The following is a 60948-nucleotide window of genomic DNA, read 5'->3' on the forward strand; positions in this document are numbered from 1 at the left end:
TGGGAGGGACGATGTGAGGAGGCAGTCAGTCTGACCTGGCCTCAAAGTAGAAAGTCCAATGTCACTCGAGTGAGCGGGTCACCACATGTCACACACAATGGCCTGTGGCAGGCCACTCCTCCTCAGATGCCCTCGGCCACCCAGGTCAGCTTTGAGCACCAGAGGCCAGAGTTTGGATCCCCTGAGCACTGCATGCAGCAGCACCTGGCCCCTGGGCACAGTAGGATGTGGTCCCCAAATCAAGGGAGAAACCCAAACCCAGAAGAGCTGCCAGGCCAGTCCTGGCTCTCCCCGTCTCTGTGCAGTGAGGATCCTGGTGGCAGTGAGTCCCAGCGCTGCTGCTCCTTCCAGTCCCGATCCTGGCTGTTCGGCCTCACCTGCCGTGCCCAGCCAGAAGCAGACCCAAACATCCCGCGGCTCTCGGGCCTGGTTCTCACACCAAGGGGTTCTCCGGGGCCCACCTCCTGGCTGTCTGGCCTCAGCCTCCACCACGGGCTCTCCCTGGAGCTCCTCTCTCTCCCAAGCCTTCTCTGATGCCTTAGCCCCCACCATGGGCTCCGAGACAGCACAGAAGGGCGCTGCCCCACAGTCTCCCAGCATAGAAGGGTCACTCCAGATCACGCTGGGCGTGCTCCCCAAACTATATAAATAAACATTTCTGCTTTTTTTTAAGTGCTTCAGGTCAGAGCACCCACTGTCAGATCTATTAATCTTTTGTTGCTGCAACCTGGGTAGGCCACAGGCAAGGCACATGCCGCCCCCCACTGCATGACCACACGAGCCCCAAGTCTACTCGGCATTCCTCCCCAGCAGAGGTGCTCCTCAGCCAGCAGGCTTTGTGAACACTGCTGAGGAACAGAGTCCGAGAGGCTTTTTCCCCAGGCCCCTCACTCGTATTCTGGTGGGACAGAATGCGACTGCGAGGATACCTTCAACACTTGATGTCTTCTGGCTTCCTGAAGATGCAGAACAAGGAGGAAGCACACAGCCATCGGAATAATTAGAAACTGATGATCGATGACAGGACTGCTCGGGTTTGGGGCTTTGCTTTTCTCGTTTCTTTTGTTTGTCTTTAGCTGAGCACCACCCAAAACACAACACAAAAATCCCCTCAAATGTTAGCAACATGGGAGATAAAGATAATTCATAACAATAATTTGACATGGATCGGGAGGCATGGAGATAGAGCATCGTTTGCCTTGCACGTGGCTGACACAGGTAGACTCACCTGTATTTCATTTGGTTCCCCAAGCTTCCCAGGAGTAACTCCTGAGTGCAGAGCCAAGAGCGCTCCTGAGCACTGCTATTGACAGAGACCCAAAAAAACCCAAACAAGCCAAGCACTTGGCTCATACAGTCCAACTCTGGTACCATCCCCTATAATGCATGTTGCCTCCCCAAGTACCACGAGTGATCCCTGAGCACAGGGCCAGGATTAAGTCCTGAGCACTCTAGAGAGTCGCACAGAAACAACACCCCCCACCCTTGCCACACACAGACATACACAGACACACACTCAGACACACACACACACACACACACACGTGCGCGCATCTGTTTGACATTATTCCAAAACGGAGCCAGGCAGCCCCTACCTGCGCTTCTGCTACTCCCGACATCACCCTGACTTCTGGTAGTGGTGTTACTACCCACTTTTGCTGACATCTGACTTCCATGTCTGCAAAATCAAAATATTGGCCAGTCATTAGACAAAAAAAAAAAAAAAAAGAGCACAAACTGGAGGTCTGGAGAATGAAAACAAGCAACAAAGGAAGTGGAGGGATAAATTCTAAATGGGAAGTCAGCGATTTGTTTTCCACCAGTTTTCTCTTTACTCAGTGATGACCTTCCCTGCAGCTGACCTGAGTGCCTCCATGACTGCAATGACCCAACCGGTCTCTGCAAGCCCTGGCCTGAGATCTCTCATAAACTCTACCGAAGTTTCTGTTCCAGCCAGACTTGGCTCTATGGGCACTGAAGCGCAGCCCTCTTCCACTGTCAAACAGGTTTGCTTTGTTGATAAAGGGAAAAGCCAACCGACACAGACAAACTGCTTTCTGCAGAATTCACCCACTGCAGTGCCAGTGCAATGTGACTAGAGACTCTTCCGAAGGTAATTTTGGTCAGGGAAGGGCAAGGCATGGTGAGCTTCCCTCTCATGCAGGTGACCCCATGTACCAAAAAAGTAACTGCACTGAGCTAAGTTCTAGGCAGCTGCCAGGAAGACAGTCATCCAGACCTGGCTGGAACTTGAGAAAATCAATCCCCACTGCTTAAGGCCAGGGCACCCTTGGTGTTTACTGATTAATTGCACATCACTGTCCTCCTCGTGGACTCCAACCCCACCTGTGTTCACACAGGTCGGCCCAGCTCCGTCCTCCCTCTGCAGCTGCCCTCACTGCCCAGCCAGAGCTTCTTGAAGTGCGGTACCACACACAGCTCTGGGCCTGCTCTCAACAATGGATCCTCTTGCAGGCGGGGAGGCGGGGAGCAGGAGGAACAGCCTTCCTTTCTGTTGGTTCGTTTGCGGGCCACTCCCAGTAGTGCTCAGGGCTGACTCCTGGCAGGACTCAGGGGACCATAGGGGATGCTGGGAACCAAACCAGGGTCGGCCACATGCAAGGCAAGCACCTTACCCACTGTACTAGCCGGTTCCTTCTATGCAGCCAGGACATGGATCGCTGCTGGGCAGCAACCAGAGACCCACTGAGCTCTAGTTTTCAGGCTCTTCTGGGCTCAAATGAAATTTTCTTATCCTGACCGAAATACATACATATATATGGGTTTTGATCTATACCTCATGGTGCTCTGACTCTGTGCTCGGGTGGTGCTCAGGATAATAACATACGCAGCACTGCACTGTAGCACTGTCCTCCTGTTGTTCATCGATTTGCTCAAGTGGGCCCAGTAACGTCTCCACTTTGAGACTTGTTACCGTGTTTGGCATACTGAATACTTCACGGGTAGCTTGCCAGGCTTTGCCGTGCAGGCGAGATACTCTTGGTAGCTTGCTGGGCTCTTCGAGAGGGACGGAGGAATCGAACCCGGCTCGACTCGGCCTGGCTGGCTGTGCGCAAGGCAAACGCCCTACAGCTGTGCTATCGCTCCAGCCCAATAATATATGTGGTGGCAGGGATTGAACCCAGTTTAGTGTGTGAAGCAAGGGCCCTGCCTGCTATACCACCTCTCTGGGCAATAAAATATATATAATATATATATTATATATATATTTGCTTTTTGGATCACACCCGTCAATGCTCAGGGGTTACTCCGGCTCTGCGCTCAGGAATTACTCTTGGTGGTGCTGGGGGGACCATATGGGATGCTGGGAATCAAACCCAGGTCGGCCACATGCAAGGCAAATGCCCTACCCGCTGTGCTATTGCTCCAGCCCCTATGAAGAGTTTTATTATAGTTTTGATCTAGCTTAGGTATCTATCAGGCAATGTTGGCTTCAGAAAATGAGTTAGGAAACTTTTGCTCCTCTCTTGGTGCTTCTTGGGCCACGCCTGGTGGTGCTCAGGGCTTTCTCCTGGCTCTGTGCTCAGGCATCACTCCTGGTGGGGCCGGGGGAGACACATGGGATGCCCCGGATCAGACCCCCTTCGGCTGAGCTCAAGGCCAGGGCCCTCCCCAGTGGCTCCCCGCTGTCCTCCTCCGCAAGAGGACCACGCCCGGGTCCTGGAGCAGCTGCTCTTCTGGCCAGCTTCTCCGCTGAACCTACGTGCAGGTGGCGGGCGCCTTGGGAATTCACGGTTTATGGACAAAGGCAAGATACGGCACAGCTATGGGTCTATGGGGCTTATCTGGCTGAGGAGCTCCGGGACGTGCTCAGCTTGATCTGGGTGGCCGAATTCATGAGGCCGGAGCTGTCCCCGGGGGTCCGGGCGGTGTCCATCTATCTGAGCGGCAGGGACGGCGCTGGGCGAGAGGGAAGGGCCGAGTGTCAACGGGAGGGCGCGGGCGCGGGCTGGGCCCCCGACCTGCCCCTCCCAGAGGGACCCCGGCGCGGGGCAGCGCGGCCCTCTCGCCGGCCTCACTCACTGGCTCGCACTGCGAACACCATAGCGGTGGGCGGCCCGACGGCCAGCCCGGGGCGCCGGGAAGCGGCGGGAAGCACGCGGGGGGACCGGCCGCGCCGGGCCGGGGTCGGGGCGCAGGCGCGGGGCCAGGCCCCGCCCCCGCGTCACAAAGGGGGCGTGGCCACCGCTTACGGCTCCTGCCCCGGCCCCACCCCCTGCCCGCGTGCCCCGGGCCGCTGGCCTTTTGCTCCTGCTGTCCCACAGCAGCAGGTGGGGCGGCCACTGCCTTTGGAGAGTCAGTGCTGGGTACTGCTGGCGAGCTGTGCCTGCCGGGGCTGGGGTCTGCGCTCGGGGGTGCTGCCAGTGCTCGCGGGCAGGCCTCGCACACGGTCCCCTCCGCCGCCGGCACAGACTCGGCCTGCGCGTCTCTCCGTTTCCCAGGGCTTGACAGCCATCTGGAAAGAGAAACTTTTTCCTTTTTTAAAACGGTTTCGGGGACAGCCCGGTGACATGTGACGCGTGTGCTGCTGTCCCTTTGAGCTTCACCCCAGCCCCAAGGATACTTGAACGCCTTCCTCGGTGATGGGTATGGCTGGATTTTGCATCATAGACACTTTCAGATTTATTGGTAGAAAACTACCTGTGGCACTAGCATCTTTCTCATATTAGTCATTCCAGTGTAGTCTCTCAGTCTTTCTTTTCTCCGTGATTATTAAACAAGCTTTTGGTTGACTGAAAATAATTCAGAATATTTTCTCTTTTCTGTACATATTTTACAGTACCAGGGACACATGTAGGGCAGGAACTGAGCTGCCAAAGGACAATCCTGACCCTTATTCACTTTAGAATTTTTTTTTCTTTTTGGCGATGCACAGGGGTTACTCCTGGCTCTGCACTCAGGAGTTACTCCTGGCGGTGCTCAGGGGACCATATGGGATGCTGGGAATTGAACCCGGGTTGGCTGCGTGCAAGGCAAACGCCCTACCCACTGTGCTATTGCTCCAGCCCCTAGAAATGTTTTAAATGCATATTGTCCCCAACCCCTTGAAAGCATTCTTTTAATAATAGTAGCACTGTCCTACCATTGTTCATCGATTTGCTCAATCGGGCACCAGTAACGTCTCCATTGTGAGACTTGTTGCTGTTTTTGGCATATCAAATAAGCCATGGGGAGCTTGCCAGGCTCTGCCATGTGGGTGGGATAATCTTGCTGGGCTCTCCGAGAGGGACGGAGGAATCGAATGTGGGTTGGCCGCATGCAAAGCAACCGCCCTACCTGCTGTGCTATTGCTCTGCCCCAGATGCAGCGATAGCACAATCTATCAGTAAAGGTAAAGGTAAAGGCCCTCCCGTTGATCGTCGATTTACTCGAGCGGGCCCAGTAACGTCTCCATTGGAGACTTGGTTGTTACTGTGTCTGGCATATCGAATACTCTCGGTAGCTTGCCGGGCTCTCCGAGAGGGGCGGAGGAATCGAACTCGGGTCGGCCATGTTGGCCGCATGTAAGGCGAACGCCCTACCCGCTGTGCTATCGCTCCAGCCCAATCAGTAGCCAATCTAATTGGGGCCAGTCTCTATGGGAACAAACTATATAGGGACAATCTCTCTGGTGCCCGCCAATATCTGGGGCCAATCCTTGTGGGACCAATCTATCTAGGAACAATCTAACTTTGCCCAAATGATGTTGAACCAATCTTGCTCAGGCTAATCTCTCTCGGGCCAATCTATCTCAGGCAAACTATCTAGTGGAGTACTATGTAGCTGTTAGAAAGGATGAAGTCATGAAATTTACATACAAGTGGTATGTAAACTACATGGAAAGTATCATGCTAAGCGAAATGAGTCAGAAAGAGAGGGATAGACATAGAAAGATTGCATTCATCTGGGGGATATAAAATAACAAAATATGAGACTAATACCCAAGAATAGCTGAGATTAGTACCAGGAGGTTTACTCCATGGCTTGGAGGCCAGCTGCTAGGGGTAGAGGCAGCTCAGATAGAGAAGGGAGCAACAAATAAAGGGTGTTGGGAGGATCCTCCCGGGAAGGGAGATGCATGCTGAAAGTAGACTATAGACCGAACATGATTGCCACTCAGTGCCTCTTTTGCAAACCACAGCACCCAAAAGGAGAGAGAGAACAAAAGGGAATGCCCTGCCACAGAGGCAGGGTGGAATGGGGGGATGAGGGGTGGGAGGGATATTGGGATCATTGGTGGTGGGAAATGGGCACTGGTGGAGGGATGGGTACTTGATCATTGTATAATCGAAACCCAAGCACAAACATTTGTAAGTCTACAACTGTACCTCATGGTGTTTCACTAATAAAAATTAAAAAAAAAACAAACTATCTCGGACCAATATATCTTGGGCCAATCTATCTTAGACCTATCACTCTTGGGCATAACAAAGTACTATATTTAACTCATGCCCATGTGTTTTTTCCCTCCTGTGTAGCACACTTTCTATTTTTCCGTGATTTTGCCTTTGATAAATTTTTCCAACATTTTTCCTCGGTGCATTGGCATCATGAATTCAGTGTTCACTCTGGAGGTTACAAATGTTTACAGCAAGTAAGTTTCTCTCTGACAGCACGGGGCAGGCTTGTTCCCAGCGCGGCTCTGGGCTCTGGGGACAGTGCAGCCATTAGCAATTGGCAAACTGGGGGTCAGTCGTCTCTGGCACAATCCAGACTTGAGAGCCCAGTGCTGCCCAAGGGTGGGCCCCTGGTGGTTCGCATCACTGGCTCCTCGAACCCGGGTCTTGAACCGCTGCCAAGCGTCGCCACCCACATGTGTGCTCCAGTTTGTACCCTTGGGACTCCGCCTGTCAGGCACTGGATGGTAACAGGGAGAGGCAGCCTGCGGGGCACTGGATCCACTCGGGGGGGAGAGGGCAGATGCTGAGCGGGAACTTCTCCGGCCTTATTGGCTCTGGAACCCAGTGGCACGCAAAGTGTGCAGGACGAGTGCCTGGGAAACCACCTCACCGTCCTCCTTGCAGCGTTGTCCAGGCAGACCATACCATTCCAGACGGCGCTATCTAGGGAAGATTTGGGGGGAAGAGAAAAGTATACTGAGCTTAGAGAGGCACAGGAACTAGCAGAGCCATGAGAAACTGACCCTCATTGACACAGGCCTGGGGTCACATTCCCTCGCAGTGGATTGTGGTCACTTGAAAGGGTGGCCTGGACAGGGCAGTTATGCAGGGGGCAAAGTGCGGAAGCCAAGAGATGCCACATGTGGCAGGATCCGTGGGATTTTGTTCAGGTAAGATGAAACTTTAATGGAGGAAGGTTCATCCCTTTTTATTTTTTAATTTTTTTGTTCTGATATTTTTATTTAGCCATTCCTTTCTGACCAAATATTTAATGTGATTATACATTATTTATCTTCTAATCAATTATTGTCCAATATTACCAGTCTCTAGAATTCACGATTCACTACATCCTTTTTAGAATAACCCAGAAGCAGCCAAGGAACATGGCCCAGAGATCACTGCCTGCCCTGTGGTGAGGATGCTCATGGGAATTTCTCGGCCCACACAGCTCCCCCAAACTGTGGAGCATGGGGACAGGCACCAGAGCTGGTAAGACCTGTCCCTGCATAGTGACCCAGTAGGGAGTGTCTGGGTGCATTTTACAAGCACCAGGAATCTGGTGTTGAGTTCCATCCTCCAAGAATTATCACCTCGGTGCATTCCTGACTGCAGCAGCTACCCTTATCTGGGACTGGGCCGAGGAAAAACAGAGCTGGAAAGGTGATAGGTCAGTGATGATAAGCTTCTTGACTGGACCATCCTCTTAAGCCAAGACCCTCTATACAATGTCTGTATAGTTGGCAATCAAGTGAGTGGCCATCAGCTGTCTCTCGGAGTGGTTTCTCCACGCACCCTTTATCCTTCGCCCCGCGTCTGCCTGGACCCAGTGTGCAACGTGTCTGGGCACGCTGGGGAAAAACAGTTCCCCAGCACCAAACCTCTTCAGGAAACCTTGGATTCCAATGGCCACTGACACCGGCCTGGTGCTGGGCGCCCACTGCTAGTCTGGGTTAGTAACAGCAGCTGGAGAGCAGTGCAGCCCCACACTCATTTCTGACCTTCGCAGTTCCCCCAGCACTGCCCTACACAGCACTCTGAGCAGACCCCCATGTCCAGGAACCTCCTGGAGCCTCCAGCTGTCCAACCCCCGGGGTGCAGATGGCAGACGGGAGGGTGGAAGTGGCATCAGCTGCCAGACACCACGCCTGTCCCAAAAGAAACAGCTTTTGTACTTGCAGAAAAGCTACCAGAAAATGAGGCTTTTTAATGGTGGGATTTCTCAAGGTTTCTTTTTTGTGTGTGTGTGGGGGGGTGTTGGGGGGGAGGGTTGGTGCAGGAGGTGAAACCCAGGACCTCACACATGCTCTGTCCAGGCGCCATCCCTCCTGACCGCTGGCACTTCCCTGTGATTCAGTGATCTTGTCCCTTTGATCGACATCCTTGGAAGGAAAGCTGGGTCAGAGGCCATGCTGACAGTGGGAAGGAGCAGCAGTGATCCATACTAACAAGGAATGTTCTCTTGAGAACAGCAAGAAACAGAACACATGCGAAGGACTAAACTGTCCATTCACCAGAGGACCCGCCGCCTTCTGCTTTGAAAATCTGTCATTCAAGGCTTGTTTCCTCTGTCTATTCCTAAAAAGAATGTAGATCTAGAATAAGGCAGAATCTTACATCTTTTCATCTTTATTTTACATTATATTTGACTCACTTCATTCACTTAATTATAATAGTATACGGGAAAAGTTCTGATCACTGACCTTTCACCTCCATTTACACGAGAATTCAATCACATAGAAAAAATATTTTCTCATTAATAGTATCAGGTGTATCAACAGTGTGATTTATTTTTAGTTATGGAATGAAGAAAACATTTGGGTGCAGATTTTCCAAAAATGATAACCCTGAAATTAATGGTCATTAAAGGAGTTCTGGGTTTTACCTTTTTTAAATATAAAAATCATTATTTAGAATCTCACAGTGAAGAGGTCCTAAATTCCTTATACAACATGAACTTATATAAAAATAGAAGACATAGACATCTTTAACTCTTTAATCCTTTGATTAAGCAGCAAGCATATCAGTCTTCCAGGCCAAACACTGCTTAAACAAGAAAAATAATGGCGTGCAAATAGTTTACAGAATATGCCAAGCACACAATTGCGACATCACTATCTACACGTGTCTTATACTAATGGAGCGAGGGTCCCTACTGTGAGCTCTGATGGCAGGGCCCTGGGCAAGGACAGATGGATGGGGGTGGAGCCCCCGCTACACTGGACAGTGGCAGGAGCCGGTGCTGGCCACTGACAGACAGGAAAAGCTGGGGAGTGCATACAGCTGCCGGTGGCCCAGATAGTGGCCCTGAGCCATAGGTTAGTGTCCCCCAGCCTTTAAAGCAAAGAAGGACAGATTCCTGACTAGAGTCTCTTTGGCTCCCATCCAGAGAAGGAACCGTTTGATTCCAATGAGAAAGACCACATCCTGGAAAGTATTCTCAGATGTCAGCTAAAGGTGCTCAAGGCCAGTCAGGATCGAAACTTCCCATTCCACCCAGCAGTGGATTTTGGCCTGAGCTGCCCCTAGCCTGAGCCTCACTGGCAGGACCACACAGCCTCCCCTCATGGGGATGAGGCCTTGGACATCGATCTCATGAAGGCTCTGGTTTTTGGGCCACACATGCCAGTGCTCAGAGCTTACTCCTGGCTCTGCGCTCAGGAATCACTCTGGGAGGAGTTTGTGGGATCAGATGGGGTGCCAAGGATCAAGTCCAGGATGGCTGTGTGCACGACAAGTGCTCTGCCCACTTATCTCTCCAGCCCTCATGAAGCAGCTTGAATGTGATGAGGCTGACACTCAGCCTGAGCTCTTCTCGTGAAGCAAGCCCCTGGGATCTGGCCCTCACCAGATGCAACCTGCGCAGAGAAACCAACACAGTGCACAGTCAGGACTGGGCACCTCTGCTCAGGGCTGGGACAGCCTCAGGGGGTCCTTCCGGCCGGGACAGCTGCAGTGGGTTGCTCACAGCCTTCAGGGATGCTCACGGCTGGGAAACCCTCAGTGGGTGCCAGTGGGTGCTCACAGCCCTCGGGGGTGCTCATGGCCAGGACAGCCTCAGTGGGTGCTCAAAGCCTTTGGGGGTGCTCACGGTCGGGACAGTCTCAGTGGGTGCTTGCTCCACAACCATGTACTCAGCTGCAACTTGGAATGTTTCCTTGTTTCTCTATAAAAGGGTTTTGGCATTTTCAGCAATACAACTGTGACAATATAGGGATACATCTCTAGATAACACAGAACAGATTCTTCAATTTATTATGTGCAATAAAGCTGATTATTTAACCCTAAACCAAGCCCAAGAGTCCAGGATTTCCTTGGCTGCCATACACAAATGTGTCCAACTGGTACAACAGAAGTTTTCAAGAACATGATCTTTCTGTTAAATGCAGACCACACTGGTAGATATAAGGGCAATTTTAAGTTCAGAAAATAACCCCACAAAGGGCATTGTAAATAAGTGCTTCCTTAACCACTATCTCCACATAATCGATAAAATAGAATTTCCAGTCCTCAAATATAGGTAAGTACTAGTTAAAAGCATATAGAATTTAGAAACATTAAAAAGAAAAATCAAAGCGTGGATTCCATTCCAAGGAACTTAAAGATGTTCTTCTCCCACAACTAAGTCCTCACTGATCTGTGGAGCAAACTCTTCCGGTCCTCTGCTCCTGCTGATGGCAGGCTGGGAACCGTGGGGTCCCCAGGGGCACAGCACCCTGAACTGTATGCTAAGGTTAGCAGGTTCAGTACATTCTTTGTGGTTTTATATAATTGCTTTGCAATTGATAAAATTGCTTTCTTTTAAAGGAATAGATCAAAATTCCTTTAGAAAAAAAAGCAAGACTTTTTTTTTTGAAAAAAAGGGATACACAGCTATAATTCTTAAATAGGCTATTAAATGAACATATGTTGAGTCTGAATGCAGGGTATTTCATCTTGCACTCCTAACATAGGAAAATGTCATCAAACATTAAATTAGAGATAAGAGAAAAGTCCAATGTCCTTAAGAAACTTAAGGAGCTTTCACAATCCCTAAGTCAATCTTCCCGTCTAAGAACCTTGACTATGAAGAGGCAGGAATAGAAAGAATCTTGATAAAATAAATACAGTAAAAACAAAACCACACCCCCCTTGGTATATAGAATACTTGATCATGTTTTTCCTTTTTGAGATCACAATGAAAATGACCTGCAGCCTCTGGCTGTTTCCCACTGCAGCCATGAATGAGAGCATCGTCCACGGCCACGAAGTTTCCCACTTCAGCCACGAGGCACCGTCCACGGCCGCGTGGGGGCCGCAGGGCTGGGTCCTTCCTCCCGGGTCTGCCCGGGTCTCTAGTGCAGGGAGGACTGCGAGTCTGTCTGAATGCCAATGAGTGACGGTGGCTGCTGGCCCCCAGCCGTGGACAGCACAGGCCTGGGGTTGAGACGGGGCGGCAAGGAGTTAGCAGGGCGGATGAGCGGGGGCGGTGGCTGGTTGAGGCTGGGCCGGGGCTGCACGAAGCGGGCCTGCTGCTGCAGCGGGGGCGGCTGGCGGTGGAGCGCCGGGGCCGTGGGCAGGCTGGGCCGGAGCAGCGGCGGAGGCTGGTTCAGCGTGGCCACGGGGGCTGAGGGTGTTGGAGTGGACGCTGGGGCAGGAGGTGATGGACCCAGAGTCCGAGGCGCCTAGAGGGGAGGAAGCCAGAAGACAGCATGAGGCGCTGGCGCTGAGGGGCCACTGCCTACTACGGCCTGAGCTGTCACAGGGAAAACAGAACCGAACAAAAACCTACCACCAGTGTTTCTGGAAGCTCAAGCTTCTCTTTATTTTAAAGGAAACCAAACGAAAACAAAAACCAACCCGAAAAGCCACGTAGCTACCGGACAGGCATCTTTATTAGCAAACAGCGTTAACACTGGACTAGGGCCGCAAGGGGCAGTGGACGCCCCCTCTCCAGCTGTGCCTCGGCTCAAGCTCAGGCCAAACCCACACACCAACACACCTCCTCTTCTTCATCAGCGCTCTTCCCTGGCGGCTCATGACAAGCACCTCTGGTCTCCTCCCCTAAAGCAGAAGCATCACCATTAGAAGCCTGGGTTCCTCGCTCTGCTTCCCACTCCTGCAAGACCTCGTCTAAGTTAAACCGACGCCTGTAGTTTACAAAGAAGTTCTTCACTTGGCCAACAGTCTTGTTGCCAATTACATCTGCAATAGCTTGAAAATCTTTACCGTATTTGCGGACACCTGGAAGGCAAAGTAAATAATACACCCGTGAAGGATCAGCAGCAGAGCGGAGGGACGACACAGCATGCAGACACACGAGACCCCAGCACGCAGGCGCAGGCTCGCAGGGAGAGCAGCCTGTGGGACCACACAGGCAGAACCTCGCGGTGTGGCGGCTCAGGTGCTCTGCCCAGGCTCCTCGCACTGCTCCCGGGCCTCTCCTCAGGGCTCCACACAGCCCAGCCGAGGGCAGCGTTGGGCCCTCCCCTCGTCCATTTCTCTAGTACCCACGGGGCAGTACGAAGCGCCAGGCGTGCGAACAGGTTGTGTGTGGGGTTCTCTCTAGGAAGCTGCTGCCTGAAACGGGCAGGTGGTCTTGGGCATCCCGAAGTGGGGACACACACTAGTTCTGGTTCCAAGGCCACACGGCATGGTTTTGCGCTCTCCCAGGAGGGGGTCAGGAGCTGAAGCATGACTGGCCCATCATCAGAGGGGGGTCTCAGAGCCGCTGGTCAGTGCGCCCTACAGCTGTACAGACTCTGGGGGCCTGCAGGGTCTGGGGCGGCCCAAAACAGTCACCAGCAAGCTTCATCTGAGTCACTTTTCACTGGGGGAATGTGGTAACCATGAGAGTGGTAAAGGGTTTATGAACCTAAGATAATTATGTCACACAACTGCAAGCAACGGAACTTCTGCTTTATGGAATTCGGAAAGTTCCTCGACTCCCATAGAGGGATGTGCTCAGCTGGAATACATCAATCCTCTGCACTTTCCAGCGGTTGAACACTGCCTTAAAAATGCTTGAGGAGAACCCCGTACTGATGGCGGAGATGAGAAGGCGGGCACAGCCCTTCTTTCTGACAGCCAAGTCAGCAGCCAGGCCCAGGGTGCCTACTCAGGGCACCGTGTGGCACACGGTCTGTGGCCTGGAAACAAAGAGGCGGGCTGGCCACTCCCAGCTGGCAGACCTGTGTCCGAACAATGGAGGGTCACTGTGGGGTGTTCTGGGACAGAACACCCATGGTTTGGAGAGTCTGAGACTCTGAATGCTGTTGGGTGAGCCATTCTCGAAGGGGAGGACATGCGGGGCGAGGGGGAGTGGGGCTCGAGGCCAGCCGGTCTGTTAGCCACAGACACTCTCTAGAGCACCTCCTCATAGGGTGGCAGCGGGGGTGGGGGGGTGGGGGGCATCCCAGTAGTGCTCAGGGCTTAGTCCTGGCTCTGCACTCAGGATTACTCTGGTCGGTTTGAAGGACCAACTGGAGTCCTGGGGACTGAACCTGCGTTGAGCATGTGGATGGAGAGTGCCCTCACGCTGGCCCCGAGACTTCATAATTGCAAACTCTCATGGCGATCAGCTCCACCGGGAGCCTGCCCAGCGATGGAAATCCAAGCTCCTTCTCAGAGGGCCCTTGGCTTTGCCCTGACCCCCGAGACTGTACCCAACCCTCTGTGGGAGCCCAGCATCACTCAGCTGGAACTTGCGGTCAGTCCAGCACGTGTATCTTCATGAAGGATCTGGATGCACCTTCTAGAAAGGAGCAGAGCCCGAGGACATGGCTTGGGGGGAAGCCCTCTAGCCAACCTGGCTGACTCTGCAGGGCCCAGGAACTGGTGGAGCACATCTGTGCCAGAGAAGCCACTGGGATTTTCCCCAGCACCAGAAACAAAACCCAAGTGGAACTACCCAGGTCTGACCCAAGTCTGAGGAGGTCCCCCAGAACATTCATTCACTTGCCAAAACAAACTCTGCAACCTCAACACCTACTTACGAGCGGTTCCTGCATCCGCTTGTTATGCAGCTATCCCTTTCCCTTCTGTTTTGAGGATTTTCAACTTTGTTTTCTCTTTCTCAGTGGGATGCCTTATCAGTAATAAGGCTGCCCCAAACCTCCGAAAGCACCTTTAATTCTGCCCTGAAGGGATGGAGACTTTCCTAGGACTGAGATTCTGGGCCACTGTGGTCTATCTGGCAAAGTCCCACTGATGCCAGCTCGGACCAACTACTCTGCAGGCCAGATGGTAAGTACCGCAGGTTGGCCTGGCTGAGGCGTGGCTGTGTGCTGAAGACAGGGGACCAGGGCAGGGCCTGTGACCGGCACAGTCTCAGGCAGGCCTCTCGGAACCACAGCCTCACGTGTTGGTCACGTATCATCTCTCCCATTTGCCCTGACTTCACTGACTCATCTCTGGGTCTCCGGGCCACACCCAGCTGTGTCTGTGGGCAATCCTGCCCTGTGGTCAGGGGCCCAGGTGGGCTGGGATGGAGACAGGTCAGAAGCGTGGATGGGGTGTGTGGTGCCGCGGCAGGTTGAGAGCAGGAACAGGGCTGTGCTGTCCTCCCCGAGGCTTTACTCGGTCCTGCCCACAGGTGGGGCTACCTTCATCATGGCCTTCAAACCAGGCAACACGCAGCAGGGGCTGGTTAGGAGGTGGGCACTGCAGTTCTGTGGCATGGTGGCCACCAGACTGAAGACTGAACGGACTGACCAGCGCTCTGTATGGGTGCCACTCGATGCCCTGAGATCAGCGCTAGCTCTCCCGTCCCATGTGTCAGGGCAAGGGCTCCACTCTTCTCATAGACGATGAGTCAGACTCAGAAAGGGGGAGAGAGAGGTGCAGAGATAAAATCTCTCTCTAGAGATGTCAGAACTCTCACCTTTAGGGTAAGCGGTCTGCTTTCAGAGTTACTGGGATAAAGCATCAGAGAATGCTGAAGAAATCATAGTTTTTTTAGGGAGATGAAAACATTTTCACTCAAATTTCTAAATTTTGCTACTTAACAGCCAAGAACACTTTTTTTTTTTGCTTTTTTTGGGTCACACCTGGCAATGCACAGGGGTTACTCCTGGCTCTGCACTCAGGAATTACGTACCTGGCAGTGCTTGGGGGACCATATGGGATGCTGGGAATCGAACCCAGGTCAGCCACATTTAAGGCAAACGCCCTACGTGCTGTGCTATTGCTCCAGCCCCACACTTTTAAACTTTTGTTCTGGAGTTAACAAAAAATAAGTCCAGGCTCTGGTGCTAAAGCTCATGTCATAGTGCTCTCCATTGCAAACAAGGGCTTTTTTTTTGGGGGGGGGGGGGACGGTGACACCTGGCACTGCACAGGGGTTACTCCTGGCTCTGCACTCAGAAATCACTCCTGGTGGTGCTCAGGGAGATGATCTGGGATGCTGGGGATCAAACCTGGGTCAGCCGTGTGCAAGGCAAACGCCCTACCCGCTGTGCTATAGTTCCAGCCCCAAACAAGGGCTTTTTAAGCTTTGGCTGATAAGCCAGTAACTTCCGAGGTATTTGGGACATGACATTTCCAAACCATGAACATATAACTGTACTTGTTTCCTTAGGAGGGATATTCTGAATCTGCTATTGGTGAATGTTTTATTTTATTTTATTTTTGTGCCACACCCAGCTGATGACTAGGGCTATATGGGGTGCCAGGGACGGAACCTGGTTGGCTGTGTGCAAAGCAAATGCCTTACCCGCTGTACTATTTCTCTAGCCCCAATAAACACTGTAGCACTGTAGCACTGTCATCCTGTTGTTCATCGATTTGCTCGAGTGGGTACCAGTAACGTCTCACAACAAATTGTGAGACTTGTTGTTACTGTTTTTGGCATATTGAATACATCACAGGGAGCTTGCCAGGCTTTGCTGTGCGGGCGAGATACTCTCGGTAGCTTGTCGGGCTCTCCAAGAGGGGCAGAGGAATCAAACCCAGGTTGGCTTCGTGCAAGGCAAATGCCCTACCCGCTGTGCTATTGCTTCAGCCCCAATAAACACTATTTTCTAAAATATCATTTTGGACTAAATGCAACAAGCAATCAGCCTCTAGGAGGTGCAACTAGGGCATCAACTTCTTACAATCACACAATCGGTTGCACTGAGAGCCCAACTAGCAGGACTGGACAGTGCTCACTGCTGAGAGCCGTCTCTGACACAGCAGGAGCACAGAGCTGTGGGGCCTTCGATCGTCACCGGGAATGTGAACTTCTTGCCAGAGGTCACACTAAAGAAGGCAAAGACCCGAGCAGAGGGTCAGTGGTGGGTCCATGGTGGCCAGGCAGGGGTCCTGCCCTTCTCCCTGCAGCGTGGATGGACCCACACGGGGCGTGGGGAGCAGCAGTGATCTAAGCAAGCACATCAGAGGCTCCGCGGGCAGAGGCCGCCCCGAGCAGGGCACACACTACAGCCACGGCGCTTCTGGACAGAGGCACCTCTCCGCACTGCCTCTCCACCTTCACGCAGCAGCAGACAGTTGGCACGCCTTGGCCTCAAGCAGCTCCCAGATCTCTCCTACTTCCAGAATTGTTCTAGCTTTGGGCTGGGGCGACAGGACAGTGGTCCCCGTTTGACTTGCATGTAGCTAACCCTGGTTCAAACTCCAGCATCCCATGCCTCAGCACTGCCAAAGAGTAATTCCTGAGCACACAAGCACAGAGCCAGGAGTAACCCCTGAGCATCACCAGGTGTGCCCACCGCCCACCCCCTACCCCCCGACAAGAACTGTCTTTTTTTAAAAAAACAATCTAGAATCAAGAAGACAATTTCTAGGTTTGCTACTTGATTTCTCCTATAAAGGATGAACAGATGAATTGCAGGAGAGGCAGTAACAGCAGAAGGAAATGAACCACATTAAGTCCTCTCCGGTCCTTCAGACACACCCGGACTCTGCCTCACTTAAATGTCTCACTAGCTCAACATCTGTAAGCTAGCAAGTGTTCAATCTTACATGAAAAATATACTTAGGAATTAGGATCTAATTCTTTTCCTCATTTTTGCTATATGTTTATCACATACGTATCAAAATAATTTAAAAATATTTCATAAAAGTACCTATATACGTACATATGTATACATATATATATATGGCACAAGCTACAAACTATATCTTAACATTAGTGCAAGTCTGTGAAGAGTATAATTGGTCTTGTAATCAACTAATTTGCTCTAATAAAAAATCTAGGTTCTAAAGGGTGAAAACAGGTGGTAAGACGCAAATACCACTCTTGGAAGTTTTTTCACCCACACCCAGCAAGGCTCAGGGGTGACATCCAGCTCTGCAGAAAGAAATTACTCTTGGCTGGACTTGGGGAACATACTGGATGCTGGGGATTGAATGCAAGTTGGCCATGTGCAAGGTAAGTGTCCCACCCATTCACTAACTCTCTGACCCTTGGTGAATATTTTAAGAGGATTAAACTAGTTGTATCCATGGTTACTGAACTCTGAACTAAAATAAACCCAATAAATGGGCTGGCTATGTGAGAATAAAATGATCCTTGTGTGTTCTGAGCAGGCAAGCCCCTTCTAATCCAGGGGGAAAAGAAGAGAAAATGTACTAGCTAGTCAGTACTTGGTAGACAATACAGGAGAATGGAAAGCACAGTCAGAAACCTTTGTTTCAGCTCCAAGATGGTTCTGAGGGGTGGGGCTGAGCTACACCTGGTGCTCAGGTGCACTCGGATCACTCCTGGGAGGCTCATCTGGGGTTTAGGGGATCAAAGCTGGGTCAGTGTGTTCAAGGCAGGCACCCCACATGCAATACTATCTCTCTGGCCCAAAATGCTAAGATGATTTTTAATATATCTCTATTTTTCCTTTGCTCCAGCCCCTATATCTCTGTTTTAAAAGAACAAGAACAAAAAGGTTGTGCAATGGCAGAGTGCAAAGCCCCTCCTGCGATGTCAGAGTTCATTCTCAAGGCCACTGCCACAGGGCCGTGGAGGGGGGGCTTAACAAGATCCTAAGAAACATTTAACAAGTGTAAACTGATCAGAATATCTACGTAAAATAGCCCCAATATAACACTATAGTAATCGAAACATGTTAATATCAAAGTATACATGATTATTATTTTGCAAACTGAAGCCACCATGAGGTTAACACCCATTAAGGTTTCTCGAAAGACTGAAAAGAATACAAAAGAGGACACAGACTGTTTCTGGTTCAAACAAAAATGTTTGTGAACCTTGGTCACAGCAGCTGGCCCAGGGGGCACCTTTCAATTCTCTCAAAAACAACTATTTGGGACACAAATGGTTTATGTAAAAAAGACAAAACATAACAAAGCAAAAGAGCCTCCAAAACAAGAAGTCCTTAAAAAACAGAGTGAAACAAAATTCCAGAGTCACATTCAAGAAATAAAAAGAGACTCCAGCAGACAAGGAAGGTGCCCAAGAACTGAGGCCACGCCCACCTCAGGTCTGGCATCCCTGGGACCCGTCTCCAGGGGGCGCCAGTCCCCAAACAGCAGGCCAGCACAGACATGGCACAAGTGACCCAAGTGGCCACACGGCAGCTCACGCAGGGTGTCAGTCTGGCCGCTGCAGTGAGGGCTGGGGCTGGGTGTCTGCCCTGTATGTCCCCAAGTAGGGGTGGAAGTAAGTCCCAGGTGCAAGAAACGGGCCCACTCCCAGTGCCTGGTCATGCTGCCTGGGCATCACGGGCATGACGGGCCAGCCTCGCTGGCCTCTTCCTGTGCTGAGCATAGTGGAACCATCCCTCGTTCTGGCTGACTGTCCAGGGCTTGGCAGCTCTCTGGAGGTCACCAGAATAGTTGACCTCACAGGGCACTATCTGCAGACACCAGGCCGTCACTGGCTGGCCCCTCCGCCCCTAGCCCACAACACTGGCCCATCATTCCACTTTTGATGTCTCACCTCCGGAGGGGACCTGTGTGCTGGCCTCGGGTCTGACTCCTGTTTCTGAAGGAGCTTCTGTCCTGCCTCATGGCTGACCTAGGCAGAAGCCCTATGAGCATTGTCCTAGAGAAAGAGGGGCCACCCAGCTCAGAACAACCAGCCCTGCAGCAGGTCATCCTGAAGGGAGAAGAGTCCTGGCAGTGGAATCTGTCCTCGGCACAAGCAAATCTGAGTTTGTGATGCTTTTGAGTCACTCCAAGCCTGCTTGGTTCGGGACTGGGCCTCCTCCACTCAGCCCCCCCACCTTCCAGTAGCTAGACAGTTACACCCACCAACTGCTGTGTAACCCCATCAATGGCCAGGATCCAGAGACTCTAAAACCAAGCTCCCGGAAGAACCTCTTATTCTCTAGTTCTCACTCTCAGAGAACCTGGCAGGCTACTGAGAGTATCCTGCCCGCATATATGCCTGACTGGGAACACCTGTAAAGGTGATTAGAGGCTGCCCCAAAAGCTTCCATCCCTCTTGGAGAGCCCGGCAAGCTACCGAGAGGATCCCGCCCGCACGGCAGAGCCTGACAAGCTAACCGTGGCGTACTCGATTATGTCAAGAACAGTAACAATGAATGGTCCTCATTCCTCTGATCCTAAAGGAACCCCCAATATGTCATCGGGCTATACTAGCACGTGACAGGGACGAATGGAGACGTTACTGGGCCTGCTCGAGTGAATCAATGAACAACGGGTGATAGTGATAGTGACAGTGACTGAGTCACTCACGGGGGCTCAGAGTAATGAAGTGCTCTCTATGATTCCAGAAGCATTCCCGTAAGAAGTACACTGGAGAAGCTATATGCATAGATTTTTGATTAATTAATTTTGGCACACACATCTAAAATTTTTGAATTAGGTTTCTTTTTTCTTTTGTGGTGCTGGGGATGAGACCCCAGCCCTATGCATGCAAGGCTCGTTGTCTGTCACTGAGCAGCATCCCTGGCCCCCGCAGGTGCTCAGTGACCAATCTGGTTTATCAGCATGGAAACACAGGGGAGCAGGTCAGCAGTGCTCCAGAGAACCTGGAGCACAGACTCACTCTCTGATGCCACTGGCTGGCGACATCCAGCAGACAGCAAGAATGTCCCTAAGGCAGAGACAAGCCGGCCCTCACCTGCTGAGTCTGAGTGTGGCCATGCTCAGAGCCAAGTACACACAGTCCCGAGGGATTCCGGGCCTGGGTCTTCGGGAGGGATGGCACAGAGGCGGCGGCCGCCTCTCATGACAGGGTCAATCAAAAACAAGTACCGCTCATCTCGAATATACCTTGCACTGCTAGAAGCTGCTCCTCGGTGGTCCAACGGGCATTAATTTTCTGATTCGACTACAAGATTAAAGAGAAGTTTCCTGATGAGGACATGGAAACACACATTTCCAAAGTGCTTATTTTCTTAACACTTTGACTAATCATTGACACGATATTATTCAAACCCTGATTCATGACCCCATTCTGATCAGGACTTAAACATAAATTATGAATTCTCTTTTACCCATACAAAGATGGGAAATGTACAAGCTTGGGAAACAACACATACATACTCTAGAAAAAGACCCTAGAGAAAGCCGGTTTTTAGCCATGTGCCCATCACAAATCCCCATGCAAAGCTGACTGCAGCCTAGTTCCCAGCACTCAGGAGAGCGTGTACAAGCCACTCCAAGATCTTCTCTTCATGGTGGTAGTGATCCTCTCCTTATCCCCCACAAATGATGCTGGAATAGTTAACACAGAACTGGAGACCGGGCCCCAGTCCTAAAATACTTCTGAAGCTGATTCCCACAATAGGAACATGATTCCCCCCAAACTCTGCCAAGGTACCTTCCATGTTCCTCCCAGAAGTTTTACTGGGACCTGGGTGAGGACTCTGACGATGGCAGTATGATGCCAGGAGCCCCCAGTGTCACCCGCCTCCCTGTGCCGAGTAAACCAGAATCCCGTGCACAGGCTGCTCACAGGGCTTTACAGAAGGGAGCACCCAGAACAAGAGGCCAGAAGAGACGCAAAAACCCTCCCTGAGGCTTGGTCTCTGCAACACCTTCAAGCTCATGCTGGGCCAGGAGGTCTAAGTGTTCAGAGAAGACAGTGCTGAGGTTAAGGCACTCTCCTTGCACGACGCCCATGCTGGTTCAATCCTGGCCCCCCCCCCCGCCCCCCCGATACGGTACCCTGAGCACCAGCCGGGGTCCCATTAGACCACAGAGCCAGAAGTAAGCAAGGTGTGGCTCAAACCCCACCCCCCAAAAAGAGAGGGAAAGGAATAACATGCACAGTGAAGACATTTCCACACAGGCAAAACAGAATGTGTTACGAACATAAGTGATGATTATAACAAGGCAGAGGACCCCGGGGGTCGAGGAAACGAGGAGTGGGATGGGGCGCGAGGCAGCTGGAGTTGGGCAGGGTTGTGGCTTAGAAGGTGCTGGCAGGACCCACACCATATGTGGGGCAGAAGTGAGGGTTGGCTGGGGAGGTGGGGGAGAAGGGGCTGCACAGGACCGAAAGGCTTCAAGGCTTCTTTGAGAAAGACAGCTACCCCCTGGCAAGGGCGAGGGAAGGCTGTGACCACATTAGACCAGGACCCCAATTCTGAAAGGCCGGAGAGGGGTAATGTTCAGGACATGGGAAACTGACCCAGAGAGAGACTGGGCTTGGCTGTGGGGTCTGGAAGGCAAACAGGACGCTCTGCTGAAGTCAGGTATCACAACGAAGGCTAACACAGGGCCACAGTTTCAAACTCCCTTTTTCCAGTTCTGGAAAGTGTTTATGAGGGAAATGGAGTGTCCCCCCTAACTCTTGGTGTGAGAGATGCCAAGCTGAGATTTTTGTTCTTGTTTTGGGGCCACTTCTGGTGATGTTCAGGGGTTACTCCTGGCTCTGCACTCAGGGATCACTCCTGGTGGTGCTCGGGGGACCGTCTGGGACGTGAGGACAACCTGGGTTGGCTGTGTACAAGGCAAGCACGCTACCCTCCGTGCTACTGCTCCAGCCCCAACAGCCTATGAATTTTTAAGATTCCCCACCCCCACAATGAGTCTTGAATGTTTTACAAAGACAGTTAGGGTGGCCCAACAAGACCCTCCCATGGGAGACGTCTTGTCCTTGCTCCTCAGAGCTCTCCCTGGGCAGGTGTTCAATAAAGGCAGCCCAGGCACGAGCATCCATGACACCTATTTGGCTTTGTACCTATGGTTTGCTCTGTGTCAGTGAACTATACGTAGGAAGCGACTCTATTTCCAAAGAGAAAGATGTGAGCCGTGTGGTCCAGAACCCCGGGGACTGCTCCACGAACACAGAGTGCACATGAGAGCTGCAGAGGGCAGAGTCCGTCAGGCAGAGAACACAGCCTGTGGGAGAGGCAGGCCCAACCAGAGCCGTGGATGCCGTGTCTTGTCACCTACACCAAAGCCACTTGTCTGTCCAAGGCTGCTTGAAACAGACCGACCGCGCACATTCAGGGCCCTGAGTGTAGAGGGAGGCGGTGAGAACCGAGAACCAGCAGAAACAGGGTGAGGGCCCGAAGGACACATGACTCCCCCACAGCTCTGTGGAGTGATAAGTGGAACACAAGCAGAGAGCCAAGGGTGGGAGTTGAGACTAACTGGGGGGCGGGGCCACTTAAGAGATTTTTCTGGATTCCTACCCGCAAATAAAGCAGTGCTCTACAACAGCCTAGTGCAGCGATCTCGACAGCAGAGGCACTTGGGCTCCCGAGGGCTTTCGAGAGCCTCTGGTGACATGCCCAGTTAAGCCTGTCTTTAGGGCACCTTCACTCCCCACTTCCATCAGGAGTAGGTGCCAGTAATCCCTGAGCTGGAAGAAACAGAAAGGCCACCAAGTTCATCTCTCGCTACTGCTGAGCCTCCGTGGCTCCTGTAAGGACAGCACGTGTCCCTGTGTGTGGGAGCCTCCAGGTGGGGAGGTTTCTGTGCAGAGCTGCCCTCCTTGCCACCTCCCGGGCCAGGAGCACCTGGCGGTGCACGTCTCACGCCTTCTGCTCTGCAGGCATCTCTCAGTGGATGCCTCGATCTTTCTCACACCCAATTCTTGCCTGCTTCATGTCGGTCTCTCATGAAGTGCCTAATTCCCCTTGACTAGTGCCGCCAGAATAATTTCCTTAAAATCAAATTGTTATCATCTAGTTCCTATACTGAAGAAAACATGGAAAATTCTGAAAATTTCCAAGTCGTCACAAACAGTGTCCGCTGGCCAGTGCCCCTGACCTCAGGTCCGGTTTGGATGAACCCCACCAGCTCTGCCGGCGCTGCTGTCCACGCTCTCTGCATTCCAGCCTGTATTTGCCTAGACTCTGGCTCTAAGGTCCTGCTCCCAAGGTCTCAGCAGCGGTCAGCATGCTGATCGCACAGGCTGTTGAATGTCTCAGAGGGGAGTCCGTAACTGCCAGAGGGCTCGAACCTTGCCCCACTGGCTTTATATGCACAAAGTGCATCTGGCGCCTATTCTTTGCTCATGCTATACCCTTGGTTTTGGGTTTTGTTTTTTGTTCTGGCTTTTTGGGCCACAACCAGCCAAGCTCAGGGGGTTCCCCCGGTTCTACACTCAGGAATTACTCCTGGCAATGCTTGGGGGACCCCATGGGATGCTGGGGATCGAACCCACGTCAGCCGTATGCAAAGCAAATGCCCTACCCACTGTACTATTTCTCCGGCCCCTGCTATTCCTTTTGTATAGGTGCAAAAACCCGATTCATCCAACTGCGAGTCTTTCTGATTCTTCTGGCCAGAATCAGTGATGACCGTTTTTTTTCCCTGTAGACTTTATAATCTACCATGTCATTTCAATCAGTTTTCTTTGTGTTTCTGGCATTTGGGCTACACTCAGCTTTGCTCAGGAATTACTCCTGGCTCTGAACTCAGGAATGATTCCTGGTGGTGTTCAGGGACCATATGGGATACACGGGATTGAATGGAGTCAGTCGTGCACCAGGCAAAGACTATTCCTGCTCAACTATCTCTCTGGCTCCTCGATCAGTTGGTCTTAGAGTCCATGTAGGTTGGAAGCTCTTTTATAAGAAGATGGAGGACCCCCCTTTCTGCACCATCTTCCCCACAGTCCCACAAAAACTTTCTGTGGAAAGGTCACCGGCAAATACCGAAGAAAGTGGACAAACCTTTTGCCACACTTCACCCTATACAGTAATCAGATGAATGATGAGCTCAAGTCAGTAACTGTTCACTTTCAGTTGAACAACATCATTCTGGGGTCTTGTTCAAAAATTCTTTGACTAGGTGTTAGAGAAATTCTTTGGTTTAGGGATGAACTAACCAAGTAAGGAGGTAGATTATATGACTTTTTAAGGTCTTTAGTATGACTCTTAATCTAGAAGTTTGAAACGTATCAGTTAAGTTGCTCTTCTCTGCAAAGCAGTAGAAATAATATGACAAATACATCCATTTAGATGATATATATCTATTTTTTCTAAGCCATAAAATTCAGTAATTGACCTCAAAGTAATATAAAAATTCCAGTGTCTGGATGATAATGTAAAGATTATGGCCCTTCTTTTTACAATAAATCAACAAATGAATGAAATCAGTAAATGAAACTTCTAACTTAAAAACTGCATTTAAAGTACGAATTTAATAAATACTTTTGCTACTACATGAAAGTTCTCAGCTATAAGAGACATAATGGGCTGTACTAACCGAGGCCTCTCCCAATGGGACCTAAGAATCTCGTGGCCAGAGTTCCACCATGGCCAGTTGCCCCGAAGCCCAGTCTCTTTGTGATGATGTACTTACTTACTTTACTAAACTGTCACTTTACCTGGGCTTTAGAATGAGTTATTAGTTGTGTACATACAGTCCATTCTTTTTGTTATCTGACCTTCATAAGAGATGTTTGAAACAAGCCAATCAAAACAACTTTCTCCATAGTTTGTTGTTTCTTCCTTTGAAGGACCCTTGTGAGTCAGCTGGCATCTGGGCACCGGTCCCTCCCACAGAATATTTTATGTGGAGACACTTATGTCCTGGGCATCCCAGCAGGACCAAAGAAATGATGAATTACTGGGACAGGACATGAAGCAGGACCATAGGAGTCTTTAAACAATGGAAGAGAAAGGAGGAGGCGTCCGTGAGAGAAGCTTTGAGTAAAAGACTCAATGGACCTTTACAGGTATCTGACCACTACTGTGATCATCACAGTCACCAAAGGCACTGGGTGCAAGCTGGAAGTGACAAGGAGACAATGACCGATTTGTATCTGGAATCAGATTTCTGGGATGTACAAGAACAATTAAAAGAATGTGTGCCACGCAAAACTCTCCACGGAAAATCTGAACGAGGGACATGGGTGACCCGAGAATAAAGGTGGGAGGGGGGCCGGGTCCTTCACGTACACACACTCACTTCCGTCACATGGGATGCTGCTTCTCACTAGCTCTGCTTGACCTGAAGGGCTCCGGAAAGAAAAAGAAATGGGGCAACGGACAGTCAGTCACTAGCCGTGAGAGTGAGCCAGAGACCAATCATCAGTCTGACAAAACAGTGGCACAGTGTGCTATCATGCCCAATACCTTCCGAGGATCAACTAGAACAGCAGGCGACTCAAAGCATCATCAACCCAAAGCCTGTGGCTCCAGCTTAACAGCAGGCATGCTTTCAACATACCTCAGGGGGTTTGAATTCTTCAATCCCACCTTCCATTCTCTGCTTAAGTGCGCTGTTGACTTGCTTAGCATTCTGAACCTTCAACAAAAGAACCACAACAAGAGTAAGATTATGTCCTTTGGCAAGTTTCTAAAGTACTCAATAAACTTAAAGGGGAGATATCAACCTTCTTCAATTTTATTTTAGGGGAGGGCAATAATTACCCTCCTCAGGGTATACTATCCCACTCAACCGACAGACCAGAGACAGCCAGAAAACTGCAGCATTTCAGAGTTAAATTCCCACAATCCAAACATTACTATGTTGTGGCTGGAGCGATAGCACAGCAGGTAGGGTGTTTGCCTTGCACGCGGCCAACCCAGGTTCAATTCCCAGCATCCCATACGGTCCTCCAAGCACTGTCAGGAGTAATTCCTGAGTGCAAAACTTTTTTTTTTTTTGCTTTTTTTTGGGGGGGGGGGGTCACATCCTGCGATGCTCAGGGGTTATTCCTGGCTCTGCACTAGGAGTCACTCTGGGCTGTGCTCAGAGGACCGTATGGGATGCTGGGAATCGAACCCGGGTCGGCCGCATGCAAAGCAAATGCCCTACCCGCTGTACTATTGCTCCAGCCCCTGAGTGCAAAACTAGGAGTAACCCCTGAGCATCGCCAGGTGTGACCCAAAAAGCAAAAACAAACAAACATTACCATGTTTTGAACAAAGAATCCTGACTTTAATAGGAATAATAATGATCAGGATGGAATATGTCCAGTACAAACCCTCATTCTTTATGTTTCATTTGTAAAAAGTATCTATTTTTTACAAGTAATCTATGCTGTGTCTGCCCCGACTACTGTGGCTCCTGCCACAAACCTCTCCAAGTTCGATGTCCTGTGCAAAATCACACAAGAAAATAACCACACAAGAACACCACAGGGCTGACACATGGGAGCCTTGTGGACAGCAGGTATGAGCCGGGAGTGTGGGGGCGACTAAAACCTCATGGGAAGGGGGGCGTTTCGGTCCGCCCTTCACGCCCTACCGAGGCCACCAGTTGCCCCCACGAGCGGCTCTCCAGCACGGCCACAGCCCCAGAAGCACAATGACCTAATGCAGAACCCAGCAGCTTGGAGCAGAAAAGTGAAAGGACTATGCGTTAATCCAGGCAATCATTTCTGCCCAGAGGGGAAAGGGTGTTGCTCCCTTCCGCCCTCCTCCCTCTGGAAAGAAAGATGGCGGCCACATGGGAGCCTTGTGGACAGCAGGTATGAGCCGGGGGTGTGGGGGCGACTAAAACCTCATGGGAAGGGGGGCGTTCTGGTCCGTCCTTCACGCCCTACCGAGGTCACCAGTTGCCCCCCGCGAGCGGCTCTCCAGCACGGCCACGGCCCCAGAAGCACAAGGACTTAAGGCAGAACCCAGCAGCTTGGAGCAGAAAAGTGAACGGACTCTGCATTGATCCAGGCCATCAAGTCTGCCGGAGGGGAAAGGGTGTTGCCCCATTCGCCCTCTCCTCTTTGGAAAGAAAGATGGCGGCCACATGGGAACCTTGTGGACAGCAGGTATGAGCCGGGAGTGTGGGGGCGACTAAAACCTCATGGGAAGGGGGGCGTTTCGGTCCGCCCTTCACGCCCTACCGAGGCCACCGGTTGCCCCCCGCGAGCGGCTCTCCAGCACGGCCAGGACTCCAGAACACAGAAACCAATTTCTTAACTATCTGACTTTCAGTAGAAATACTTCCAGGGTCAATAGGTAAAAGAGCAGAAATCCAAAACCAACATTTAATTCTTGAACCCAGCCGTAGAAAGCAAATCACTTCACAATGCTTTTTCAGCATGTCTGATTTGGGGGGGGGGTAAACTCTAAATAATAGTGGTGAATCTTTTATTGAAACAATGAATCTAATCAAAGCAGATAGAGTGTTAACTAGAATTCATCTGCTTCACAGGGACGGGGAGGGGTGGGGGGTGGGGTTTTATTGGGGTTCTTCATGGTAAAAAATAAGTATTGGTAAAGGGAAATGTGTTTGATATTTGCATGACTGAGACATAAACCTGAAAGCTTTGTAACCTTTCCCACAGTGATTCAATAAATAAAAAAAAAAAAAAAAAAATTAAAAAAAAAAAAAAAAAAAAAAAAAAAAAGAACACCACAGGGCTGAGAGGGGGGAGGGCGGGGTTTTAAAGAAGACAACAATATGTCTCCTGGAGCCAGGAAGAAGTGCAAAAACAGGTGGGCCGCAAAGATAGTTGCTGGGAGACAAGCCCCTGACCTAGGGAAGGTGGGGTGACCCAGGAGCACCCGAGGTGGCCCACACCTCACTTGGGTTACCACCAGGGCTGGTATATGTTGGGGAGTAACGAAGCTCAGAGACCAATCATCGATGATCCTGATGTTTGCCGATTGGGGAGAGAGTGCAGTCTGGGGCAGACAAGCTCTGTCAGGACACAGGGCACAGCCCAAGGCACCCTGTCCAGGAGGAGAGGAGCCAAGGCCAGAGACCTGCTGGCAATGCTCCATGCAGGGGCTGTGTGTTTCTACGTTTCTGGTTTTGGTCTATGGGCCACCACGGGGGTGTCCAGGGCTTACTCCTGACTCTGCATTCAGGGATCCCTCCTGGCAGGCTCGAGGGACCCTTTGGGGTGCCGGGGATAGAACTTGGGCCGGCTCCCATCTGTGCTACCACTGCAGGCTGTGTCAGGTGCCGCAGGAGGAATTACCAGCCTGCAGCCTATTGAATGTCCCTGCCCCAAACACACCTGCATCCTTATCCCTCCTTCAAGCCCAGGGAACTGAGCGAGCAGTGCCTGGGGCTGCTCAAGGTCTACTGCACTCCAGACCCTGGCGATGTGTGCGTCGGTGCTGGAGCACTGACAAAGCTGAACTCTACCCGCTATGCCCACACACCCCTGCCCCCTCCTCTCCAGGGACCCCAGTAGCCTGCAGGAACGGGAGCCCCGGTATTGGAGGTTTCAGAGAGAAAACGGGAGTATGCAGAGATGCCAACACTGCCCACAACCACCAGCACCCAGGGTGCACTGGGAGGCCCAGTTCAGCAGTCTCCTCGTTTGGAAACCAGGCAGACTTTCAAGCCACCATTAACAAGAGAGGCTGAGAAAATGTGTGCAACAGACGTGGTCCCACAAGCAAGACAGAAACGTGCTTCTGGTGGGTACCTGGCGCTTCAGTGAGATCAGTTCCATGTCCAGCTGCCGTAGGATGGTGCTGGCAGCATTGGGGCTGCAAGACACAGCGGCCACGTCTTCCCGGGTCAGGTACATGCCCTTGGGCGGCCGGCACTTGGCACGCTGGGAGTGGTGGCGGTGCTGCAGGCTCTGGTACTCCCTGCGCCCAAGGCCCCCCTTGCTGGTCTGCACAGGCTGCTCGGTGCTGCCCTGGACACAGACAGGAGGACAGGTCAGCTGTCCCATCGGAACGGACACACTGCCATAGTAGTACTTCTTGTGCCAACACACCGCAAACACCTTGACACGCATGCGCACACACACATTCGTGTACACACATACTCGCTTATTTACACATGCACTCACACACATAAACAACTGCACATGCACAAACGTGCATACACACTCACGCACCAGCCGGGGAACCTTCAAAATAAAACCATAACAAAGCCCAGTCTCTACACCCAGAAAACCAGAAATTTAAAAAGTTGAACCCAAAACTTTACCTGTTTTCCTCAAGACAGGATAAATTCTCTCTCAGTAATAAAAAGGGGAAAAGGCTGTAAAGTTAAAAATGTTCCCTTCTTCCCCTTTTGCTTATGTGATGATGGGCAGAGATGGGTGCAGGCAGGGAGGCCCTCCTCAGGGCCCGGGCACTCAGCCAGCAGGGTCGGTCTTTGGCCACTGTGTCCCAAGCTCAGAGCAGCTGGAAGGGGCAGAGTGGGGACAGGTGGGTGGAAGAGATCCAGCCCTTCATTGTCTGGCCACTGTGTGGGAGAAGCAGATCTCTCAAGACTAAGGACAAAAACTCATCTTAATCCCGAGGAAATGCTACGACTCCAAGTCATTTCAGTGAATGAAACAAAATGTGACTTTGTGGTCCAGAGAGGCTGGAAAAATTCAACGAAGGCTGACTGTGATTTTTCATCTGCAACTTAATTCTGCCTGCAATACCCTTAAAGTGGGACACTCAGATGCCACAGCAGCCGTGCTTCTGAGACTGGCATGCTCTGGGAACTGACCATAAGGAGGCAGGCCATTTCACTAAGCAAACTTAAAAACTAACATGAGTTCTGTAACTGCTTCTTACATGGATTAAGGAGAATACACATGTGAGTTCTTAGGTACAAGGCCCTGAAAGTGGCTGTTCATCTGAGCTGGTGGGTTCTGTGACTGAAGTAACGCCCTTGATGCTGGCCTATTTGCCAGCCTGGCTTCCACTGCTGCTCGAGTATCAGTCACTGAGAATTGTCTTTTTCTTTGAAGCTCATGTTACTAGGGGATAGAAATCTAGGATTTTTAAATATTTTTTTTTTGTAGGAGTACTGCTATTTATTCAGCCACTGATTACCTGATTGAATTGTGCATGAACTCCACCTTACTTTTTTTTTTTCATTTTTTATAATTTTATTTATTGAATCACCGTGAGAGCAGTTACAAAGCTTTTGGGTCTAAGTCTCGGTCATACAATGAAACGCCCGTACCTTCACCAGTGCCCATTCTCCACCACCAAAAACCCTAGTATACCCCCATCCCGCACCCTCCCCCAACCTGTGGGGAAGATGATTTCCACATTACTCTCTCTCTACTTTGATCACATTCAATATTTCGACACCAGACTCATCATTATTATTTGAGATTTTACCCCAACACTCAGATATGCTGAAAAGGCAACAATAGACAATTTGTGTTCTATTGCTGGTTATGAATAACATATGATGTTGCGTGGCTGCAATAGGGCCATGTGATTTTGAAATTCCGAAATTTTAACACTTAAATCTGGAGTGATTTTTGCCAAAAGCCACTGGGTTTCGAGATTTGCTCCTGAGTCTCTGGGATCACGGCTGTTGAGCTGCTTGATCAGGAGCCTGAGAGGCCGTTCGTGGGCGATGACTTGGGGTCTCGTTGGGGAGGGGAGGACAGGCCTGGCTCCCCCACGCATCCCATGAGGCCCAGCAAGTTTCGTCATTGCGGGCCCAAGCCTGACTGTCCAATGGCTTCTGGAGGATGATGGCCATCGAGCCGCCAAGAGGGAGCAGGTGGAGGGACAACACCCTTTCCTCCCTGGGGTGGCCCGGCGACAGTAACGTACTGTGGGGTCCAGACGCATTTCTGCCAAAAGCCACTGAGTTTTGAGATTTGTTTCTGAGTCTCTGGGATCATGGCCATTAAGCAGCTTGATCAGGAGCCAGAGAGGCCATTTGTGGGCGATGACTTGGGGTCTCGTTGGGGTGGGGAGGACAAACCCGGCTCCACCCCCATCCCGTGAGGCCCTGTGTGTCTCGTCACTGGGGTCCCAAACCTGACTATCCAGTGGCCTCTGGAGGATGGCGGCCACCGGGCCACCAGGGGGAACAGGCCAAGGCACGAAACCTATTCCCACCTGGGTTGGCCCAGCACCGGCAACCTACTGCATTTCTGCCAAAAACTGCTGGGTTTTGAGATTTGTTTCTGAGTCTCTGGGATCACGGCCATTAAACAGTTCAATCAGGAACCAGAGAGGCCTTGCCTCCAATTACATAGCGGAGCCGGAGGTGGTTTGTGGATGTGTTTCCCACATACCTAACTTTTTTTTTTTCTTTTTGGGTCACACCCGGCAATGCACAGGGGTTACTCCTGGCTCTGCACTCAGGAATTACTCCTGGCAGTGCTCAGGGGACCATATGGGATGCTGGGGATTGAACCTGGGTCGGCCGCGTGCAACGCCCTACCTGCTGTCTATCGCTCCAGCCCACCCACATACCTAACTTTTGGCTGTTTACTTTCTTGGTAAACTTTGCCCCAAGTTTTTGGGGTCTGGCCAAAGGCACAGCAGCAATTTTGGGGTATCTGGAAGTCTGAAAGTGCCATGAGGCTGCTGATGAACTCGCCTCACAGGTACAGATTGACCTGCTGGCGGCACCATACCCCCCGGATTTTTTTTTTTTTAATTTTAATTTTTGGTTTTGGGGCCACACCCAGTGGCACTCAGGGCTGACTCCAGGGTCTGATCCCAGGGAACACTCCTGGTGGGGCCTGGGGACTGCTAAGCATTGCCAGGGATAGAACCTGCGCTGGACTGCATACGAGCAAGTGCCACCTCCTGGTACTACGTCTGTGGCCTGGCACTGCTCTGCCCGCTGCTGAGCTGAAGGCAGGAAACACTGCCACCCCCTGCACTGTCCTCTGCTTTGCTAGCTCTAATGCAAGAGGCCAGCTTGAGGCTGGCTAGCATTTACTTCCAGCAAACTTGAACCTGGCTCCCACGGCAAAGAGGAGGGCTCACACCTGGTCTGCAGGTTTGGCCCTTTTCATTCCTATCGCTGGCCTGTTTGCGTGTCTGTCCTCTCTAGCTGCAGGAGCGGCTCCTGCACTGTGCTGGGCGAGGCACCAACACTGGCACCAACACTGGCACCAGGTCACACCCCCCAGCCCTCATCTCAGGCTCTAATTTTTTTTTTTCTCTTTCAGTTTTTGGGTCACACCTGGCAGTGCTCAGGTCTTACTCCCAGGTCTGTGCTCAGGGATCACTCCTGGTAGACTGGGGGGACCAAATGGACTGAACCCGGGTCAGCTGCGTGCAAGGTAAACGCCCTCCCTGCTGTAGAGCTCTCTTATTTTTATTTCTCATCTTGAATTCACTGTTCTATTTTCCTTGTTCATAACCCTTTGCTTCGGATTAAGAATGCATTTCTTGTTCCATATTCCATTCTTTATGAGTCTTCATGTTTTAAATACACAGTAAGACTGTCAGCCTCACTAGACACTAGATGAGTCAAACTGAGAAGGCAGCGCATGTCAATTTCCTGTTACTAGTCTGAATTAGTTTTACAGTTTGATCAGCATAAGAAGGGAGGTGGACAATGAGTACTCATAATCTGGGGGATACCAGATGTACAATGAAACGCAGCCCCTGACTTGAGTTCATGAAATACATAAAACACCTTTCAGGTCTTTGTTTTTGACTTCTGGGCTATATCAAGTGGTACTCAGGGAGACCAGACAGTGCAGGGAACAGACTCAGGGCTGACCACGTGCAGCCAGCATCTTAACCCCTGCACTGTCTCCGTGGCCCAAAACACAATGTGTACTAGTGTAGCACTAGGGCAAATACACAAAGCTGGAAAGGCTAATCTGGTAACACAGAGATCAGAGAAAGGCTGGCGTTTGAGGCAGATCCTGCTGGCCATTTTTTGTGAAACAAGCTGAAATAATCTACACCAGCTTTGAGGGGGTCAGGTCGGGGGAAGGTAGGGCAGCTAAGAGGTGCAGCGAGGACCGATACATGGGGCTGGTAGGTGGCTGTGGCTAAGGTGCCCGCCTGCAAGCAGGAGGCTAAGTTCTACCTCAGTTCCCCCACACGTGCTGCCTGCAGATGACTTCCGGCCACAACGCTGCCTGGCATGTAGGAGCACCACGACAGAAAGGGAGCAGTGACAATGACAGCAATGGGCTTGGTGCACATGAGAGCACTGATATGCCCCCCCGAACATGCATGAGCATCACCAGGGAGAAGGGTGCCATCTCACACTGAAACCTAACCCCCACCCCCACCCCGTTCCCACACACACCAGTCAATCACATCTGCAACAGAGGGAAGTAGAAGAGACAAAACAGAAACTAATCACTGCTCAGAGCAGCAACACCGCTGATTGAGAATTCCTGTGGACTGACACAGACATAGTGCTTTTGCACAGACCACGTCAAGTCTGGGCCTCTTCTCTGTGTCCCCAAACTCAGAACAGAGCTGAACCACACTGTGGGCAATGGGCCACAGAAGGCAGCTGAGCAGAGACAGACGAGGAGCCAGGGAAATACATGGCCACTGGGCGTACAGCTCAAGGAGACCAGGCAGACTTGGGAGGCTGAGACAATCAAGGGCTTTGAGAATATATAGTCGCAGGAAGGGAATGAGTGAAAAAATCAAGTGGAGCAGCCTGATGGTGCCTTCAGACTTCCAGATATCCCAAAATTGCTGCTATGCCTTTGGCCAGACCCCAAAGACTTGGGGCAAAGTTTACCAAGAAAATAAACGGCCAAAAGTTAGGTATGTGGGAGACATACCCACAAACTACCTCTGGCTCAGCTATATACTTGGAGGCATGGCCTCTCTGGTTCCTGATCAAACTGCTTAATGACCATGATCCCAGAGACTCAGAAACAAATCTCGAAACCCAGAAGCTTTTGGCAGAAATGCGTCCGGTCCCTGCGTAGGTTACTGTCCCCAGGCCACCCAGGGGGAAAAGGGTGTTGTCCCTCCACCTGCTCCCCCTTGGAGGCTTGGTGGCTTCCATCCACCAGAGGCCATTGGACAATCAAGTTTGGGCCCGCAGTGACGAGACACATGGAGCCTCATGGGATGGGGGTGGAGCCAGCCCTTTCTTCCCTGTCCCAACAAGACCCCGAGTCGCCACCCAGGAATGGTCTCTCTTGCTCCTGATCGAGCTGCTTAACGGCCATGATCCCAGGGACTATTATGAATAACATATGATGTCACACTTAACAGCCATGATCCAAGAGACTCAGGAACAAATCTCGGAACCCAGCAGGATTTGGCAGAAATCCTTCCAGATTTAATTGTTAAAATTTCGGAATTTCAAAATTGCGCAGCCACTACTGCAGCCACATGACATCATATGTTATTCATAACTAGGAATAGAAAACAAATTGTCTACTGATGCCTTTTTGGGAGATCTGAGTGTTGGGTAAAATCTCTTTACATCACTGGATGCCCATCCTGCAGGCTGCTCTGGCTCTGACTGCTGCCTATATACCTGTATTCATTTCTACCTTGCTATTACATATGAAACCAACTTTCAACTTGCTATTGTATGGACATACAAAATACTTTCAGAAAACCTCAGTAACAGAGCAGAAAGCTTTTTGATTTTTTGATCACCCAAGGGTGATTTTGTTTCTTTTCTGAGATGAAAGAGCAGGCAGGGACTGCAGCCTTTATACTTGCAAGTGGAACTGAGGCCCCAGAACACTGTTCCCATACCCTGAAGCGACCCCCTGACTAGCACTAAGATGGCCTGCCTCCTAAACCGTCAGAAAGGACAACTCTACACATAAAGCTCCGTCACCGCTTCTGAGTGGGGACTGCAAGACAATCACATCACTCTTGCCACCATTATTACCTCTTTCTTGGTTTCTTTTTTGGGGTCGTAGTCACTGTCATTTCCATCCACGGGATGTGTTTCTTCCACATCATCATCACTGAGAAGAAACAAGTATCAGTAAATTTATTCCTCTTCTTTTTATATTGCTATGTTCTTATAGCACAGCAATAGGGCATTTGCCTTGCATGCGGCTGGCCCAGTCAACCGGGGTTCAATTCCTCTGCCCCTCTTGAAGAACCCAGCAAGCTACCGAGAGCATCTCGCCCGCATGGCAAAGCCTGGCAAGCTCCCCGTGACGTGTTCGATATGCCAAACACAATAACAACAAGTCTCACAATGGAGATATTACTGGGCCCACTCGAGCAAATTAGATGAACAGTGGGAGGACAGTGCTACAGTGCTTATAAGCAAAGTGCTACAGTGCTTATCAATCTCAAACATACAATTTAAAGATTAAAATTTTTTTTTATTTTTGGGCCATATCTGACAATGCTCAGGGGTTACTCCTGGCCCTGCACTCAGGAATCACTCAGGAGATGCTCAGGGGACCATATGGGGTGCTATGATTGAACCCGGGTTGGCCATATACAGGGCAAGTGCCTTATCTGCTTTAATATCTCTTGAGCCCCCTCAAAATAAAGTATACCTTAATAATTCTACTAATTATTCCCCAATAGGAGTTGAGCTTGAGAAGATGAATTTTTGTTTCAGGTTTCATGTTTAGAAACCTCTGTATTTCTGAGCATATATCTTCATATTCACCAACATTTATAGCTTAAAAATAGTGATTTGATAGCAAACATTAAAAAAATAGAAATATCTGGGCACAAGAAATAGTTCGAGGTACTGAAGCATATGCTTCAAATACAGGCTTGACCCCCTGGCCCTGCACAGCCAGGGGCAACTCTCAGTACGGAGCCAGGCCTGACCCCCAAAACAAACCTAAGAAAATATAGTATCATTCAGGAAAGAAAATATACCTATTAGCTTGCTAAACTACTTATTTCGGTTCTCCAAGCTGTACTATAAAAACAAGAAAAATGAATTTTAGCACATCAAAGACACCGCTCCCCTGGCGTGGTTTCATTCCTTGGGTTATTTTGGGACAGAGCATCCTCCACACACCTTCAGCATATTCCAAACACAGATCAGGACTATGTCACTACCTGATACAGTCTAGTTGGGTATGTCACAACTGAAAGAAGGTGCCTGTGAGCAGTGACACACAGCTCAGAGATGACCAGAGAATGGTCGGGCAGAGTTCTTACTAGGTTTCTGGCTCTTCAGCTCTGCCTACCAGATCTGAACCATGAATGGGAGGACAATGTAAACTGGGATCTCCCTTTTGCCTTAGGAAAGGCCAACAATCGAAACAATGTCCCTCCAAACACAACTCTCTCTATAAAGGCATCCAACCTACCTGTCACCCTGATTATGTCTATTTGCTAGTTTACGAGCCTGGCGATCCATCAAGCTTGTCCTAGATCGAGTTTTTTTCCAGGAATAGTAATATTTTACAAGGCTAGCAATTGTCTTGTCTGGAAGCTTAAAAACAAAACAAAAGCATGTTAATACCATTAGGTTGATCAACAGAACAAATAGTTCTGATATTATTCTTTGAGATGGCATACAAAGGCATAGATTAAAAAGTATTTCATGGTACCTTTATGAATTACAGAGCTGCAAAGTGCTGTCCTACCTGTATAACCACAGTCGTACCACTGATGTTTCTGAATGAATGTTCCTGTTTGTTCTGAGAGTGAGGGGAAAGGTCATGTCACATGTTGGGCTCTCCACAAAGCCCCAAGCAAAGGTAATGTTAGCATTTGGTGTTTTCTTTCCTTATACTCAAGTATTTTTCCCCATTTATAAGCTAGAGTTCTTTTATTTCTTTTTTTTAAAAATATACATATATACATATATATATGAACATAAAATTCAGTTTACTTGTTTTATAGTACTGGGGATCAAACTCAGGGTCTCACCCATGCAAGTGCTTACTGCTGAACTACCCTTGTTTGGAGTCACCGTCCTATGGTGACTTAAATCCAAAAATTCAGCCTTTTAAAGAACAGTCACTAAGTTGTGGATCCACTAACTTTTAATACGAGGCGTTAGTTTTTTTTTTTACAGTGCAAGAGACTAGACCCAGGGTCTTTCGTGCTCTGCCCCTGGCACTCACCCCAGTATTTCTGTGACCTCGAAGGCCGCTTCCTGCACCTACCAGAATCCCTCAGTGTCTGACAAGTGCTCATCAGTCTTTCTGCCAGGAAACCCACTCAGGGTGCTCCCTGAAGTGGGGGGCACTTAGTAGGGTTCTCTGTGCCTGGCTTCTTTCTCTCACTAGTGTATGGCTTTAAGAAGAACCACTGACTTATTGATGACAAATATCTAAATCACTTAAAATGAGCAATCATGCTAGCAAGCAGACATCAGCTACCAGATCAATCTATGGGCATGGAGGGGACTCACGGTCATAGGCTGACACGCCTGACAGACTGACAAGGCTACAAACTAGCAATCCAACTAGGGCTGGGCCACAGGCTGCATGCAAGAGACCCAAATTTGATTTCTTGCATGGCACTCTGAGGTCTACCAACACTACCAAAAGTGACCTCAAATGCTGCCTGTGGCAGAATAAGCCCACAAAACCCCAGAACAAAACAGAAATATTTTCTCTGATATGGAATATACTCAGACATATTTGCAAACATTGATACTTGCTATCCTTATATTCAAGTATTTTTCCCCATTTATAAGCTAGAGTTTATTTCTTTATATACATAGTATATATGTATATATATATGAACATAAAATTCAGTTTACTTATTTTATAGTACTGGGGATCAAACTCAGGGCCTCACACATGCAAGTGCTCTACTGCTGAACTACATCCCTGGCTGTCACCCATTCAGGAGCTGTTTTTCCCTTCAGGGGAAAAAATAGCAACAGCACCAGAGAAATGGTGGAATAACAAGTATTTCTGAAAATTGGTATCTTTAGTCAAAGGAATATAAATTGAAAAATAAATGCAATGCTATCATTTTTTGCCCTAGGATGACAAGCTTTCTCTAGTGTACATATTCAAGTCAAAAATCAATTTCTTGCAACGAAACAGCACAGACCCGGTGATGCACTTGTGGCAGCTGTACTGCATGCAAATATACCCATTCCAAAATGTTTTTATAAACTAGACTGGAAGCTGTTAAGCTTAAGAAGGGTTTGGAGAAGCAGAAGCTGTAATTCAGGTGCAGCGCGCGTGAGACAGGAAGTGCCATACCATCTGCTGGATCCTGTGGAAGCTCTTCCCGTGGAAACTAAAGGCTTGTTCAAACAGGACTTTATCTTCCACCGTCCACTCATCCGGGAAGGGAGTGAAATTAGGGAGATCGGCAAGGGACTTCTCAATGTTATGTTTATGCCAGAACAACATGCCAAGTGCCTTTGAAGAGAAATCCGTCCATCACATTTAAGAAAGTTAAGCACAAATCCGATCAAAAGCAAAAGCCAATGACCTCAGCTGCAGATTCACTCACAAGTTCCCAGATGGCAGACCCTCAGACTCATTTATTTCTCTTAAACCAAGCCCACAGCAGAACAGACATACATACTGTTCACTGCAGATTTAGGAAAACCAATGAACTAGGGAGTGACTGATAATTACTGAAGTGGGTTTTAGGCTTACACCAAGAGCCTACTGTTCACTGGTCAGGCAGTACAGTGGGTAGGGCATGTGTCTTGCACACCAATTACCCAGGCTCAGTCCCCTGCATCCCACATGGTCTCCTAAGTATTGCCAGTAGTAATTCCTGACTGCAGAGCCAGGAGTAAACAAGGAAAAAAAAATTCTGCTCACATTGACTCATTCATCAATGAGAGGAGAAAAATAAGTTGGACAGAAAACATCCGGTAAATCAAAACTCAAAGGAAATAATTAAAACTAGAGGTTCAGTATAAGTAGAGAAATACTCTCACCCACCCTTTAAAATATATCATGGGCAGGACACAGACACTACAAGGCTCAGGTACTTGCCGTGCATGCAGTGGCAAGGCTGGTTTGATCCCTGGTACCACATACAGTCCCAAGTTCTTCCAGCAGTGAGACCTGAGCACCACCAGGTGTGGCCCAACTGGCCCCAAAGCAAAACAAACAACTACCACAGGCTTTAGCAGGGCTGTAGTCTCATTTCTGAGGAGTCAGAGCACTTAATTGTGACTTTACTAAACTTGTAAAAGTTTATTATCATAACGAACACAAAGAATTACTACAAGGCATATTAATAACTTAAAAAACTTCATTAGCAAATCACAAAGTCAGCAAGGGACAAGCTTCACAATTTCACAACTTTTCCCTTCTGTTGTAATTATTTGGGTCTTTATCTGCACTCTAAGATACTAGGTATCCTTTGGGGAATAAAGTTTAATTTTTTTTTTTGGTAGTAGTATTGCTATTTATTCAGCCACTGATTAGGCTGATTGAATTGTGCATGAACTCCACAAAGTTTAAATTTTTTGTTTCTAAAAGTCTAGTCTTAAAAAGAGACAAAACAACTTTCAAAATAAGGAACTCTAGGTTACTTTTTGTATTTCAGTAATACTCCTTGGAAATTAAGAATTTTCTCAAACAAATAAGTAAGTAAGTAAAGGCCCTCCCGTTGATCGTCGATTTGCTCGAGCGGGCCCAGTAACGTCTCCATTGGAGAATTTGTTGTAAGGCGAATGCCCGTTTGCCTTGCACGCAGCCAACATGGCCGACCCGAGTTCGATTCCTCCGCCCCTCTCGGAGAGCCCGGCAAGCTACCGAGAGTATTCGATATGCCAGACACAGTAACAACAAAGTCTCCAATGGAGACGTTACTGGGCCCGCTCGAGCAAATCGACGATCAACGGGAGGGCCTTTACCTTTTACCTTTTACCTTCAAACAAATATTAAAGAGGAAAGTCTAAGGACAAAATACATTATCAAAGCTTTCAAAATTCACAAAAAAACTACAAAGATAAATATGCTTCGTAGACATAATTTATTATTTTACCATGTTAACCATAAAGTTAGCACTTAATAATCTGGGTTATAGATAATTCATTCATTTTAACACGAATCCTGGTAATGGTTGACATAAATACTACCCTGCTGAAATGAGATGTGAGAACGAGCTCCGTGGGCAGAGGGGTCAAGGTATCCAGCTCCTCCCCAGCACAGCCTGGTGGCAACAGCACAACCAGGAGTGACCCCAGAGCCCCTAGGAATGTGCTGGAAAACCAAACAAGGACAGACCTGAGGGGCAGGGGCAGGCTGCACAGCACTCAGCCTGCGATGTGAAGGCCTCAGCTCAGGCTCTGCACCGCCAAGAACCTCAGTCATCTGTCCACATTCTCTAGGCCCTTCTTAGCAGGGATAATGACCCACACAATGTGTCTCCTTTGCTTGTTTTGTTTGTTTGTTTTTAGGCCACACCCAGGGATGCACAAGGGTTGCTCCTGGCTCTGCACTCCGAAATTACTCTTACTCCTGGCAATGCTCAGGGAACCCTATGGGGTGCCAGGGCTGAACCCAGGTTGGCCATGTGAAAAGCAAATACCCTACCCACCGTGCCATAGCTCTGGCCCAGATATGTTTTCTTGTAAAATTATCTGTGGGTCAGGGATGTGGTTCCATGTTAGTGCACTTTCCTTGCATACATGAGGTTCTGAGGTTGATCCCCTGGCACTGCAAAAAACCCCCAAACAAAACAAACAAGCCCGCCCTCCCCCCCCATCATCTTATTTCATTTTGAAAAGACATTTTGTTTTGCTTGTGAGGGAGGGGTCACAACCAGCCTGTGCAGGGCTTACTTCTATCTGTGCTGAGGTATCACTAATGGCCGTGCTCAAGGGACTCTGTGTGGTGCTGGAGCTTGAACAGAGGTTGGCTGCATCTAAGGCAACCTATGCACTGTGCTATCTTTCTGGTGTCATTTGAAATCTAGGTCTTAAGCATTTTTTTAAATTGGCTTGTTTTTGTTTTTGACCACACGCGGCAGTGCTCAGGGCTTACTCCTGCCTCTACGCTCAGGGATCAGTCCTGGCAGGGTTTGAAGGACTATTAAGTTTCTCCGGGGATCAAACCTGGGTTGGCTACATGCAAAACAAGTGCGCTACCTGCTGGTCTATCTATCTCTCCGGCCAACTAAAATAAGAAGTTCAACTTTTTAGATCTTTTAGATTCATAAGTTTAAAAATATTATTTATACTCAAAATTTCTCTCTCACTTTGGCTACCAGTTGTCAGAGTGACCTGAAAGGCTTTCAGACAACCTCTAAGACTCCAAGCAAGAAAAAGGTATTGAGAAGAAAACGCTCAGGCCTGGGAGCTGAACTGCATGGCTGATGCCAGCTCCTTCCGCTGGGCTCTGCAGGACCGGCAGCACCACACACCTGCTCCACATTGTAGCCGTGCTTCTCCTTCGCAATCGCGATATACTCGTCCACTGCAATGAGACAACGGCACAGGTCACTCACTGTCTCAGGGCTCCTTTATAACTATCACAGAATAAAACAGATCGCAAGGTTAAAAGAACGAGCCATCACCGGATGAATGAAATGTCACCAGAAACATTCACTTCTATAAACAGCACCAGAAGCTCACTTGGTTCAAAATTCTACTCAGAATGACTTACCTCTATGAGCACATAGGATGTACTTATTAAATTCAATGTTGCTAGTATTATTTCTTAAAACCAAAGAAAGATTAGTTTGAGGCTGGCCATGGCTTCCGAGCTCCGTGTGACGTGCCAGATGGCTTCCTGCCTCTCCTGCCAGCTGTCCAGGACAGGAGCTGAGTATTCCCTTCTAGACTCAGAGCTGGCCCGATGCCCTTTCGAATAGCTGTATAGAGGCATTTATTTCTAGTTTTTCCAGCTCTACCTAAGAACACCACGAGCCACGTGTGCTTCATATCACGAGCAGGTTCTTCAGCTCCTGCTATTCCCTACACAAAAGGCATCTGGGCATCCCATGTCCACTTATCCCTGGCATGGCATCAGGCGGCCAGAGGTGTGCCAACAGAAGAGCTTGCTGGGATCAAGGCACTGGTGCGGGATGTCAGTCTGCCGCTCCCCACAGGGAGGACCCAGTTTTGAGTGAAGTTCGGAGCCACTCCTGGATCCTTGAACTCAGACAGATGGAAAGGAAAGGAATGTCAAAACCGCATCCAGGAGGAGCCGCTAAGATGTAATCAACAGCAGCTAATGTACTCCAGTGGGATGCTCAGATCCTGGCAATTTTTCACCTTAGGCAAACATTTTTGTACTTTTTTACTTTAGTTTTCTCACTGTAAAATGGTGTTAAAAAGAATAGCTTCCTAGGAAAAGATAGGTTAATGTGTGCTAAGTGCTTATAATAACATCAGGCATATTTTAAGCATTCTATAAAAATTTACTGTATTTAGTGCAATCAACATATAACTATGCTACTAAAACAATACTTATGTTAGAATAATAAAGAATTGGGGGGTGGGGATTTGGATCACACCCAGAGCTGCTCAAAGATTACTCCTGGCTCTGTGCTCAGGAATCATTCCTGGTAGGCTCAGTGGGAAAAAAATGGGATAACGGGGATTGAACCTAGGTGGCCATGTCCCAGGCAAGTGCCCAAACCACTGTACTACCTCTCCAGCCCAGAATAATGACTTTATGGATGATATAGCTCTTTAAGACATATGTTTTTCAGGCAGAAAGTTCAAATATTGTAACCTCTTAGACCCCACAGCTCTTAAAAAGATGTCAGTTATATACGAGTTGATCAACTGGAATACAAAGGTGCAGCTGGCTGGGAGACCTGGTCACGGGGTTGGCAGGGTGTGGAGGGTGGAGAAGAGGGTTTTTAAAGCCAGTCTGACTTGAAACAAAAGCCATCCCGATGGAGCTGGTTTGAGCAGTGTTTCGGAAGCTCTGGAATAGGGTACCTGCGGACTGTGTGAAGGAAAGCATACACAACAGCATGTGGCTTTTGGATTTTCATCCTTATTAAGAAATGTGCCATCGTCTAAAACAACACTGAACTAGCACCTGATGTCTGACTTGTGGCCAGCAGTGAGCATGGAAGCGAGAGCGCAGACCACACCGACAGTCTGTGCACTCTGCAGGCTGCTTCTGAGGCAGCCGCCCCGAGGTCACAGAGAGGCCGTGGCTGGGTTCCGAAGTGAGCACATAGAAAGGATGATCAGGTCTGCAGAACACAGAGCTTCCCATTCCCTCCGTTTGGTTTTGGGTCCAAAAGGTGGTGCTCAGGAGTTCTCCCTGCTCAGTGTTTGGGGGTCACTCCCAGGGCTTCTCTGGGGGCCGTGCAATCTGTGGCGCAGCAGTTAGACTCACTGTGCACACGGCACACAGGACATCACTTCCACGGCACTAAAGAAACCATTGTGGGACACTGGTACTTTACAGCTGCCAGAATGGCTGTTCAGCAGTACCTGTGTCCTCTGAATGGAGTTGACAGTACCTGAACGGAGGGTGAGGTCGCAGTCTGTCATCTGCACGTCTCCTACATCTGATGTGCTGCAAGGGATCGGTCCACTACATCCCAGTGAAGTCTAAAGTCACACAGTGCATCAAGAATGCAGGGTGAAGGGTCCAGAGACCATCCAGAAATGGAAAGCAAAGGTGGCCTGAGAGGCAGCTGCTGGAGTCAGTCCTTCCCCTCTCCTCCTTACAATGTCATGGGGGCTCGCGGAGGCGCCACAGCGTTGTCGGCAGACCGAGGCTGAGCCACCAGGTGTCTACAGAGGATCTAAGCAGTAAGACCTCATCCTAGGGGGCTCAGTCTTCCTGGGCCTGACACAACAGAGGTGATCGACTTCCATCCCTCAAACAGAAAAACATTCTAATATAACAACCTCCACCAAGAAAAGGAAACAAAACCAACTGCTTCTTTATGAGAGTAAAAGATCCCATAGCAAATCTCCATTGACCCGACTGCTCTGGCCCTCCTGAGACAGACTTACGCTTGGCATCAGGCACGCTGTGCTGTGGGGACCACACGAGCATCCCGCCATTGTCCTTATCCGTGTACTTTGTAGCACCTGCGGGGAGATAAGTCGCTCTCAGTAGGATGATCTTATTTACCTTCAAAGTAATTATGGACAAAGTAAGCTTTATTATTATTATTATTTTTGGAACGGTACCTACAGCAACAGCAACAACAACAAAATAACAAATGATTTAGAAAGACAAAGAGAAGGAAAAGACATCTTCAGTAAATATAGTCAATATTCTGCTTATGGAAAGAAAGGAAATTATACAAAAGCTGGAATTTACCCTGTTGCATTAAAAAACAGCAAAACACTCTTAACTCCATAACCTTTTTTTGTGGGGCCGGGAAAAGAGATGAGCATGTTGTTCTGGGGACTGAACTTGTGGGCTAGGCAAAGGCCCTGGCCCACCTGAGTAAGCTCCTTGGCCATGACCTGCTTCTGATGAGGTCATCAATCTCATTCAACTTCCTGCCATTAAAACTCAGGACTCTTGTTTTCTATTTTGATTTCCAAGCACTGACATCTTTGTCTGGGTCTTGGCAGCAGTGCTTGGGTCCTGCAGGTCACCAGGGGCACTCTCAGTTCTCCTAAGGTGACCAGGTGCCACAACGAAACCTGGGATGTGTGTGTCAGGCATGTGCCTCTAGCCTTGCGGCCATCTCCCTGGATTCCTTACAGCTGCTTTTTTATTACCTTAAAAATAAAACTCCCTGCTGGGAATCTGCAAGATCTTCCCTTTTATTTGGGGGCCACACCCAGCTGTTCTCAAGGATCACTCTTGGCAGAGCTCAGGGGACCATCTGAGGTGCTGGGGATCAAACAAGGCAAGCACCTTAATTCCCTCTTTGGCCCCAGACTTTCTTGGTAGCCTTACATTTTTCATATATCTCTAAAAGCAAATGCTCTGTGTAAGAAAACAAAGCTGACCTACCACTGCTGCCATATAAGCTCCTCTACTGGACTTGTTCCAGAGACTCATAAATATATCTTAAAGGAGATCAACTAGTCACAAAAATGTCTCAGATACCTAGTCCAGGCTGAGACGTCCAAGGGCGATCTTGGGACTGAGGGAGAGCCAAGTTTCCACCCTACCAAAGCCCCTGCAGCCCCTAGACCCCAAGGGCCGGACTGCCCACTTAAATATTCTGGATTTTCTGGACATCTCCAAACTCTACACTGCTAACATCCAGTAGGACCACGCCAGATTGGATGAGAATGTAATGTAGAAGCCGACTAATCTTGACTAACACAATATTAACACAGAAGGCTTAACTTGCAACAACAGCTTAAAAACCTCAGACAAGGACATAAAATTCTCATGGTGTGAGATAGAACAATTTTTGCAAATTTTCTTTTACTGAAATATTTTTGATCATTCCATTAGCCATTAAGTAGTGGTAACAAGCAACATAAAATAAATTATTGTGTTTCTGCTGTAGGAGCAGGCTTGAGGGGAAAGGGAGACAACCGTGGAGGGAAGGTGACAATGGTGGTGGGACTGGGGTTAGAATACTGAATGCCTGTAACAAACCATCATAAACAACTTTATAAGTCATGGTGTTTAAATAAAGTGGGGTGAAAATGAAAAACAAAGTTAATGTCTTATTACCACACCCTGGCCATAGTATATCACCCAAGGCCCACCTCTGACCCCGACACAAACTATCAACACTTTCTAATTTGTTTCTAATGTTATAACCTAAAAAAAGCTCTCTTAAGCTGCATGTAAATGAAGAATAGACAGAAAAAATCAAGAGCCTGACACAGCTACTTCAGAGCCAGCACATGCAGTGGGTCTGTCTTTTAATTCTCTTAGGCCTTCTGCTGGCTTTTTGCTAATTCCTAGGAGAATCCAAGTTAATGAAAACCATCAACAACGAAACATTATGGCTGTCTGTTTCAGGGAGACTTGCCCATGGATGTTACAACTTATTTTCATGAGATGTTAACTGTAACCATCAATTGTAGCACTGTAGTACTGTCCTCTCTGTTGTTCATCAATTTGCTGGAGGGGGTACCAGTAACTTCTCTATTGTGAGACTTGTTACTGTTTTTGGCATTTCAAATATGCCATGGGGAGCCTACCAGGCTTTGCTGTGCGGGGGGAGATACTCTTGGTAGCTTGCCGGGCACTCCGAGAGAGGCGGAGGAATCGAACTCAGGTCAGCCACGTGCAAGGCAAACGCCCTACACACTGTGCTATCGCTCCAGCCCATTACCATCAATTACTGACCAGAACTCCAAATCTGCTCACATAATTCTATCATAATTCCGGGGTTTGCTATCATGTATATTAAATCAGAGGATACGTGGAGGGACAATCATTTCCAGGGCTAGAGACCTATGATCTACATCAAGATGTTATTTGTCAAACAATACTTTAAAATTATTAGGCTAAACAATACTTTTGAATGATTGTTTTTCCTTTTTTCAGAATCATTATATTGAAAATGTTTCCCATTTCCATCCAGCAAACATCAGGTAGAAATGGCACGTCATTAGTAAAATCTAAAGCTAAAACTTTTTTTTAAACTTTAAAAATTATAAGGAAAAATTTAAGGAAGCGGAAAGAGAACAAGAACCACTGCTGAGTCAGCTTAATCAGTGGCTGAATAAATAGCAGTACTCCTACATTAAAAATAAAAACAAACAAAAAAAACCCCATATCTGAAAGGTCAGGAAAACCATAATAAACATAAATCTAAAAGCAAACTCTACTAGATTTTGTCAAAAGTTCACTTAATAAAAGACCAAACTGGAACATTTAAAAAATGCAAATCAGAAGCACATTCTCTAAAACTCTTATTAATGAAAGTAGATTTTTAAATCTTGTCTTTTAAGGACTGTACTTGGTTTTTAACCATATAAAACAAAAGCACAGGCACAAAATAGTCGACTACTCAATGGAAGTTCGACACCGGAGTTGGTCACAAGTCTCATTTGAATCACATCAAATTTTGGTGAAGGGACTAGAGCAATGGTATAGTGGGTAGGGCGTTTGCCTTGTACGCGGCCGACCCGGGTTCGATTCCCAGCATCCCATATGGTCCCCCAAGCACCGACAGGAGTAATTTCTGAGTGCAAAGCCAGAAATAACCCCTGTGCACTGCTGGGTGTGACCCCCAAAAAGCCAAATTTTGGTGAATATCTAAATCAGAACTCCATCTTTCCTTTAACATGGGCTGATGGTGACCACTAATAAGACCACAAAAGGTTCCTACTAAGTCTCAAATCTAATAGCAAAAAAATGGTTCTTTGTAGTCTAGGTTTTTATTAAAATGATTCTTCATAATTATTTAAATAAGTCTTCATAAATCTTAACACCATAACAAATGGTCCAATTGAGAGAGAAGGGATAAAAGAGAGTCTTTTTGGAAATAGACATTGTTATTTTTGCCCAATGACCTATTTCACAAACTTTTCTCAGAAAAAAAGAAAACAGTTTAGCATGGTGGTTGAGTCTGACCCTAGTGAACAGGCTGCAGCCCTCCCACTGCCAGGTGTTGCTGCCCAGGAAACTCACAGCAGGTGTGGGCACCTCACACTAAGTCATCTAAAGAGAGGCACAAGCTGCTCACCAGTGTCAGGAATGACCAAGTCACACAAGTTACAAAGTGGAAAGCCCCTGGCCCATGGCAGGCTCTGCCGGTATACTCTTACCAGCACCTGCTGCGTTAAGACGGAGCTCTGAGATCCTTCTGACTCCAGGCTGGAAAGGCTGATCAATGAACTGACTGCATCAGCTAGAAATATCAAACCTCAAATGGCTCATCTTCTCTTACCACCTCCCTGAAAACAAGACTGGATAGCAGCGAGAGAGATAATACAGTAGGTAGGGCACTTGCCTTGCACAAGGCTGCCCTGGGTTCAATCCTCTGCATCCCCTACAATCCCTCGAGCCCACCAGGAATGACTTCTGAGCGCAGATGGGATGCCTCCCCCCATCTCCCCCACCCCCTCAACCAAAGAAACATGAAGGAAAAATAAGACTGGATAGCTAAAATGACAATGACCTTTTTGTTCTGGAAACTCAAATCTGATTCCTCTCCTAGCATGGAGAAAGCAACTTGTAAGACTGAAAACAGTATGTCCACCCCTGGGAATGCACTGCATCAATGGGAAAATGAACTAAAATATTCATTAAATATGAATTCAAAGCTTATTTTCTATTACATGCACCAATATTTCAGATTATACCTCAGAAGTATCTGAATCATACTCAGAAATAATCCTGAGAATCAAACAACTCATTAACAAAAATTTCCAGGTCTTGGAAGTATCCCGTCTCCTGAACAAATCAAGAAATATGTCCAACTGGAAGGATCCACTGGGGGGCATGGAAGACAGGCCAAAGTGCTGGAACATGGGCTCTGTACAACAGAGGCCCTAACTGGATCAACAGGAACCAAGGAGAGCAGCCCTGAGCACTGGAGTGTGGCCCCAAAACAAAAGGGAAAAGAAAAGGAAAAAATGTTAAAGCAGGATCCTTGAAAAGTTTAGCTCTTAACTGCCAGTGGTAAGATGCACAGGAATATGTCCATTATGGCTAAGGGAAAATCCAATGACTGAAACACAAAACTAGACTTTACACAAGCTAGTATTTCTACACCAACAGCAGCAAACTGCAAAAAAAAAAAAAAAAAAAGCACACGTCAAAATCTTCTTCCACTCCCTTTTAGATTTTAGACGTTTACCATAAAGACTTTGATGGAACAAAAAACTTAAAACACTGCATGAAGATGCTCAGATTTTTATACAATCCTATTTGTGAGTAGACTCTGAATCACATCTTCAACTTCAGTCTTTTGGGGTGTAGGGGTGTTGATGGGAATCAATCTCCAGCCCCTCATTTTCCCCAGGTTCTGGAGCAACACCATGAAACTGCGGCTGACTTTCCCTTCACAAACTCACAGAAGCGGTCACAGGAGGTGTGTGTCTGGAGGGGAGGACACACAAATCTTTCAAGATGTAGACCAAGGGCGTTAGTAAGATCCTCATTGCCGTGACCCTACAACTTCAACTGAATATTCATTTATTGCGGTAAATCAAGATAGGAGAGATTTAACACTAAAGAACCTCATTTTCACAAGAGCACACATTGCCCTGGTAGAGAAATCAGGCAAGAGATCAAGCATAGTGTGGGAAGGGCCCAAGAGTGACTACAAAGATAAGAAGAAACAATGTAACTTCCTGAAAATTAGGAACCTGCCAGTCTGTTGGCTATTGTTACAGTACCAAGTATTTATACTTAACTGGATACATTTTCAATACAACCAGCTTTGGGGCTGGAGCAATAGCACAGCCTATAGGGCATTTGCCTTGTACGCTGCCGACCAGGGTTCAATTCCCAGCATCCAATATGGTCCCCTGAGCACCTCCAGGAGTAATTCCTGAGCGAAGAGGCAGGAGTAACCCATTTAACGCCGGGTGTGATCCAAAAAGAAAAAAAATTGAGCTTTGTTTCAATGTTAATAATTTCAGCAATGGCATAGTCCATTCCTCATTGCTTACAGATAATAGACTAGGAACTTAAGTGTGTGATGGTATAATTTCAAAATTCATAGTGATGCCAGCTGTGAGTCTGCTTAGCTACAGTCCCTACGCTCAACAGTAGTGACCGTCCCAGTGTCTGTCTCTGCTTCTTGGCCCATAGAGGGCAGGAGTCCCACACTAACCATCGAGAGGAGCAGGACAAATGCTGCTGTGGGTGGTGCTGTGGGTGGTTCTAGGGATGGCTAGTTCCTCCCTAGGGAACTAAGAGAGCATCTGGGCCTTGTGTAGGGTGAAAAGATGCTGCCCAATTAGTTGGGGCGTCCCATGGCCAAGAGTGGCCAGGAAAGAGCAGCTGCAGGCTCAGGCACAATGCCGCGGGGCTGCCCTGAGGGTCCTGATGGGACTGACAGCCCCACTGCTCTGGATAGGGCCTGGGGTAGGAGCTGGGAGGTGTGAGGACGCTTCAAGGGCCTACAAGGAACCCATGGCAGAACTGTGAGGCTACAGTTGTGCATGTGGTCATGGCTTAGGCCTTCCACCAGCCCTAGTGGGCAGTGGATGCTGGTTCAAACCTACGGGCCCCAGCAGAGTGGAAGCTGGCCTTCAGCAGGGAGGCTGCTGTCCCCCGATTCCAGTGACAGGAGATAACAGACCACCACTTCCCCTCCCCTGTGCTCTAGTCTCCGGGTCTCCCTCCACCCCAGTGCTGGACACACGGCTCCCAGACCCCTGAAGGGAGGCCCCACCGTGCACACGTGGCGCCACCTTTACACGGGCCCAGCATGTCCCCTGACTATCCTGTTTCTACTAGACATAAGGGTGTTCTGGGGTTCTAACATGTGCTCTAGAGTGTGCTACTATGATCTGGTACGTTATTCCTTAGGCCTGGGAAGACAAAACTTTTTTTTTTTTTGCTTTTTGGGTCACACCCGGCGATGCTCAGGGCTTACTCCTGGCTCTGCACTCAGGAATTACCCCTGGCGGTGCTCAGGGGAACCATATGGGATGCTGGGATTCAAACCTGGATTAGGCTGCGTGCAAGGCAAACACCCTACCCGCTGTGCTATCACTCCAGCCCCGACAAAACTGTTTTAAAATGTGAATGGTTGCTTCCTTGCTTTCGCTCATTCCTGAGTATGAAAGGCTTCACAGGAAACATTCTACTTTCTGATATTAGAAACCCTTTACCTCCCTGTTCCAGACTACTAAGGCCTGGTGAGGTCAGATTTTCCATTCAGTGACTAGGTCACATCACCTAGTACGAAGGCACACAAAGACAAAAATCTTGGTCACTCCATGAAAGTTCTGGATGGCAGCAGTAAGTGGGTATGAAGCCCAAGTCTGAAGACCCCAATCAAGAACTCACAGGGCCTGAGAGCTAGTACAGCAGGCAGTGCTTTCCCCATATATGCTGGCCTGGGTTTGATCCCCATACCACAGTGCCTCCTGAGGACCACTGAGAAGCCGTGAGCACTGTCGTATGTGACACCTCCTTCCCCTCAAAAAAAGAAAAAAAATAACCAAATGGAAAAGGCACCTGCTAGGGGCTGGAGTGATAACACAGCAGGTAGGGCGTTTGTCTTGCACGCAGCCGACCCTGGTTCAATTCCCAGCATCCCTGAGCACTGCCAGGAGTGATTCCTGAGTGCAAACCCAGGAGTAACCCCTGAGCATTGCCAGGTATGACCCAAAAAGCAAAAAAAAAAAAAAAAAAAAAAAAAAAGGCACCTGCCACCTGCTAATCAGCTATAAAGGCATTAATACCTTAAGATAAATTGTTCTTAAACCCCCAAAATTTTATTTTTCATAATTTAAAAAATACTTCAATGCCTCATTCTGCATCAAAGTGGGGACAGCTGCTCCCGGTGTGCAGAAAAGGTAAATGTGGCCATACTGGCCCACAGGATGCGGGTCATGCTGGCTTCACAGCAAATTTGTCATCACCATGGTAACAATAAAACCTGTACCATAGTCTTTCTGCTTAATTTCTATCATCAGCTCCCCCAATGAAAATATTGTTCAGGGGCTACGCGGAGAGTCAGCAGGTGAGGCGCTTTAATCCCTGGCAGCCCGTATCATCTCCTACTCCCCCACCCCCAAGGTGATCTCTGAGCACAGAGACAGGAGTAAACCCTGAACATCGGCCAGATGTAGCCCCCCACAAAACACCATAAAATATCGTCCACTCATAAATTCCCTTTCATGTTGACTTCATCCTGATCATATTTTGGTACCCAGGGAAGTTTACTTCCTAGTGACTTGGCTGGCTCAGTGAGATCTCAGGCTAAAAGCTGAGTGGTTGAAAGACACTGGCATGAAGGGAGGGAATGATGTTTCTCAGTTTATAGGATGAACGTCTCCCCACTTTTTCTAGGAAATGTTCTCACCCAACTGTAGTGGATGTACAAAGTGAAAAAGTACAAGCTCCCACAACAGTGTGACACTTGAAGCAGAGCAAACACAGGTGCCTACAGACTCAGTGTTTTCCGGCAAAGGGGTCTCATTATTCAGAAGTCATGTTTATCTGGGGGAGACTGGCCTAACACGACAGAAAACCCACCTGAGCGTTCAGTGGGCTGATCAGAGATGTGACCCCAGGGGAAAATCCTTGGGAGAGTATCAGGATGACAATGAATCAGTTCAAAGAAAATCACCCTTACCCTTCTCTTAACAGAGCGTCAATTATAATCTGAATAAGTTGAAAATAGTTTTATTTTGAAAACAGTAATAGTTCAGTGGTTCCCCCCCACAAATGTTCTGTTCTAAGCAGCCATCTACGATCATCAAGTAAACCGGATAACCCACCAGGGACCCCTAAAACCACCTCAGTCTCCTGAATTTCTAGTGGATCATTTTAGATGTGCACGTTCATCCCGGCGTCTATCACGGCGGAAATCACTGCCCAGCTGCGGCGCGCCCACCCAGGAGGAAGGGTCGTGGACAGCAGCGGCCTCCCGCGGACACGACAGGCAGGCGTGGGGCAGCGCAGGGCGGGGCTCAGGCTCTGTGCTCGGACTCCGAATCAACCCGATTCACTCCCCCTCACGCCCCAGCAAGCCCCAGAGAGTCCAAATGCGCACAGTCTTCAGCACGAGGGGCCGCATGAAAGGCGAAGTCTGGGAGGCAGCCAATTGCCCCGTCAGCTAAGGCTGGCAGGGAAAAAAAAATTTTTTTTTTTTGGGCTGTGCCAGAAACCGAACGACCGCGAAGCGCCACCACGGAGCCACATCCTCAGCCCCCCGGGAGCTATTTTTATTTCGCCTCTGACAACCGGGGCCGAGGGCAGCCCGGCGGGATGCTCTGAGCCCAAGGGCCGCGGGGCTGCGAGCGCATCCGGGGCCCACGAGCCCCTTCCCGGGCGCCCTCTTCGCCGCGGCCGCGCGCGGGGCAGGGGGCAGCTGCCGGCGGGGCGCGCGTCGGCCAGTGCGGCGCGGCCGGCGGCCCGGCCCCTCTCCGCGGTGGGCTGCGCGCCGGGTTCGGGGCTCCGGCCAGGGCGCCTCCGTGCGCCCAGCTCCTGCCCAATCCGAGTCGGGGCGCGAGTCCCGTGACCGCCGGGGAGCCTGTTCGGAGAAAAGTCGAGGGGAACCCGCGGCCCGGTTGGCACAGGCCGCCGCAGCCCGGCGGCCCCGGGTAGAATTTCTCCTTGGCGCGCGGCGCTGCCCGGCCCGCCCGCCCGCCCGCCCGAGTGACAGCCGCGGGGCCGCCGCCAGCACCGGCCGGCTGGTCGGTCGGTCGGCCGGCCGGCTCGGCTCGGCTCGGCTCGGCTCGGCCCGGCCCGGCCCGGCCCGGCCCGGCCCGGCCTCCGCCCCCGGGGCCGGCGGGGTGGCCGCGGCCCGGCCCGGGCGCCGCCCCGCCGCCTCCACGTTCACCTTGCCGGCCCGCCGCCCCCCGCGCGCTCGCTACCTGGGTCGAATTCCGGGATCCGAGCCTGGTATTCGGCGCCGACTCTCATCCCAACATCTGCAAAGCAACGGCCAGACAGAGAGCGGGGGAGCGAGGGAGCGGGCGGGAGGGCGGGAGGGGAGGCGCTCAGCGGGGCGGCGGCGCGGGGCGCGGGGGTCGCGGCGCGGCGCCGGGAGTCGCGGCCACCGCAGCGCGGGCGCGAGGGGAGGAGGCGGGCGCGCGGCGCGGGCGGGGAAGGGGCGGCGGGGGAGGGGCGCGGGCCGGCGGGGGGGGCTACCACCGTGCTCGTCGTCGCTGCTGCCGCCGCTCTCGGGCTCCGACGAGGCCAGCCCGCCGTTGGTGGCCGCCGCGCCGCCCCCGCCGCCCGCCGGGCTCTTGGCGCCGCCGCCGCCGCCGGCCGCGCGGCTCCTGCCCAGCAGCTCGGGCCCTTTCTCCATCATGCCGGGCATGGTGGGAGAGGGGAGGGGGGCGGGCGAGGGCGGCGTCGGGGTGAAGGGGGAGCGGGCCGGGCGCGCGGGCGAGCGGGCGGGGAGGAGACGGCGGCCGGGAGGAGGCGTCAGCGCGGAGCCGCCATGGCCGCCGCCCGCCGCGCAGCCGCCCGCGCGCCCCGCCCGCCCCGCCCGCCGCGGATCACTCCGCCCCGCGGGGAGGGGCCGCTCCGGGAGCGCCGCGCCGCGCCGCGCTGGAAGGGCCGCCGGGGCCGCCGCGGCCGCCGCAGCCGCCGCCCACCCGCCGTCCCCGCGGGCGCCTCCGCCGCGAGGCTGCCCTTCCGGGTGGCGCGTGGGGCCACGGCCTGGGGGCGCTCGCCCGCGACGGGACTCTTTGAGCTCGAGGGGCGGAAGGAATTCGGAGTCGGCTGAGCGGTCCACCCCGCCCCCAGGGCCAGCGCCTCGCCCCCCCCGCCGGGCTAGGGTCCCGCCCCCAGGACCCGCGCCCCGCCCCTGGACTAGAGCCCCGCCCCGGCTAGGCCCCGCCCCTGGACCCACGCCCCGCCCGCTAGACTAGAGACCCGCCTCCTAGACTATAGCCCCGCCCCCGGTTAGGACCACGCCCCCAGCCCCCTCGCCCCGCCCCCTAGACTAGAGCTCCGCCCCCTAGACTAGAGCCCCGCCTCCAGAGCAACGCTCCGCCTCTCGGAAGACGCCCTCGCTCGAACACGGCCGACGCCCCGCCCCAGCACGGGCTACCTGCGGATCCACGCGGGAGCGCAGCCGGAGCCGCAGCCGCAGCCGCAGCCCCATCGCCGTGTTTGGCACTGCCACCTCGCCGAGCCCCGCTTTTCGCCAGGTCGGGGCTACCGCCGAGGTCGGCCGGGCCCGGAGCCTCCGCGCGGGGCGGAGTCTTATTCGCAGGCGACCCCAGCCGGGCCCTGCGCCCCCCCCCCCCCACCCTGTCGCCTCCCGGGAGCGCTTCTCCCGCCTGTCCTGGGCCGACGCGCAGGAGCCGCGCTGCCCCCGGGCACCGCACGGCGGCGGCGCGAGACGTCGCCACGGTCACTTCGGGTCGGGGCTGCGCTCTAGTTGTGGGCACCCTGAGAGCTGCGCGCTGGGCGGCCGGAGGGTCCCTCGTCCGGTGCGCGCAAGCCGGCCCCCCCCTCCCCCCCGCGGGCTCGGCGAGGTTCCGGCGTCCGGGGACCGGGTGCCACTGGCTGAAATCAGACAGACTCTGGGCGGGTGCAGATGCGCAGGTTCCAGGGGAGGCGATGAGGCTCCCCGGGCCCGTACCTGCGCCGCTCCCTGCGCTGCCACCCGGAGAAAGCCTTTGCCTGCCCTTCCTCCCAGGGAGCGTTAGGACCGGCTGGACTGCGCAAGCCGATGCGTGAAGGGTCGGGTGGAGAGAAGCGATTGGAGACTCCTCTGAGGAAGTGGATCTTTGCAGGGATGAGCCCTCAGCTCTGTGTCAGCATACCCTGCGCCTCCTTCCTAAGGGTACCGTGGCAAGTGGCCACCGAACGCCACAGGATTCAGGCACGTGAGACAGGGGCCAGTGGCCTCTTGCCTCCAGGGACCCAGAGCAAGGCCTGCTCTGCCCTTTCCAACTCCCTTCGTCGTTAGCATCTCTGCCTTCCTCTCTCCTCCACCTCCACCAAAGAAAGAGGTTGTGATGGCAACCCAGCACCCCAAATTCTCCTTCTCATCTGTCAAGTTTGGGGACTAGGACTGGTCTGGTGGGGCAGACCAGTCCACCACCCAAACCCGTCCACCACCCAGGGTTGAATCTTCAGGCCCAGCTGATGTCACTGGAAGGCCCAGGTAAATGTTCAGAGACTCCATACTCTTGAACCAGAAGGCTCTGTTTTTGTTTTGAAAGGGGGTGGCCAGAGAAAGAGCTCAAAGGGGCGGAGTGCAGGAGGTCTGGGCTCTGTCCCCAGCACTGTGGACCCCTGAGCCTCACCAGGTGGGACCCTAGATGGCCAGGAGTAGCCCCCCATCCTCAGCAGGTGATCCCTCCTCCCAAGTTTCCCCCAAATTATCTTTAGAGTTACTCTAACCTCAATTTGAAGGCTTCAGATTTTGTTTATAAACAAGCTGATTCTAAAATGCATGTGGAAATTCAGAAGGTCAACGTCAAACAATATGGAGCAACAGACTGGAGGATTCAAACCAGCATGTTAGAAGGTAGACTAGTGGGCTGAGCTGTGTCCTGCCAGTGCTTTATTCATGTGCTGGCGACTCTGCACATTTCAATAAGCGGTGCTGGCCCATGGAAATCCAGGTGAGAAGAAAGAAACCAGACACTGGCACTAAAAGCATCAGTTCTAGATGTTATTATCAATACATCAATTCTTACGACTTTAATAAGGTAAAATAATAGTGTTTTAAAAAGTCAAATATTTCTTAAACAGGACACAAAAATTGGCACGTGCCTTTCATATAGGAGATCCGGGTCTGATTCTTGGCACCCCAAATGGTTTCCCAAACCCACCTGGAGTGATCCCTGAGCGTGGGGCTGGAAGTAGCTATAAAGGAAAAGATGGAACAGTCTGGGTGCAGGAAAACAGTGAGGGACTAAGGAAATTTTATTGGCCTGTCCTGTTAGGGAACCACATGCACTTGTGGAGAGTGAAGCTCACTTCTCCTTTTCAAGACACTGGTCCCACTCCAGAAGGTTCCACATTCATCAAAGTCCCAAACACCACTGATGCAGGTCATCAACCCATGGCCAGCATTGCAGCAAAAGAATTGGGGGTCAACCACAGATGTTCAGATTGGAGCAGTCTGTACCTACTTTCTGACCATACCAGATGTGCGCTTAGCGGCTTTCAAAAGAGATTGGGGTGTGGGGTGGAATGGGGAGGGATGCCGTTCACAGAAGCTCTTCCTAGCGTTTTGCTCAGGAGTTTGGTATTTGAGAAACCTGCTGATGTCTGGGAGACCCTATGTGGTCTAGGGGTTTAAACTAGGGCTGGTCACAAGTACAAGTAAGGCATGTGCCTTACCTCCTGTACTGCCTCTCTGGCCCAATAAAATATTTTATTTTTTAAGAGTGTTTTTTTTTTTTGGTCACACCCGGCAATGCACAGGGGTGACTCCTGGCTCTGTACTCAGGAATTTCTCCTGGCGGTGCTGGGGAACCATATGGGATGCTGGGAATTGAACCCGGGTTGACTGCATGCAAGGCAAATGCCCTACCTGCTGTGCTATTACTCCAACCCCCCAATAAAATATTTTAATGAAATTTTGAGTATGTGTTTCTCCTGGGAGATTTTCTTTAGTAAAGCTTTGAATTTCAATTTGAATGAATTCAGGTTGAGAGGCCAGAGAGATAGCATCACGGGTTGGCACGTGCCTTTCATATAGGAGATCCGGGTCTGATTCTTGGCACCCCAAATGGTTTCCCAAGCCCACCTGGAGTGATCCCTGAGCGTGGGGCTGGAAGAGGGTAGCCCCCAAAATACTCAATTTAAAAAGTTAAAAAAACCCAAATAAGGTATTTGTGAGTCTATTAATGGCAAACTCCAAGTCTGCCTTGTATCCTGTGGGTTACCTTAGACATAGTTTAAAGCTCTCTAGGTTCATACTTCCCTTTGAAATGTATTTCTCTGGGCATGGGACCTCGGGCCTCATGCCTGCCAGGAGTCCGCTCTGAGCCATGTCCCCGGCTCTCCACTTAAGTCTGAAGGAAGCGGAAGCAGTGTGAGCACTGGAGAGAAGCAGACACCTACTTGGCCTCTCCCATTGTCTTGGGAGATCTCAGTCCCTCACAGGCCAGCATGCCCTTCGTCCTCCCCACGTGCCTGCAGGTGCAGCCTGCTCTTCAGAGGGGGTGTCCTGAGCAAACACACTGATGGGCAGCCTCACAGGGGCCCCTGAACTGCCGTCCGAGGCCACACTCCATCTGCAGCACAGCACGGCTGCCCAGAATGTGCTGAACTGTACCATCTGTGACTACGCACAGAGTCCATGATGGGAGGAGTGTGACAGGATCCCTGGAGCCACTCTACTCCCCCACCCCCACCTAGTCTCAGCCGCCCCCCCCAACAGCACCCCAGCTGCTGCCTGCCTTCTCCCCATAGAGGTATGGGGAGCCTGGGGTGTAGGCCTTGTCCTTGTTCCCTTTCCAGTGGTAAGAAAGCTGCCTTGATTCTTGCTGTGTCTCCTTTCTCCATGGTAACCTCTAGAAACTGCCAGGACACTGCAGCTCCCTCCCAGCTTCTCTGGCAAACCTGAGGAGCTGTAATTGTGATCTTCACTTAAATATTCTCTGTCCAGGGGCTGGAGTGATAGCACAGCAGGGAGGGCGTTTGCCTTGCACGTGGCCAACCCAGATTCGATTCCCAGCATCCCATATGGTCCCCCGAGCACCGCCAGGAGTAATTCCTGAGTGCATGAGCCAGGAGTAACCCCTGTGCAAAGCCGGGTGTGACCCAAAAAGCAATAAATAAATAAATATTCTCTGGCCAGAGACGCGGCACACACCCTCCCTACACCTATTTATTTCCACCTGGCTTCAGGCTCTTCCTCTGCTTCCCTTTCCCCCCTTAACTCAGTCTTAGGGGTATTCCAGAATGGAGGCTCCAGGGAGACACAACCAGGTCAGTAGGGTGATGTCTACAGCAAGCAGAAGTGAACAGCCCCCAATAGGGTGTGTGTGGAAATATGTGTTTTAGTTGGAAAGGTGTTAGCATTGCCTCACTACTGTTACCGGACAGGACATGCAGATTCAGGCTGGGGATGCCCCTGAAAGTCTGGAGTACATGCTGGGCAGCAGGTCCTGACTTCCATGGCTAGCACCACAGACTCATCAGTTACTGCAGCACCGCAGGGTCTGACCCCTCCACACCTCTCGCAGAGAACTGCAAACTTTCAGTGCCTCTGAATACAGATGGCATCTTGTCTGTGGCAGCGAGGCTGGGCCAGCAGAGTCGCGGGCTCAGAAACCTCCACTTGCTTCCTGGGGTCAGCAGGAAAATGAAAGACACTCAGGAGGCTTGCTCTGAGACTTAGATTCTGCAGACATGCCTGTGTTTCATTGACGAGGACCTCTACATGGCCTTGGGGACTGCCCGGGCACCACCATGAACAAGAGGAGGCACCCAGTGTTTATTTGCGCTCCCTCAACCACAGAGCCTGTCTGGAAGCTGTGAGTCCAAAGATTGCTCCCCACTCCGAACACAGAGCCTGTGTAGATGCTTTGAGTTCAAAGATTGTTCATCTAAAACTCAGGAACCACTCTTGGTGGGGCTCAGGGGGCCACATGCGTGCCAGGAATTGGACCAGGTTCAACTGCAAGCAAGATAAGTTCCCTGCTACTATCCTGTCTCTCCTGTCCTCCCTGATTATTCGACCTCCTTGTTAACCTCTATTCTTCATACCCTTCCCCGAAAACAGAAGAGACAGAAGATCAAATGAAAGGGCTGGAGGATGGCATGATGGCATGGCAGGGCACACGACGATCACGATCACGACCATCCTGTTGTTTGTCGATTGCCTCGAGCAGTAACGTCTCCTTCATCCTAGCCCTGAGATTTTTAAAAAGTGCCATATTCAAGGCTCTTTCAGGGTTAGGAGAATGAGACCCATCATTGTTACTGGTATCTGGCATATTGGGTACACCACAGGGAGTTTGCCAGACTCTGCCGTGTGGGCAGGTTACATTCAGTAGCCTGCCAGTTTGTCCAAAGTAAGAATGAGATAGTAAGATGTCATGCGGCTGCAAATGCGGCCGCACACTTCCGGGAGCTGGGTTTTATAGTCTCTGGGTCTTGGCCGTTGGTGGGATTACACGGCAGGGCACAGCAGTAAGGGAAATTGTTTGCTTGGCATACAGACAACCTGCTCAGTCCCTGGAACAACAGAGGGACTTGGAGTGACCCCTGAGAACAGAGCTGAGAGTAGGCCCTGGGAACTGTTAGGCATGTCCCCCACCTCTGACCTCACCCCCCAAAAAGAGAAAAAAATAGAAAGCCAGATTGGGGCGGGGGATGAGGGAAGGGAAGGGTTGTGACTCAGGGATGGATGCAGCTTTGCCTGTCAGAGGTTGGGGTTCGCCCCAGCACAGCCTGTGTGTTTAAGCAAGTTGCCGAGGGTGACCCTCAAACACCACCGGAAAGTTGGACTGCTACAGTATTTCATTTAGAGCAAGCCCTAGCAGTCCAGCTTTCCCTCCTGTAAACAAAAAGCAAATCAAGTAGGAATGGAAAATAATTTTACAAAGTAGCAGAACCTACAGAGGAATTGTTATTCTGACATTAGAATTATATATACATTTATTGAATTATTTAAGTATTAAATCTTTAATTAGAAGTCATTCATTTAGCAAGATTGCTAGGAAGCTATTGAGCAATGACCATTGGATTTATATAACACCTGCAAATGCAGATTTTAAATGTAGGATAACATTGGTTTGTCCTCTCTCCTCCACACTTTCTCCCTTGCTGCAAGGAGTTTAGATTCATTGGGTTACACTCATTACAGTGCTCCCAAGGCACTCCTTTTCCTCTGTGTTTATCTTTAACTTCTCCTCTGTGCTCTGCTTCCCCTATCTGTTAATCACCTATATCCCCAAATCAGACTCTGTGACTTGTAGGGTCAGATCATTCTAAGGACTCCATGTTTTGTATTTGTAAGTGAAATATTTATTTTCTCTTTCCCTTATGTCCTTTGCATAGTTTACTTTATTTATTTTTTATTCTTTTTGTAAAGTAAAGGCCCTCCCGTTGATCATCGATTTGCTCCAGCGGGCCCAGTAACGTCTCCATTGGAGACTTTGTTGTTACTGTGTCTTTTTGTAGGAGTACTGCTATTTATTCAGCCACTGATTACCTGATTGAATTGTGCATGAATTCCACCTTACTTTTTTTTCATTTTTTATAATTTTGTTTATTGAATCACCATGAGAGCAGTTACAAAGCTTTCGGGTCTGTCTCGGTCATACAATGAAACACCCGTACCTTCACCAGTGCCCATTCTCCACCCCCAACAACCCCAGTATACCCCTGTTCCACACCCTCCCCCTACCCGTGGGGCAGATGATTTCCACATTACTCTCTCTCTACTTTGATCACATTCAATATTTTGACACCAGACCCACCATTATTATTTGAGATTTTACCCCAACACTCAGATCTGCTGAAAAGACAACAGTGGACAATTTGTTTTCTATTGCTGGTTATGAATAACAT

General features: G+C 50.2%; 1 protein-coding gene across 6 annotated transcripts; it reads right to left on the reverse strand.

Moving 5' to 3' along the window:
• Positions 1-11369: 11369 nt before the first annotated feature.
• RCOR3 (REST corepressor 3) lies at positions 11370-53932 on the reverse strand. 6 transcript variants are annotated; one of them, XM_056110781.1, is made up of 14 exons: positions 53602-53932; positions 53325-53381; positions 43899-43976; positions 41333-41385; positions 38200-38361; positions 36619-36672; positions 36340-36464; positions 34938-35016; positions 28810-29028; positions 25653-25730; positions 20292-20349; positions 12327-12341; positions 12100-12161; positions 11370-11782 (listed from the first exon to the last, which is right to left on the reverse strand). In XM_056110781.1, exons 1-14 carry the CDS (start codon positions 53771-53773, stop codon positions 11453-11455), a joined length of 1542 nt encoding a protein of 513 aa, XP_055966756.1. In that variant the 5' UTR covers positions 53774-53932; the 3' UTR covers positions 11370-11452. The 6 variants fall into 6 exon arrangements, with proteins under 6 accessions (XP_055966756.1, XP_055966757.1, XP_055966752.1 ...); XM_056110782.1 differs by lacking the exon at positions 12327-12341; XM_056110777.1 differs by having other exon boundaries at positions 11372-11782; positions 12100-12341; positions 53605-53932.
• Between the last annotated feature and the right edge of the window lie 7016 nt (positions 53933-60948).

This window comes from Sorex fumeus, unplaced genomic scaffold (genome assembly GCF_029834395.1).
Source record: "Sorex fumeus unplaced genomic scaffold, SorFum_2.1 ptg000010l, whole genome shotgun sequence".
Taxonomy (NCBI): domain Eukaryota; kingdom Metazoa; phylum Chordata; class Mammalia; order Eulipotyphla; family Soricidae; genus Sorex; species Sorex fumeus.

Bases quoted from the DNA above. Each gene is read 5' to 3' on its own strand.
- RCOR3 (XM_056110776.1), bottom strand. From the start codon at position 53,773: ATGCCCGGCATGATGGAGAAAGGGCCCGAGCTGCTGGGCAGGAGCCGC. The intron at 53,382-53,601 runs GTAGCCCCCCCC...GTTGCTTTGCAG, and splicing joins CAGCGACGACGAGCACGGTG to ATGTTGGGATGAGAGTCGGC. The intron at 20,350-25,652 runs GTATGTTGAAAG...TTAATCTTGTAG, and splicing joins AAGAATTCAAACCCCCTGAG to TCGAATCAGAAAATTAATGC.